This window comes from Moschus berezovskii, chromosome 3, assembly GCF_049115385.1.
Source record: "Moschus berezovskii isolate FMDL1 chromosome 3, NW_MosBer_1.0, whole genome shotgun sequence".
Taxonomy (NCBI): domain Eukaryota; kingdom Metazoa; phylum Chordata; class Mammalia; order Artiodactyla; family Moschidae; genus Moschus; species Moschus berezovskii.
Genome location: NC_142462.1, coordinates 113,724,761 through 113,776,384, shown reverse-complemented (window position 1 = coordinate 113,776,384; position 51,624 = coordinate 113,724,761). Strand labels below are relative to the sequence as shown.

General features: G+C 42.9%; 1 protein-coding gene across 2 annotated transcripts; it reads left to right on the top strand.

Annotated features, from left to right (window-relative positions):
* The first annotated feature begins 26,084 nt into the window (after positions 1-26,084).
* Positions 26,085-44,820, top strand: MKRN1 (makorin ring finger protein 1). 2 transcript variants are annotated; one of them, XM_055421368.2, is made up of 8 exons: positions 26,085-26,466; positions 32,254-32,382; positions 39,438-39,664; positions 40,123-40,349; positions 42,291-42,505; positions 43,230-43,340; positions 43,900-44,038; positions 44,395-44,820. In XM_055421368.2, the coding sequence occupies exons 1-8, from the start codon at positions 26,291-26,293 to the stop codon at positions 44,602-44,604; spliced, it is 1,434 nt and encodes a 477-aa protein (XP_055277343.2). In that variant the 5' UTR covers positions 26,085-26,290; the 3' UTR covers positions 44,605-44,820. The 2 variants fall into 2 exon arrangements, with proteins under 2 accessions (XP_055277343.2, XP_055277344.2); XM_055421369.2 differs by lacking the exon at positions 32,254-32,382.
* Positions 44,821-51,624: the final 6,804 nt, after the last annotated feature.

Sequence of the window (51,624 nt, the reverse complement as noted above, 5' to 3'; positions counted from 1 at the left end):
AGTGGTGGGAATGAGAAGGAGAGAGAGGTTGGGAATGGCTTGGTACAGCTTTTGTACATGGTACATGGTGAGAGGGAGCAAGGCAAGTTCTAGAAACTGACGAAAGGGAGTTTTGTAGAGACAGTGGAGCTGGAGGGGTGTGTCGGGGCCAGCATTAGTTTGCCAGGGCTGCCATAACAAAGTACCACAGACTAGGCAACGTAAACAATGTAAATTTACCATCTCACTGATGGTGTTATTCAGTTGCTAAGTCATGTTCAACTCTGCAGCCCCATGGGCTGCAGCGTCCCAGGCTTCCCCACCCTTCACTGTCTCCTGGAGTTTGCTCAAACTCATGTCCATCGAGTTGGTGATGCCATCCAACCATCTCATCCTCTGTCGTCCCCTTCTCCTGCCTTCTATCTTTCCCAGTGTTAGGGGGAGCAGACTGACAGAAACTGCCCACCCTGGCCAGGCACCAGAGTAACTATTTGCATGAGTTGTTTTACGACGGCAGGTCCTGTAAGGGACTCTGAACTAATAACCCACCACCAACCAGAAGAGTTCAGGAAAGATCAAAAGGAGACACCACATGTCCAGCCACCTCCCAGAATCCTCTCTGGCATCCATCCTGGCTGGACAAGGCATGCACCACCAGCAAGGACTCTGAGTCAGAATGTTTGGCTGAAGAGGACCGGAAACTAATCCCATCACCAGAAAACCCAAGACTCAACCACGTGGCAGAGCAGTTCTCCTGGGTTCCCTTACCTTAATGCTCTTTGCCCAGGAGCCCTAACCAATAAAACCTCTTGCTTTGGCAGCACATGTGTCTCCTCGGACAATCCATTTCCAAGTGTTAGACAAGAGCCCACTTTCAGGCCCCGGAAGGGGTCCCCTTTCTTGCAACACCAGCATCAGGGTCTTTTCCAATGAGTCAGCTCTTCGCATCAGGTGGCCAAAGTATTGGAGCTTCAGCTTCAGCATCAGTCCTTCCAATGAACACCCAGGACTGATCTCCTTTAGGATGGACTGGTTGGATCTCCTTGCTGTCCAATCTCACAGTTTGGGAGGCTGCCAGTCCCAGGTTTGCTTTCTTCTGAGGCCTCTCTTCTTGACTTGCAGATGGACCCTGTCTTCTCTTCGTCTTTCCTTTGTGCGTCTGGGTCCTAAGTGCCTCTTCTTCAAAGGACACCAGTCATATTAGATGAGCCGCTGCTCCACAAGAGAGGCCACCGCAATGAGAAGCCTGAGCGCCGCAACTGGAGAGTATCCCCGCACCCTCACCTCAACGAGAGAAAGCCCACATGCAGCAAGGAAGACCTAGAGCAGCCATAAAGAAAGGAAAACAAAGAGGCCAGGATTTAGGCATGGGGGCAGGGAGTAGGGAGTGGGGTGATGGGGGCTGTGGGAAGAGAGGAAGAGGAAGTCGTCTGTAGCCCTGGACCTTGCTGGTGGTCCTGTGGGGGAACCAGTGCCCAGGAGGCTGGCTGGGGCTGTGAGAGGGGCTGAAGACACCAAGCTGAGGTGGGGTCTATGAGCTAAAGGCTCCCCTGCAGGCTAAGGGGCAGGCCATCTCCTTCTCCGCTTCAAGGGTGAGTCCTGGGAGCTCAGATTGCAGGCCTGGGTGATGTTAGTCACTCAGTCGTGTCCGACTCTATGTGACCCCATGGACTGCAGCCCGCCAGGCTCCTCTGTCTTTGGAATTCTCCAGGCCAGAATACTGGAGTGGGCTGCCATTTCCTTCTCCAGCAGTCCTGGGAGGACACAGAAATGCAAGTATTCTCTGCTCAGCTCTCTAATCAAAGAGCACTGGTTTTATCTGTCAATCATATGTGCACTTTTCTTTTTTGAACAATAGGTGCAAGATGCCATGAGATATACATTAGAAAATGTAGGGATCCTCTCTGGATATAAAGGTGACTTTAAGCTGAAGACATCTGAAACTCAACAGATGCAGAAAAAAACCTTTCCTCAGCTTTCTTTATCTGACTAAAAGCAGCAATTTCTAGGCAATGAGGATACCATAAATCCACTTAATGACCCTTACGAAGACAGAAACATTGTGCGTCCCCATGTAGACAAGCATTACCACAAACCTTCTTATCTCTCACCAGTTCTAAAAACCCACTGGGCTTCCCTCAAGAAATCTATTGGGCTTTTCCCATAAAAGCCTTCTCTGGCCCTCCCTACTAAGTTAGGTATATAAACTTTTAACCATTTAAGGCACCAACTACTCTTATGCGTATGAAACAGACTCTTTGTTCCTGTTAACCAGTCTTTTATCAGTTTAATTAGCATGTCCTAGTTAATGAACCTAAGAGAGTAGAGAAAGTTTGTTTCCCCTTGGAATAACCACCAAATTCAGAATGCATTGGTCTAATCCTTCAGATGAAAGCTTCCTGATAAGTGTGAAGCCAAACGTATAAACAGACAGAAAGCTAGACAGATGCTCTGTACCTGTGATTAAGGGGTCTGTGTTGTCCCTACCCCCGACTCACAACATCCCTCTGTCTCCTCCCCCTTCAAGTAGCCACCCCAGGAGGACCCCTGCCTCAGCTCAGTTTCACTGGGTTGGATAACTTCCGCCTGGCTGGTAGACTCTCACCCAAAGGATGAGAGGAGGCTGTCAGGAGGAATCTGCTCCTGGGGACTCTGTTCCTCTCTGTCCCATTGCTTCCTACCCAGCTGCCCTGTCTCTGCCACATTCAGCCTGACTCAATGGGCTCCAGCCATCCTGGGATTGGCCGTTCCTAAACTATACCATGCATGCCGCCATCTGGGGGCTTCTACACTCGCCCTTTCTGTCTTGTACCCTCTTCCTTTAGATTTTAAATTGGCTTGTTCTTTTGAATTCTCTAGGTCTCTGTTCAAATATCAGTCTTAGGAAAGGCTTCCCTGATAAACTCATCTAAATGAATGAATAAGTGAATACATTCACCAATGCCCATTTAGGCTGTAACTGGAAGAGACTTTATTTCAAAAAGATCAGTCAGTCAGTTCAGTCGCTCAATCGGGTCTGACTCTTTGCTACCCCATGGACTGCATCACCCCAGGCTTCCCTGTCCATCACCAACTCCTGGAGCTTACTCTAACTCATGTCCATGGAGGCGGTGATGCCATCCAACCATCTCATCCTCTGTCGTCCCCTTTTCCTCCAGCCTTAAAACCTTCCCAATATCAGGGTCTTTTCCAATGGGCCAGTTCTTTGTATCAGGTGCCCAAAGTATCGGAGCTTCAGTTTCAGTATCAGTCCTTTCAATGAATATTCAGGACTGGTTTCCTTTAGGATGGACTGGTTAGATGTCCTTGCAGACCAAGGGACACGCAAGAGTCTTCTCCAATACCACAGTTCAAAAGAATCAGTTTTTTGGCACTCAGTTTTCTTTACAGTCCAATTTTCACATCCATACATGACTACTGGAAAAACAATAGCTTTGACTAGATGGACCTTTGTTGGCAAAGTAATGTCTCTGCTTTTTAATATGCTGTCTAGGTTGGTCATAGCTTTTCTTCCAAGGAGCAAGCATCTTTTCATTTCATGACTGCAGGCACCATCTGCAGTGATTTTGGAACCCAAAAATAAAGTCTCTCACTGTTTCCATTGTGTCTCCATCTATTTGCCAAGAAGTGATGGGACCAGATGCCATGATCTTAGTTTTCTGAATGATGAGTTTCAATTCAACTTTTTCACTCTCCTCTTTCACTTTCATCAAGAGACTCTTTGGATGACCCACCTCCCAGAATATTGGAAATAAAAGCAAAAATAAACAAATGGGACCTAATTAAAATCAAAAGCTTCTGCACAGCAAAGGAAACTATAAGCAAGGTGAAAAGACAGCCTTCAGAATGGGAGAAAATAATAGCAAATGAAGCAACTGATAAAGGATTAATCTCCAAAATATACAAGCAGCTCCTGCAGCTCAATTCCAGAAAAATAAATGACCCAATCAAAAAATGGGCCAAAGAACTAAACAGACATTTCTCCAAAGAAGACATAAAGATGGCTAACAAACACATGAAAAAATGCTCAACATCCCTCATAATCAGAGAAATGCAAATCAAAACCACAATGAGATACCATTTCACACCAGTCAGAATGGCTGCTATCCAAAAGTCTACATGCAATAAATGCTGGAGAGGGTGTGGAGAAAAGGGAACCCTCTTACACCATTGGTGGGAATGCAGACTAGTACAGCCACTATGGAGAAGAGTGTGGAGATTCCTCAAAAAACTGGAAATAGAGCTGCCATATGATCCAGCAATCGCACTCCTGGGCATTCACACTAAGGAAATCAGAATTGAAAGAGACACTTGTACTCCAATGTTCATCGCAGCACTGTTTATAATAGCGAGGATATGGAAGCAACCTAGATGTCCATCTGCAGACGAATGGATAAGAAAGCTTTGGTACATATTCACAATGGAGTATTCTGTTCCGTTCCGTTCCGTCGCTCAGTTGTGTCCGACTCTTTGCGACCCCGTGGACTGTAGCCTACCAGGCTTCTCTGTCCATGGGATTCTCCAGGCAAGAATACTGGAGTGGGTTACCATTTCCTTCTCCAGGGGATCTTCCCGACCCAGGGATAGAACCCGGGTCTCCCGCATTGGAGGCAGCCGCTTTAACCTATTACTCAGCCATTAAAAAGAATGCATTTGAATCAATTCTAATGAGGTGGATGAAACTAGAGCCTATTATACAGAGTGAAGTAAGCCAGAAAGAAAAACACCAATACAGTATACTAACGCATATATATGGAATTTAGAAAGATGCAAATGATAACCCTGTATACGAGACAGCAAAAGAGACACAGATGTATAGAACAGTCTTTGGGACTCTGTGGGAGAGGGTGAGGGTGGGATGATTTGGGAGAATGGCATTGAAACCTGTATGTTGTCATATGTGAAACGAATCACCAGTTCAGAGTCGATGCATGTTACAGGATGCTCGGGGCTGGTGTGCGGGGATGACCCAGAGGGAGGATAAGGGGAGGATGGAGGTGGGAGGGGGGTTCAGGAAGGGGAACTCATGTACACCCGGGGCGGATTCATGTCAACGTATGGCAAAACCAGCCAATATAATATTGTAAAATAATCAGCCTCCAATAAAAAATAAAATAAAATAGCATAACAGGTTATTTAAATATAAAACAATACCTGTGATTAAATGTATTTTGGGGAGAGACGCTCGGCTCCCGGCGGCGCAGACGCGAGAGACGCCCGGCTCCCGGCACAACCGACCACGTGCAGAATCGTGGCTGAGAGGAGCTGCCCCGCACCCAGGGTTAGGGCGGTGGCCGAGAGGAGCTGTACCACCTCCAGGAGGCGGTGGCTGCTTGGGCACCGGAGGGCCGAGAGGAGCTGATCCACATTCAAAGCAGGAGGGGCGGCCTTGAGGAGATACCCCTCGTCCAAGGTAAGGTACAGCGGCTGCACCTTGCTGGAGCAGCTGGGAAGAGGTACTCCACGATCAAGTGGAATATAAGAATCCAGTGTTCTGGGGAGGAAGGAACAAGATGGCGGAGGGATAAGACGGCGAGACCACTTTCTTCCCCACAAATTCATCAAAAGAACATTTGAATGCGGAGTAAAGTCCACAAGACAACTTCTGAATACTGGCAGAGGACATCAGGCTCCCAGAAAAGCAGCCATTGTCTTCTAAAGGAAAGAGAAGAAATCAAGCTCCACCCACCAGAACACTGTCACATGCCTCCCTAACCAGGGAACCCGGACAAGTCACCCGTCCAACCCCACACACAGCGAAGAAACTACATAATAAAGAGAACTCCACAAACTGCAAGAAGAGGGAAAGGCCACCCCAAGCAAAGCAATATAAGCAAGATGAAGAGGCAGAGAAATACCCAGCAAGTAAAGGAACAAGATAATTGCCCACCAACACAAACAAAAGAAGAAGATATAGGGAATCTACCTGATAAAGAATTTCAAATTTTGATGGTGAAAATGATTCAAAATCTTGAAAGCAAAATGGAGTTACAGATAAATAACCTGGAGAAAAGGATTGAGAAGATGGAAGAAAGATTTAATAAGGACTTAGAAGAAATAAAAAAGAGTCAATATACAATGAATAATGCAATAGATGAGATCAGAAACACTCTGGAGGGAACAAACAATAGAATAACAGAGGCAGAAGACAGGATTAGCGAACTAGAAGATAAAATTGTAGAAATAAATGAAACAGAGAGGAAAAAAGAAAAACGAATTAAAAGAAATGAGGACAATATTAGAGACCTCTGGGACAATGTTAAACGCTCCAACATTCGAATCATAGGAGTCCCAGAAGAAGAAGACAAAAAGAAAGACCATGAGAGAATACTTGAGGAGATAATAGTTGAAAACTTCCCTAAAATGGGGAAAGAAATAATCACCCAAGTCCAAGAAACCCAGAGAGTCCCCAACAGGATAAACCCAAGGCGAAATACTCCAAGACACATATTAATCAAATTAACAAAGATCAAACACAAAGAACAAATATTAAAAGCAGCAAGGGAAAAGCAGCAAATAACACATAAGGGGATTCCCATAAGGATAACAGCTGATCTTTCAACAGAAACTCTTCAGGCCAGAAGGGAGTGGCAAGACATACTTAAAGTGATGAAAGAAAATACCCTACAGCCCAGATTATTATTCCCAGCAAGGATCTCATTCAAATATGAAGGAGAAATCAAAAGCTTTACAGACAAGCAAAAGCTGAGGGAATTCAGCATCACCAAACCAGCTCTCCAACAAATGCTAAAGGATCTTCTGTAGACAGGAAACACAGAAAGAGTGTATAAACTTGAACCCAAAGTAATAAAGAAAATGGCTACGGGATCGTACTTATCAATAATTACCTTAAACGTAAATGGGTTGAAATTTTCAAAAAGGCTAGGAAACAATTCTCATAGCCATCAATAGTTCAGTGTTGAGTTCATGAATAGTTTTTAAAGTTTGGGACAAACTGTAGTATTTGCTATTTGAAGTACTATTTGTAATTGGCATATTACGATGTAACATTGGTCTTCATTTCCAACTTAAAACGCCTAAAAATGCCTAACAGGTTTTTAGTTTTGTGAATTTTAGTTGAAATGTATTTTACGATGTTACTAAACCTGCAGAAATATTGAAATATTTCAGAGAACTTATTCACTGTACATTTAATTTATTTTATTTATAAAAGTTATGAACTGTAGAAAGTTTTACTTGTTGGGTCAAATGCTTGTTGCTTCAAATGCTTGTTGCATTTGAAGTGCTAGTTACAAGAAAATCAAATACCTTCAATGTATAAATGCTATTAAGTTTTTAAAGGACTCTGGAGTATAAGTAAGTTTGTTTAAAGAAATTTAGTCTATTCAACCTGAATCAGCTCTGTCAAACATTAATTAAAAGCCTCATTTTAAAAAAAAAAATAAATAAATAATGGTGGTGGGAGGGAGGGTTGGGAAGCTGGCTGGAGGTGGAGGTGGTGAAGTTTATAAATCTAATTAAAAATGAAGTTGCATTTCCATTTTCCAAATCCACCCATCCACCAGCGTACTGTGTCACTAGACATTATGTACGATTTTACTTTGTGACAGAAACCATTACATTTAAAAATTCATTACAGCAAGGTGAGTTAGACACATGATGGATGCAGCTTTAATTCTGCCATATATTATTACAGTTAAAATGTAAATGATGAAAAATATTTTGTGCTTATCAGCATTTATGTGGAAATGTGTTTTACAGTGATATATGATGTTATATTTCTATTATTGTGATGAAAAAAAAAGCAATACAAAAAGACGAAGTGTTTATTAAAACATGAAAAAAAAAAAGAAATAAATGGTTTTGCAGCACTGAAGAGATTATAGAAAGTAAATAAGCTAGATCAGACCTGTTTTATGTAGTAATTTTATAGTTTATTTTAATTATTTCAGTTGTAAAATATTGTTATACTGTTAATTAGTTCTGATTGTTCATATTAAACTATTGTAATGCAAAAAAATAAATAAATAAATAAAATTTTAAAAAAAATAAATAAATGTATTTTGGTCCAGTAAAAAAATAAATTAAAAAAAAAAAAAAAGAGAGACTCTTTGGTTCTTTGCTTTCTGCCATAAGAGTGGTGTCATCTGCATATCTGAGGTTATTGATATTTCTCCCGGCCATCTTGATTCAAGCTTCTGGTTCATCCAGCCCAGCATTTCACATGATGTACTCTGCATATAAGTTAAATAGGCAGGATGACAATATACAGTCTTGATGTACTCTTTTCCCGATTTGGAACCAGTCTGTTGTTTCATGTCTAGTTCTAACTATTGCTTCTTGATCGGCACACAGATTTCTCAGGAGGCAGGTGAGGTGGTCTGGTATACCCCCTAAATTTCCACAGTTTGTTGTGATCCACACTGTCAAAGGCTTTGACATAGTCAATAAAGCAGAAGTAGATGTTTTTCTGGAACTCTCTTGCTTTTTCTATGATCCAGTGGATGTTGGCAATTTAATCTCTGGTTCCTCTGCCTATTCTAAATCCAGTTTGGGATTTAAGGGATTTGGTTTAGGTCATACATGAATGGTCTAGTGGTTTTCCCTACTTTCTTCAATTTAAGTCTGAATTTGGCAGTAAGGAATTCATGATCTGAGCCACAGTCAGCTCCTGGTTTTATTTTTGCTGACTGTATCGAGCTTCTCCATCTTGGGCTGAAAAGAATATAATCAATCTGATTTCGGTATTGACCATCTGGTGATATCCACATGTAGAGTCTTCTCTATACATGTGACAAGTCTACATGTGGACACATCGTTGTGGAGGGTTCTGACAAAACGTGCTCCACTGGAGAAGGGAATGGCAAACCACTTCAGCATTCTTGCCTTGAGAACCCCATGAACAGGATGAAAAGGCTAAAAGATAGGACACTCAAAGATGAACTCCACAGGTTGGTAGGTGCCCAGTATGTTACTGGAGATCAGTGGAGAAATAACTCCAGAAAAAATGAAGAGTTGGAGCCAAAGCAAAAACAACACCCAGTTGTGGATGTGACTGGTGATGGAAGCAAATTCCAAGGCTGCAAAGGAACCTGGAATATTGTGTAGAAATTGCACAGGAATGTTAGGTCCCCGAATCAAGGCAAATTGGAAATGGTCAAACAGGAGATGGCAAGAGTGAACATTGACATTTTAGGAATCAGTGAACTAAAATGGACTGGAATGGGTGAATTTAACTTAAAGAGATAAACAAACACCTTTCTGTTATTTTATTCCCTAGCCTTATTTTAGCCAAATAAGTCTAGGAAACATTTTTTAATGGAAGTATAGTTGATTTACAATACATTTATATGCACAGACACATATATATTCTTTGTTGACTAAAAATATAGTCACAACCTGTAAGCAGAGAGTTATTTTATTTTATGTTAAGCCCAGGAGATAGCATCTCAGTTGTTTTGAGAAAACTGCTCCAAGGAGGAAGGAGTGGAAGTCAGGCTATATACAAGTTTGCAACAAAGGGAGCTGGACTGTCTGAACAGCAAAGGTCAGGTATTAAGGAATTTAGCATTCTTTGTATGGGAAGATGCAAGCCTCAGGGTTCACTGAATTCATTCCTTTCATATGCACTTCAGCTACCTGAGGCCAATCCTGTTTTCCTGTTCACCTTGGTGCTTGCATTCCCCCAGCTCCTCAACAATCAACTCGGGGGTGGCAGCACCCAATGGATTGCAGTTTGGGGAGCCCTCATTCACATTTGGAGGCCAGAAATCGCTGATGGCTGTGACTTATTTTTTTATTATTTATTTTCATGTTTATTAATATGGCAGGAGATATTTTCATTTCACAGTTATTTAGGTCTCTGTTCAAATATCAGTCTTAGAAAAGACTTTCTGATGACCCTATCTAAATGAATGAATAAGTGAATACATTCACCAATGCACATATAGGTTGTACCTGGAAGAGACCTTTTCTCAAAAAGATAAGCAAACGAACAAGTTTCTGTTATTTTATTCCCTATCCTTATTTTAGCCAAATAAGGCTAGGAAAAAAAAAATTTTTTTAATGGAAGTATAGTTAATTTACAATATGGTGTGAGTTTCAGGTGTAGAGAAGAGTGATTTAAATACACACACACACACACATATTCTTTTTCAGATTCTTTCCCTTGTAGATTATTATGTAATATTGACTATAGTTCCCTGTGCTATACATACAGTAGGCCCTTGTGGATTATCTATTTTTATACATAGCAGTTTGTATATGTTAAACCCAGCCTCAGTTCAGTTCAATCGCTCAGTCCTGTCCAACTCTCTGTGACCCCATGGACTGCAGCATGCCAGGCTTCCCTGTCCATCACAAACTCTCAGAGCTTGCTCAAACTCAGGTCCATGGAGGTGGTGATGCCATCCAACCATCTCATCTTCTGTTGTCCCCTTCTTCTCCTCCCTTCAATCTTTCCCAGCATCAGGGTCTTTTCCAATGAGTCAGTTCTTCCCATCAGGTGCCCAAAGTATTGGAACTGCAGCTTTGGCATCAGTCCTTCCAATGAATATTCAGGGTTGATTTCCATTAGGATTGACTTGTTTGATCTCTGTGCTGTCCAAGGGATTCTCAAGAACCTTCTCCAACACCACACTTCAAAAGTATCAGTTCTTCGGCTCAAGGGAATACCAGCCTAGGGAATCCTTAAACTCATTCTTAGCACCCATCTCTTAGCCTGGACTCAGTAATTCTTTCAAAATAGATAACTCCTGTGGAGATTAGGCTGCCCTCTCCAGCCTCTTCTTTCTAGAAAGCTTGGGCAGAAGAGAGTAGGATTTATTTAAATAGCTAAAACACACTCTCACACAAATCCTAGAAAATAATGGTTAAAGCAGATAAGAGTTTTCTAACTTCTTGGTATTTTCAATGTTTACTGGGAGCCCTTTTTTCAAATTGATCTTTTTCCACTCCCACCCTTAGTCGAGTCCCAAGGCCTTTTTGGACTTTGGAGATTACTTGCTGATTTCCAGCTCATACTGCTAGCTACTGGTTGGGGCATAGGCTTGGATTACTGTAATATTGAATGGTTTGCCTTGGAAACGAACAGCCCCAACCAGTAACGCTGAAGAAGCCGAAGTTGAATGGTTCTATGAAGACCTCCAAGACCTTTTAGAACTGTAAGAATGGGTTAGCATAAGAACGGCCATCTTAGAGGCCGGAAAAACCATTTTTACTGAGTATGTGACTTGAGGGAAGAACTAGATAAAACCTGGGAGACAAGTTAATCTTAAATACCAAGAATGTGGGCGGCTTTGACACTGAAAATTAGGTAAACAGGTCTGATAAAATTATCTCCTTAAGACCCCAGGAGAGAGATAGGCACAGCTGTGGGTGTGTGTGTGGAAAATTCCTGTGAGTTAGGTAATTTAGAAATATCATGATTTTAAAATGCTATATAACCCCTTGGCTCTGAGTGCTCGGGGTCCTTGTTGAAACCCGCTGCGTCGGGCGGACACTTGGACCCCAGCTAGCTGGAAATAAACCTCGCTGTGTGTCTTGCATTATCGTGAGTGTCCTCTGTTCCTTTGAGGGAAGGGCGACTCCGGACTCTAACAAGAACTAACACCCAAAAAAGATGTCCTTTTCATTATAGGGGACTGGAATGCAAAAGTAGGAAGTCAAGAAACACCTGGAGTAACAGGCAAATTTGGCCTTGGAGTACAAAATGAAGCAGGGCAAAGGCTAATAGAGTTTTGTCAAGAGAACGCACTGGTCATAGCAAACACCCTCTTCCAACAACACAAGAGAAGACTCTACACATGGACATCACCAGATGGTCAACACCGAAATCAGATTGATTATATTCTTTGCAGCCAAAGATGGAGAAGCTGTATACAGTTAGCAAAAACAAGACCAGGAGCTGACTGTGGCTCAGATCATGAACTCCTTATTGCCAAAGTCAGACTTAAATTGAAGAAAGTAGGGAAAACCACTACACCATTCAGATATGACCTAAATCAAATCCCTTATGATTATACAGTGGAAGTGAGAAATAGTTTTAAGGGACTAGATCTGATAGATAGAGTGCCTGATGAACTCTGGACGGAGGTTCGTGACATTGTACAGGAGACAGGGACCAAGACCATCCCCATGGAAAAGAAATGCAAAAAAGCAAAATGGCTGTCTGAGGAGGCCTTACAAATAGCTGTGAAAAGAAGAGAAGCAAAAAGCAAAGGAGAAAAGGAAAGATATAAGCATCTGAATGCAGAGTTCCAAAGAATAGCAAGGAGAGATAAGAAAGCCTTCCTCAGTGATCAATGCAAAGAAATAGAGGAAAACAACAGAAAAGGAAAAAAAAGAGATCTCTTCAAGAAAATTAGAGATTCCAAGGGAACATTTCATGCAAAGATGGGCTCGATAAAGGACAGAAATGGTATGGACCTAACAGAAGCAGAACATATTAAGAAGAGGTGGCAAGAATACACAGAAGAACTATACAAAAAAGATCTTCATGACCAAGATAGTCACGATAACGTGATCACTGACCTAGAGCCAGACATCTTGGAATGTGAAGTCAAGTGGGCCTTAGAAAGCATCACTACGAACAAAGCTAGTGGTGGTGATGGAATTCCAGTTGAGCTATTTCAAATCTTGAAAGATGATGCTGTGAAAGTGCTGCACTCAATATGCCAGCAAATTTGGAAAACTCAGCAGTGGCCAAAGGACTGGAAAAGGTCAGTCTTCATTCCAATCCCAAAGAAAGGCAATGCCAAAGAATGCTCAAACTACCTCACAATTGCACTCATCTCACATGCTAGTAAAGTCATGCTCAAAATTCTCCAAGCCAGGCTTCAGCAATATGTGAACCGTGAACTCCCAGAAGTTCAAGCAGGTTTTAGAAAAGGCAGAGGCACCAGAGATCAAATTGCCAACATCCGCTGGATCATGGAGAAAGCAAGAGAGTTCCAGAAAAACATCTATTTCTGCTTCATTGACTATGCCAAAGCCTTTGACTGAGTGGATCACAATAAACTGTGGAAAATTCTGAAAGAGATGGGAATGCCAGACCACCTGACCTGCTTCTTGAGAAACCTGTATGCAGGTCAGGAAGCAACAGTCAGAACTGGACATGGAACAACAGGCTGGTTCCAAATAGGAAAAGGAGTACGTCAAGGCTGTATATTGTCACCTTGCTTATTTAACTTATATGCAGAGTACATCATGAGGAACGCTGGGCTGGAAGAAGCACAAGCTGGAATCAAGATTGCCGGGAGAAATATCAATAACCTCAGATATGCAGATGACACTACCCTTATGGCAGAAAGTGAAGAGGAACTCAAAAGCCTCTTGATGAAAGTGAAAGAGGAGAGTGATAAGGTTGGCTTGAAGCTCAACATTCAGAAAACAAAGATCATGGCATCTGGTCCCATCACTTCATGGGAAATAGATGGAAAAACAGTGGAAACAGTGTCAGACTTTATTTTTTTGGGCTCCAAAATGACTGCAGATGCTGATTGCAGTCATGAAATTAAAAGACGCTTACTCCTTGGAAGGAAAGTTATGACCAACCTTGATAATATACTAAAAAGCAGAGACATTACTTTGCCAACCAAGGTCCATCTAGTCAAGGCTATGGTTTTTCCCATGGTTATGTATGGATGTGAGAGCTGGACTGTGAAGAAAGCTGATCACTGAAGAATTGATGCTTTTGAACTGTGGTGTTGGAGAAGACTCTTGAGAGTCCCTTGTACCTCAAGGAGATCCAACCAGTCCATTCTAAGGGAGATCGATCCTGGGTGTTCATTGGAAGGACTGATGCTAAAGCTGAAACTGCAATACTTTGGCCACCTCATGCGACAAGTTGACTCACTGGAAAAGACTCTGATGCTGGGAAAGGTTGGGGGCGGGAGAAGAAGGGGACGATGGAGAATGAGATGGCTGGATGGCATCACCGACTCTGTGGACATGAGTTTGAGTGAACTCCGGGATTTGGTGATGGACAGGGAGGCCTGGCGTGCTGTGATTCATGGGGTCGCGGAGAGTCGGACACGACTGAGCGACTGAACTGAACTGAACTGCTAGCTAACAGAAGGCAAGAATGGAAATTGGAAACATTATCAGCATATTTTGCCCTTCCCTAAGAGAATGCCCTCAAGCTGCAAAAGCTACTTGGTCCACACAAAGGCTTGGGGAAGGAGGGGAGGGGCTGAGACACCTGAGGTAGCACAGCTACTGTCCTTTTGAGGGAGGGAGGGGAGCTTTGAGCTTACAGTAAGCCTGCAGGAATCTAAATTTACATTCATTCCTACTTCAGTCCATTGGTTTACCTATTCCTTTATTTACTTGACAAATATTTTGGGTCAGCTGGTGGTCCCTTGTGGCTCAGCTGGTAAAGAATCTGCCTGCGGTGCGGGAGACCTGGGTTCGATCCGTGAATTGGGAAGATCTTCTGGAGAAAGGAAAGGCTACCCACTCCAGTCTTCTGGCCTGGAGAATTCCATGGACAGTATAGTCCATGGGGTGGCAAAGAGTCAGACATGACTGATCGACTTTCACTTCACTTCACTTCACTAAAACCCGAGAACTCCAGAGATATCTTCAATAACATAGGGCACTGGAATTCAAATAAAGAGAACAGAAAGTTCACACAGATTCGTGAATTTAATATACCATAAAGATGACATCTCAAGTCAGTGAAGAAAAGGTAAACTATTCAATAAATGGTGTTGAGACAACTGGGGAACCATCTGGGAAAAATTAAAACTGTCACAAATAACACCTTGAAACTGGACAAATTACAAAAGGATCACAAATTTTTTTTTTTTTCACAAATTTAAATATAGTAAACTTGACCATAAAATTACTAGGGGAAAAAACAAAACAAAACACAGGTGACTACTTCAGTAATCTTGGAGAGAGGAAGACCTTTATAACTATGATGCAAAATCCAGAAACCAGAGTAAAACTACATTAAAAAAAATCCACATAGCAAAACTCAGAAGGAAAATCAATACCAACAACAAACTGAGAAACGGATTTGCAGTTCATGAGAAATAAAATGCTAATTTCCTTAATTTCACTTGCAAATGATCTAAGTGGAAAAATAGGTAAAGGATGTGAAGAGATAAAAAAGGAAATAAAATATCTCCAAAACCTATGAGGATTAGGAGGAATAGAAGTTAACTGTAAATCAACTGCACTTCAATATTTAAAAAGAAAGAAGAATTCTCTGGCGGTCCAGTGCTTAGGAAAATGGGGGGAGGGGAATGGGGTGGGAGAATGATAGCTTATGGTGAATGGTGTTGGATTCGTGATCTCCAAAGAAGAAGATTTAGCTTTGGGACTAGGGACCAGGCTTGATCACTCAAGAGCTCTTGTATAGCAGAGTTTTATTGAAGTGAAAAAGGGACAGAAAAAGCTTCTGACATAGACATCGGAAGAGGGACTGAGAGTGCCCCCCTTGCTAGTTTTAGCAAGATGTTTTATGTCTGTTAGAAAGCTATTAATCGGATAAGAGAGATACCTCAAGGCTGAGGGAGTTTCACTAGGCCCCTCTCCTACAATATGCATTTTTGAGATAGGATGACAGGAGGTGTGTCATCCCCCAGCCATAAAACAATTGATATGAATACCGGTTTGTTAAGCTATTATCAGCCCACGGTTTGAGAAAAGGAGAAAAGTTAGTCTTAGGTGGAACTGTTGCAGGAAAGGGAACCCCTTCCAGGGCCCGAAACTGGGCTCTTGTCTAACACTAGGAAAAGAATTGTCCGAGGAGACACGTGCTGACAAAGCAAGAGACTTTATTGGGAAGGGCACCCGGGTGGAGAGCAGTAGGGTAAGGGTAAGGGAAACCAGGAGAACAGCTCTGCCTCTGCGAGGCTCACAGGCTCGGGTTTTATGGTGATGGGATTAATTTCCGGGTGGTCTTTGGCCAATCACTCTAATTCAGAGTCTTTCCTGGTGGCACACGCATCACTCAGCCAAGATGGATGCTAGCGAGAGGGATTCTGGGAAGTGGACGGACACCCGGTGTCTCCTTTCCACCTTTCCCAAACTCTTCCGGTTGGTGGTGGCTTATTAGTTCTGTATTCCTTATCAGGATGTGCTGTCATAAAACAACTCATGCAAATGGTTACTATGGTGCCTGGCCAGAGTGGGCGGTTTCAATCAGTGTGCTTCCCCTAACAGAACTATTTTGAAGAAAGGCAAATTCCAAAACAAATACATAATTTCATTAATGTAGCTTAAGAAAAACTATTCTGTTAGGTAGGTAGAATAGGGAAAAGGAGTCCAAAATGGCCGTGGCCAAAAGACAAGGAAGGGAAAAGCCCGCGGAAATAGAACAAAGTACGGTTCTTGGACCGGAGTGAGGACCTCAGGTAAAACAAACAACACTCCTGGCTGGCCCAATTTACATAGGGCAGGCCCAGGGGGAAAAAAGCACATAAAAAGAGGAGCCACCGCTAGCTCGCTCTCTCTCTGTCCCCCACACACACTGGGCCGCTCTTCTCTTCGCGTCTTTGGATCGACGTGCCCTCATGCCTTGAAGATGGATTTTCCTGCTATCTTCTAAATAAAATAGAGCTGTAACACTGATTTGTCTAAGAGCTATAACACGGTCCATTCAAGACCTAAGAGCTAGAACACGGTCTGACACACTGAGGGGGCTTTAATGTCCGTCACTCCAAACCTTTATTGTGATGAGACAAAGAACCGAGGAGCATACACTCGCCTGACAATTCCATGAGAAAAATGCATTGGTTAGCTCAAGGTTTGAGAAAAGTTAAGTTCAGGTGGGATCAGGTGTTGTCAGAACAACACAGAATTTTAAGAGACACTTGGAGCCTATTTACTCCGTTTGGAGAGCCATGGCCTTCCCACCTCTCAGGAATGGGGTTGGGGGGTGTCTGTGGACTCCTGAGCTTGGAAGCCTTTTTTGTCCCATTCCCTGTAGGCAAGACTCCAGCCTTTCCTAAATTCCAAACAGTGGATTCAAACAGTTGCTAATCAAGGGAGAAGCAGTCATGAAACCACCTCAGTTCAGTTCAGTTGCTCAGTCATGTCCGACTCTTTGCTACCCAATGGACTGCAGCATGCCAGGCTTCCTTGTCCATCACCAACTACTGGAGCTTACTCAAACTCTTGTCCGTGGAGGTGGTGATGCCATACAACCATCTCATCCTCTGTCATCCCCTTCTCCTCCAGCCTTCAATCTTGCCCAGCATCAGGGTATTTTCCAATAAGTCAGTTCTTCCCATCAGGTGGCCAAAGTATTGGAGCTCCAGCTTCAGCATCAGTCCTTCCAGTGAATATTCAGGACTGATTTCCTGTGGATTGCCTGGTTGGATCTCCTTGCAGTCCAAGGGACTCTCAAGAGTCTTCACCAACACCACAGTTCAAAAGCATCAATTCTTCAGCACTCAGCTTTCTTTACAGTCCAACTCTCACATCCATACATGACTACTGGAAAAACCATAGCTTTGACTAGATGGACCTTTGTTGGCAAAGTAATATCTCTGCTTTTTAATATGCTATCTAGGTTGGTCATAGCTTTTCTTTCAAGGAGGAAGCATCTTTTAGTTTCACGGCTGCAGTCACCATCTGCAGTGATTTTGGAGCCCCCCAAAATAAAGTCTCTCACTGTTTCCACTGTTTCCCCATCTATTTGACAAGAAGTGAAGGGACTAGATGCCATGATCTTAATTTTCCGAATGTTGAGCTTTAAGCCAGCTTTTTCACTCTCCTCTTTCACTTTCATAAAGAGGCTCTTTAGTTCTTCGCTTCCTGCCATGAGGGTGGTGTCATCTGCATATCTACAGTTATTGATATTTCTCCCAGCAATCTTGATTCCAGCTTGTGCTTCATCCAGCCCAGCAATTCGCATGATGTACTCTGCATATAAGTTAAATAAGCAGGGTGACGAGATACAGCCTTGACATACTCCTTTCCCGATTTGGAACCAGTCTGTTGTTCCATGTAAAGTTCTAACTGTTGCTTCTTGACCTGCATATAGATTTCTCAGGAGGCAGGTCAGGTGCTCTGGTATTCCCATCTCTTAAAGAATTTTCCACAGTTTGTTGTCATCCAAAGGCTTTGGCATAGTCAATAAAGAAGAAGTAGATGTTTTTCTGGAACTCTCTTGCTTTTTTGATGATCCAACACATGCTGGCAATTTAATCTCTGGTTCCTCTGCCTTTTCTAAATCCAGCTTGAACATCTGGAAGTTCATGGTTCACATATTGTTGAAGCCTGGCTTGGAGAATTTTGAGCATGACTTTGCTAGAGTGTGAGATGAGTGCAATTGTGCAGTAGTTAAGGCACTCTGATATTGCCTTTCTTTGGGATTGAAATAAAAACTGACCTTCTCTAGTCCTGTGGCCACTGCTGAGTTTTCCAAATTTGCTGGCATATGGAGTACAGCACTTTCACAGCATCATCTTTTAGGATTTGAAATAACTCAACTGGAATTCCATCACCTTCACTAGCTTTGTTCATAGTGATACTTCTAAGGCCCAGTTGACTTTGCATTCTAGGATGTCTGGCTCTAGTCCAGTGATCACACCATCATGGTTATGAAGATCTTTTTTGTACAGTTCTTCTGTGTATTCTTGCCATCTCATCTTAATATCTTCTGCTTCTGTTAGGTCCCTACCATTTCTGTCCTTTATTGTGCCTGTCTTTGCATGAAATATTCCCTTTCTTGAAATGTTCTCTAATTTTCTTGAAGAGATTTCTAGTCTTTCCCATTCTATTGTTTTCCTCTAGTTCTTTACAGTGATCACTGAGAAAGGCTTTATCTCTCCTTGCTATTCTTTGGAACTCTGCATTCAAATGGGTATATCTTTCCTTTCCTCCTTTGTCTTTCACTTCTCTTCTTTTCTCAGCTATTTGTAAGGCCTCCTCAGGCAACCATTTTGCCTTTTTGCCTTTTCTTTTTCTTGGGGATGGTCTTGATCACTGCCTCCTATACAATGTCACGAACCTTCATCCATAGTTCATCAGGCACTCTATCACATCTAATCGTTGAATCTCTTTGTCACTTATACTGTGTAATCATAAAGGATTTGGTTTAGGTCATACCTGAATGGTCTAGTGGTTTTCTCTACTTTCTTCAATTTAAGTCTGTCTTTGGCAATAAGGAGTTTATGATCTGAGCCACAGTCAGCTCCAAGTCTTGTTTTTCCTGACTGTATAGAGCTTCTCCAACTTTGGCTGCAAAGAATATAATCAATCTGATTTTGGTATTGACTACCTGGTGATGTCCATGTGTAGAATCTTCTCTTGTGTTGTTGGAAGATGGTGTTTGCTATGACCAGTACATTCTCTTGGCAAAACTCTACTGGCCTTTGCCCTGCTTCATTTTGTACTCCAAGGCCAGATTTGCTGTTACTCTAGGTACCTCTTAACTTCCTACTTTTGCATTCCAGTCCTCTATAATGAAAAGGACATCTATTTTGGGTGTTAGTTCTAGAAGGTCTTGTAGGTCTTCAACTTCAGCTTCTTCAGCATTACTGTTTGAAACCACCTATGCAAGAGTATATCATGAGAAACGCTGGGATGGAAGAAGTACAAGCTGGAATCAAGATTGCCGGGAGAAATATCAATAACCTCAGATATGCAGATGACACCACCCTTATGGCAGAAAGTGAAGAGGAACTAAAAAGCCTCTTGATGAAAGTGAAAGAGGAGAGTGAAAAAGTTGGCTTAAAGCTCAACATTCAGAAAACTAAGATCATGGCATCTGGTCCCATCACTTCATGGGAAATAGATGGGGAAACAGTGTCAGACTTTATTTTTTGGGCTCCAAAATCACTGCAGATGATGATTGCAGCCAGGAAATTAAAAGACGCTTACTCCTTGGAAGGAAAGTTATGACCAACCTAGATAGTATATTAAAAAGCAGAGACATTACTTTGCCAACAAAGGTCTGTCTAGTCAAGGCTATGGTTTTTCCTGTGGTCATGTATGGATGTGAGATTTGGACTGTGAAGAAAGCTGATCGCCGAAGAATTGATGCTTTTGAACTGTGGTGTTGGTGAAGACTCTTGAGAGTCCCTTGGACTGCAAGGAGATCCAACCAGTCCATTTTAAAGGAGATCAATCCTGGGTGTTCATTGGAAGGACTGATGCTAAAACTGAACCTCCGATACTTTGGCCACCTCATGGGAAGAGTTGACTCATTGGAAAAGACCCTGATACTGGGAGGTATTGGGGGCAGGAGGAGAAGGGGGCAACAGAGAATGAGATGGCTGGATGGCATCACCAACTCAATGCACATGAGTTTGAGTAGACTCCGGGAGTTGGTAATGGACAGGGAGGCATGGCGTGCTGAGATTCATGGGGTCGCAGAGTCGGACATGACTGAGCGACTGAACTGAACTGACACAAGAGTAAGGGAACCAGAGAAGCTCATCACAATTAGAGGACCATGCCCACACCATAACCTTGTCAGCAACCTCACCATTGAAATTGTTGTCCAAGGCTCTGTGACCCCATGTAGTGCAGCACGCTGGGCTCCTCTGTCCTCTACTATCTCCTGAGGTTTGGTCAAATTCACATCCATGAAGTCTGTGATGCTATCTGCCCTTAAAGTATTGTTATAAAACTCCTTGTCAGGGACTTCCCTGGTGGTCTAGTGGTTAGGACTCTGCACTTTCAATGTAGGGGTGCAGGTTCTATCCCTAGTTGGGGAATTAGGATCTCAAGTGGCATAGCCAACAAATGAAAATAATATTAACAATACGATAAAAAAAGACTACTCATGAAATCATCTATCATTGGGACACACAGTTTTTTGAGGCAGGAACCTGCTGCATACCCTTTTGCTTGGCAAAGCAATACTATCCTTTTATACTTCACCTGGTAGCCCACAAGGCTACTCTGTCCATGGGATTCTCCAGGCAAGAATACTGGAGTAGGTTGCCATTTCCTTCTCCAGGGGCTTTTCCCAACCCAGGGATCGACCCTTGCTGGCAGATTTTTTTTTTACTGTCTAAGCCACAAGGGAAGCCCTTGTAGTACAAACTTCACCAAATCTCTAAAACTCTGTCTCCAAAATTTAATCCAGCACCAGTGCAGAGAGGCAGGGTTTTCAGCACCATTAGGACTTCGTATTTTCACTGCCAAAGGCAAGAGTTCAATTCCTGGTCAGGGACTAAAATCACGCAAGTTAGCTGACACAGAGGAAAAACACACACACACACAAAAAAAAAAACATTTGAAAAAAAGAAAGAAAAAGGAAAAAAATATAGAGAAATAACAATTAAAACTGTACTCAAACAAACAAACAAACTGAAATGTTATTTCCCCACCTGATTGCTAATATCCCAAAGTTTGATGGCTATTTTGGCTTGAGAGGGTGTTTGCAGGCAGGGTCCTTATACATTGTTGGTGGGTCCGCATGTTGGAAGATGCTTTCGTCACATCTGTGACTGCCACTGACCCCCATTCTCTTTAACTCAGCAACGCCAGTTCTAGGAATTTATCCTATAGACATAATCTCACATGTGCAAAATACCACATATAAAATATGAATTGAAGCACTAAAAGATTGGTAACAATTTATAGCCAAGGAGCAGAATGAGGGGTGAGGGGCTTAACTGGATGGAACATTCTAAGAGGAAAGTAGGGTTGGGATTCTGGTTAAAGTGACATAACAGGATTCTTAGTGAAGGCAGGCCAGGGCATGAGATATCATCTGAGTTAGTGAAAGAAAGTGAAAGTGAAGTCGCTCAGTCGTGTCCCACTCTTTGCGACCCCATGGAGCCTACCAGGCTCCTCATCCATGGGATTTTCCAGGCAAGAATACTGGAGTGGGTTGCCATTGCCTTCTCCAGAAGATTTTCCTGACCCAGGGATTGAACCTGGGTCACCCGCACTGTAGGCAGACGCTTTACCATCTGAGCCACCACCTGATCAGATACTGAGGGGATCAGATATAGAATATGGAGGATTCTGGCTGAACCAATTTAAAAGAATTCTTGCTAAAATTGTGGACATACAAAAATTGAGGCCTCATTTAAAAGTTTAGCGGGTCCTGAGCAGAATGTGGTCAGAGAGAATCTTTGTTATGCCCTTTTCTACTTTTAAAAATATTTGGTCACATGACTGTATTATTGTATTGTGTTTTTTTGTTGTTGTTGTTGTTGCCATGCTACACAAGGCATGGGTGATCTTAGTTTCCCCAATAGGGATTGAACCTATGTCCCTTGCAGTGGAAGCATGGAGTCTTAACCACTGGACTGCCAGGGAAGTCCCATACAAGAAAACTTTTTTATATAAACCAAAAAGTAAAAAAGAATTTAATACAAAATAATTCATAGACTGTGAGAGAGGATACTTAGAGTGAAAAAAGCAGGGAACCATTGACCTATGTTAAAATATAAAGTGTTTTTACAGGAACCAAATCATTATTCAAACTCCCTTTGCAAAGAAAATAATAGGAAGATTGATATTGGCGTTTATGGTGTAGAGTTTCCACATTAAGAGTCTCAACGTTTGTGCAACACAGTATCAAGTAGATCTGCTCACAGCAATAGAATCCTCTGTGGCTTGGCGGGATGCCAGCCCTATCTCATACTTTCTTTAATTTTGTAGCACTCAGAAGACACCAATAAGTGGAACTGCTTCTGCTTCCACCAGTCTTAGTTTTCCCTTTTAAATTAAAAAGGTTCTCTGGGGGAGAGCCTGACACTAAGCACCAGTAGGGGAAGGAACACTAGCCCCACAGCTAAAATTCCCAAGATTCAAGCTCTCCTCTGTCACTCACAGCCTGTGTGATCCTACACAGCATCTCTGCCTGTCTCTCTAACTTCATCTTCTCATATTTAAAGAGGCAACATCATCTGTGCTTGTCCAACTTCAAAACCTTATTGTGAAACAAAATAGACAAGGTGGGTGAAAGGCCTTTGAAAAGCCCCAAGTATCATTCTGATGTAGGGCTGCCAGATAAAATATAGGATTCCGAGTTGTAATGGAAATTCAGACAAACAACTAATGTTTTATGTATATATCCCATGCAATATTTGGGATTATATTTATACTGAAACTCAATTTGTTATTTATCTGAAGTTTAAATTTAACTGAGCATCCTGTATTTTTATTTGCTAAATCTGGCAACCCTTTTTGCTATCATATAACAACATCAATGAAAACAATAGAAAATACTTACCTAGCGGTTATTACATCCAGGACTGTTCCTTGAGCCATATATATATATGTATATAACATATGTATATATATATATATATATAAACTCACTAAATACTTTTAAGGAAGGTGTACTAGTAGACTTACTTCACCTGCCTTAATTAAGGCAGGAATTTGTCCAGTGTCACATGGCTACTATGTTCAAGCACTAAAACTTGCTCATGATTCCTATATAACCTGTTTGGGGAGCACTGGCTCAACAGAATCACTGATAAAATTTTTGTGTGTGAAGAAATGCATGGATTGCCCTTGTGCTAAAATGTTCTCCCAGAGAAAGAGATGACTGTTTATTTTGTTTCCCTATAAGACAAAACATAGTTATTCCTATTGGTATAGATGGTGAAACAAGGCATAGTAACTTTTCTAACATCAGAGAATTCTTTCACCCACAGCCCAAATATTTTATTGAGCAACTACTATATCTTGCACACAGTTCTAGAGACTTGTGATATAGCAGAACAAAACAGGCAAAGATCCCTGGCCTTACAGAGCTTATATTCTAGCTAGAAGAAACAGAAAAAAAAAAAAAAAAAGCAAGTTCTATTGTAATTAGAAGGTGAAAACTATGCAATAAAAAATAGAGCAAAGACTTCCCTGGCAGTCCAGTAGTTCTGTTCTGTTCTGTTCCGTCGCTCAGTCATGTCCGACTCTATGCGACCCCGTGGACTGTAGCCTACCAGGCTTCTCCATCCATGGGATTCTCCAGGCAAGAATACTGGAGTGGGTTACCGTTTCCTTCTCCAGGGGATCTTCCTGACCCAGGGATTGAACCCGGGTCTCACGCATTGGAGGCAGAAGCTTTAACCTCTGAGCCACCAGGTAGTTAAGACTCTGCAATTGCACTGTAGGGGCACAGGTTTGATTCCTGGTGGGGGAACTAAGATCACTCAGGCAGTGCAGTGTGCCCCCCGCCCCCCAAGAAAAATGTTCTTACTTAACAGGTAAACCCTAACAGATAAAAACTACCAGGAACACATCTGTAGTCCAACAAAGAGGTTAACTTGCCGCAGGGGAGGCCACCTGGGGGAGGAAGGTGGGCATCTTGGAAAAGGGAGTAGGGAGGGGCTTCTCACAGGATTGAAGCTCTTTTTGGATATCAGCACAAGCAGATGGAAGACCAGCTCTGGGTTGGGTGCTGTTGTGAGGTGCAGCAGTTTAGGAACTGGGTATCTTATAAATCTTTGGGTGCTCAGGTAACAGGGAAGAGCCAAGTCTGACACCATGTTGGATCTGATTATTTGACTTAAACGTTGTCATTGCTCTTGTTATAATCATACATTATGGCCTGCCTCAGGGAACCCTGCCCTCTACTCAAAATTAAACTAAAGTGGCTTTGTTCCACTCACTGGGAGACAGTCTGACCATGCCCACCTGTCAATGGCTGCAAGAAAAAAAGTGATTAACACAGCCCCTCCTGTTTTGCAAGATAAAGCTACTTTACTTCCTCACTCCTGTCTCTCCCTGTTCTATAAAAGAAACTGGCATCCAGGCACCCATAGGATGGTGTTTCAGGGACCTAGTCTGCTATCACCTCAGTCCACAGGTGATACTTTCCTATTCCTGGCCTCTACACCTCGTCTCTCAGTTTATTGGCCTGTCATCAGCAAGCAGATCGAGCTTGGACTCGGTAATGGAGGGAGAAATGAAGTGGAGCTGGGCAAGTCATCGGTAAAAATGCTTCATTTTCTCCAGAGGGATTGTCAGTCATTTTGCAGCCATGCTGTGACCTTGAGGGAAACATTGTTTTCTGTTGGTTTTGCCACTGTCCTTGTTTGTGTCTGTTGGGTACATTGTGGTCTGACTATCAGTGGGATGGATTTTCACTTTCTCAAGGTAAAGAGATTATGTAAAAAAGCAAATTTAAGGGTTTGTGAAAAACTGCTCAGGATTTAGTATGCGGCATCCGAGTGGACCGGGGGCATTAACGGAGAAGTAAGAGTAAATACTTTTTAATATTCCTAGTTTTAGAAATAACTCTTTGAAGCTGGGATATTTCAGATAGCTTTTATTATTCAATATCTATTAAAACTGTAGTGTGAAGCACACTGTTAAGGGTTTTACATGAACTTTAATAAGTTTCACAGCCATCTTCAGAGATGTTGTGCTTCAGAGAGGTGTGCTTAGTGGCTCAGTCGTGTCCAACTCTTTGCAACCCCATGGACTGTGGCCCACCAGACTCCTGTCCATTCGGATTCTCTCAGCAAGAATACTGGAGAGGTTTGCCATGCCCCCCTTCAGGGGATCTTCCTAACCCAGGGATCTTCCCGACCCAGGGACCAAAGCCAGGTCTCCTCCATTGCAGGTGGATTCTTTACCATCTGAGCCACCAGGGAAGATTCTTTGGGGGGTAGGTCCTGTTATTATTTTTAAATTATTTTTTGTTTTACAGACGGAGAAGGAGGAACACTAAGAGGTAAGTTAACTGACTCAAAACTACATTGTTAGAAATGAGAGATGGCCAGAGGTTAAGGAGACAAGCTGACTGCACAACCTTTGCTTAGCCACCTTGCTCTTCTCTTGGGTTGAGAGATCACACCGCTAACGGGAAGAACAAGAGAGAACATTTGTTAAAAATGTTTAGTCTGGCCAGGCACTAAAATTTCAGTGAAAGCCTACTCGGATAAGGAAACTGAGGCTAGAGAGAATGCGTATCCGGGCCAAGTTCGTACAGTTATGTTAACTGGTAGAGCCAGGAAAGTCTGGATTCAAACCCAGGACCCACTCACCGCCCCCCCCACCCCAATCCCAGTTCCGCCTCTCCACTGCACCAGCCTCTGCTGGGAAGGTCTCCTCGAGGTGAATGCCCTTGAAATGAGGACTTTGGTTCCCTAGGCGTGGAACCTGGGGGCAGTAGGTGGGGCGGGGGTGGGCGCTCACCTTGGGGAGCCCGCCCTCGCCCCGCCCCTCCCGGGCGGAGCCGGCTCGTCCACCAATCAGAGGGCGCTGGGGGCGGGCCGGGGGCGCTCGGGCCCCGGCCCAGCAGTTCGAGCGGCGAGAGCGCTCGTCGACGCGACGCCGGGGCCGAGGGGAGCGAGCGGGCGCCTCAGTGTCCTTCCCCTCCCCGCCCGTCGCCGGGCCGCCTTCTCCTCGCCGCGGCCGGACCGGAATTATGTGATCCCGGAAGTTCCGGCGCCATTGCTGTGTGGGATAAACAGTAATGGCGGAGGCTGAGGCTCCCGGAACAACAGCCACACCATCGGGAGCAGGAGCGGCGGCGGCCTCCCCCACCCCTATCCCCGCAGCCACCTCGCTGTCCCCGGGGCCAGGGGGCGGGGGAGGCGGCAGCGACGGCGGCGGCGGCGGCGGCGGCTGGACCAAGCAGGTCACCTGCAGGTGAGGCGCGGGGCGGCCGGCGCCGGCGCGGGGAGGGGACCGGGGCCGCGGAGGAAGGGGCGGGCGGAGGCGGGCGGCGAGCCGGCGTTGCGGTCCCCGCGCTCGCCGCGCTGCGTCAACCCCCGCCGGCCGCCGAGGCCCGGCGCGCGGCCCCGCTGCGGAGCCGCCGCAGCGCCCGCCGCCTCCTCCCCGCAGCGGGCCGAGCGGCGGGCTGACTCCTCCCTCCTTTCATTGTAGCCGATCCCCCAGCCCCAGCCCCCGGCCTGCGGGCTCGCCGGTTCCGAAAGCGGGCTTGGCGGTGTGGCCCGGAGCCCGCCTCCCCGCAGCCCCGCCGGGCCGGGGATCGCCGCCGCGGGCCCGCGGGGGAGAGGGGGGCCCGGCCGCCGTGTCATCCGTTTGTAACGTCTTCCCGGGTCTCTCGGGCCCCGCCCGGAGCGGGGAGCTTTTGTGATTTCTCCTCTTGTGTGTTACCGGGCTGGGCGGTTCTGAGCTTTGTCTCCGAACCGAGTGCCGGCCCGGGGGGGTCTTCTCCACCGCCTTAGGTGTTACGAGCTACCATTCCCGTTCCCCCCCCTCGGCTGGAAGGTGTCTTGTTTTCAAGTCCACGCGTCTTAAGGGAGTCCGGGAGCTCGTCGCTCCGCAGGGAGAAGGATTTTGTTTTGGGTTTGGGATGTCAGATGAACATATTTGAAAAACATAAGTGATTAGTAGAGGCCGGTTATACGGACGTGTGGCTGTGTGTCTAAGATAAGGGCATTTAATATGTCGTACTTGAGTTTTTTTCTTAAGTGATCAGTAGGCGACTAGAAGCTTTTGTTTTTCTGTCGGGTGAAAAAATCAGTTGAAACGCCGTTATTCACCTAGGTGGGGTAATTTCTATGTAGGTATCAATACTTGAAAATATTTTTAATATACAAAACTCACTGTCCTGGTATTAACAGGGGTGAAGCGTTCTCAGTGCTTAATATGATAAATTTAAGACATGAATGTTAAGCTTAACTATTTTCAATAAGGGGACAGAGAAAGCATAAAAGCTGTTTTAGGTAGCTTTTTTCAGTCATCTGTTGATGTGAGAATACTTGTGCAGTATCCCAAAGAATGAGAATTTAAAAATTCCTATTCATGGAACCAGATCTTTGAGTCTGTTAATTGTTTTCTCTGCAATGCTGCAATTGATGTATATGTGCTAGCTAAATCTTTTAAAATAAACTAGTGTAACCTTTATATTCCTGAATTTTCTAGCCTTTTACCCTGCAGTTCCAATCTGTCTGCCTGCACTGAGAATAATCGTCCTTTAATATGTGAATTCTTTAAGAACTCCATGCAGTTTCTTAATTTTATCAATACACACCGACTCTAATCTCAGTGATTGGCTTTGAATACCCATCACTAGCTTGACATTACTTTTACTTGTCTCATTATTATCCTGTTGTTTCTGTGTCTGAGCTAAACTCAATGTCTGCAGAGAATGCATTGTCACTTCTGCACTTTACTTTCCTCTCTGTTAGAAACTTTTCCCTGATCTACTTCCCCTTTTCTAGTTCCTTACCAGTGTCATTAGAATTCAAAACAGCTCACTAGACTAATCAGTTCCTCTTTGCCTACCTTTAGATCTTTGAATTTCTGAAATATTCTGGATCACTCTGGGACCAGCGCGAGTTTCTTGCACAGGAACCCTAATAGTTTAATATATTTAAGAAATTTACATCATCGAGTAAGCTATTTCTAACAAGTGTTATGTATCAGATACAGGGTTAGACACGCTATTGTTGTTTTTCATATAAAGCAACCTATTGCTTTTACTTGAAACTGTTATCCAGTAAAAAAGTACAGACTAAGTGATAAGTCTTGGGTTTTAATACTTGACATTACTTTCAGTTTAAGTACTAACATGATCTATTGAAAATCTTTCTGCTTTGTCTCGGGGAATACGAGATATATAGTCATTCATTTATTGTAAACTTTGAACTTTTTGAGAACAGGGGCCCTATTTTGTTTATCATTTTATCTGTAGGGCTTTATTCAGTGCCTGGCATGTATATCTTTCTGGGACTAACCTCATTCAGTTATTCTGTAAATAACTATTTGTGCTTACAATGGGAGAGACATAGAGCTAGATGTTGAAGGAAAGGCAGGAATGCACTGTATTATAAATATTTGTTTTGTGTTTGATAGCAAACTCTGCTTTGAAGAGAATTCAAGATAGTCCTGTGTTCTAGTGTGAGCCTCTTTCCCCTTGTATCTAGGAATTTGACTAGGGCTATCTTCTTTAAGGGTATAATCCTTAGAAGTTGTTAGGATGTTGGAAATTTGTTTTTAATTGCTCAGAATCCTCTGAATTTTCTTGTTGGTTAGTCTTTTTTAAATATTTCTTTTAAAAATTCTATCTCATTGTGTTACTTTCACAGCTTAAAAACCTAGATATAGTTTTCCCAAAGAACTGTGTTATGCTGCCCCCACCAGGCTGTTCTGATAACTTTTATTAGCAGAATTCTGTAAAATAGAAATGCTATTGCTTCTAGTTTTCCTGAGTTTGGGGGATTAAAACAATGAAATTGTAACTTGCAAGTTGTAATTTTGAATTTAGATACTGCTAAATATTATGTGTACAGTTCCTTTAGAAGATAAAAGGCAGAATAAACTCTGGTTCTTAAACACCAGGAATTTACAGTCTGGTTTGAGAAATAGGGAAGCCCAGGGTACATGTACTTGTCAAGAATTAAGTAACAAAGTAAGAAATATCACAGCAGATTTAGTGATTAACTGCCAACTTACTTAATATTCTGTAATTTCTAGTAAAAATCCCAGACGCCTAACTGTAAGTACTTTGAGGGTCTTGTTTGGTTCTCTTGTACCCTCACAAGCTGTTGGGGTTTCTTGTATGTATCTTGGTAAGAGTGCTTAGGTTTCCAAGAGGTACAGCAGTCAGGGATTCTAGTGGGTTGTATTTGTCTTTATTACCAGATGGTGTCTGGTTGGCACCATGGAATCTTCAAGGCGAAGAAAAGCTTAGAAATCCTGTGGCCCAGCCTTTCACAACAAAGGCAAGCTCAGCCTGGACAATGTCATCAAGATGAATTTGGGTGATGGCTTTTGGTGGTGGCAAAAGAAAAGTGCTTGTGTCTTGATTGGTTTTGTAATGGGAGAAATTCTTGGAAGAGTTGACATTTTTTCCTCTTTCTGTTGTAACTTACACTATCATGTCATAATCTCTTAGATGTAGAGATGGGTTGGCAAGGAGGGATATCACTGAAGACTGAGAGAAAAAAGGCATGAAAAACAAACCAGAAACCCAGACGGGATGTACCGAACGCCCCTGTAAAATAATGTTTAGTATTTGGCAGTAACTAGTTAGGGCTTGTATTCTAGTGTTTCCATTGATGTCAGAGTATCAGGTGATTTTGTGTCTGCTTGAGTTCCTTCGGTGCTGCTAGTTCTGGATCTCAGGAGCTTATGCCATTGCTGAATAGTTCTAGTTCTCTGTCCTTACACTGAGTCAGATTTATGATGTAACTTCCCACATATATTTACTTTGCCAGGAATAGTGCTGGAGGTTACTCCTTTGTCTTCTCCTGGCTAAATTACTCCAGTTGCTTAAAATGTTACAGCATGACATCAGGTCTTCTTTCCCTGTTGGTTGCCTTAGTCTTTCTTAACTGATTGGTTAAGTGTGTACCTTGGAAGCAAATGTAGTCAGGGTGTTTGCCTGCCGGGACAGAGGAGAGATGTGGAAATGAACATGAGTACCAGCAAAGACGTTATACAATTGCTACTTACTAAACATGTGCTCATTTTTATTTTATTTTTTAAGTTTTAAATCTCAGGGGAAACTAAGATTTGTGTAGGTGGTGCTCAGACAGCTTCAAAGCTTGCAGAAAGTTGCCCTATAGTTGTGCAAAAGGTCAGACCTTGTTAGATTGTTAAGCCTGAAAACAGTTGAAATTAGGTTAATTACAATCAGAATTTGACTTCCTGCAACTGCAGTCTTACATTTTGTTATGGACTGAAACCCTTGGGCTCTTTAGGATCTTGCTAATTATAGCTCTTCCTATCAAGATGTTACATTTTTTTCTTTCTGCCTTTACATAGAAGGTATATATTTGCCACTAATCTGAATAGAACCTTTCACATTTCAATTTGAAGCAGCCTTCTTCAAGGCTCCTTTAAGTAAATATGACTGAATCTCTTTTTTTATACATCATTCAATCCAGTGGACAGGTGGGGTACTTACTGCTATTCTACCTTCCATCTGTAGATAACTGTGATACTTAAACCTGGGAATTAGGCACTTTCCCTTATTCTGTACCAGCTGTGTTGTCTGACTCTTCTCCCACTCTTGTGATCCCATGGATTGTAGCCTATGAGGCTCCTCCGTCATTTGATTTTCCCAGCAAAAATATTGGAATTGGTTGCCATTTTCTACTCCAGGCAGGGTATCTTCCTGATCCAGGGTGTCTCCTTCATTGGCAGGTGGATTCTTTACCACTGAGCCACATGGGAAGCGCATATCAGCTGTACATAAATGCATATTTGGGGCAGTTATGACTTGGCAAAATTGTATCTTCATAATTATGTTCAAGGATGAGATGATGAGAGGGAGGATGGGGGGGTTCTACTTATCAGAGTTATCTACAAAAAATAAGACCCTTATCACTTCCTTGTTACTTCAGATTTCTGCTTGGCCCCAGCCCCATTTTCAGTTTAGTAGGTCTAAGGGAAGGTGTCCAAAATTGCATTTCTAGCTGATGCTCCAGTACTTTGGCCACCTGACACGAAGAGCTGAGTCATTGGAAAAAACCCTGATGCCAGGAAGGATGGAAGGCAAAAGAAGGGGATGGCAGAGGATGAGATGTTTAGATGGCATCACCGACTCAATGGATGTGAATTTTGAGCAAAGTGCGGGAGATAGTGGAAGACAGGGGAGCCTGGTGTGCTGCAGTCCACGGGGTCGCAAAGAGTTGGACACGACTCAGTGATAGAACAACAACAAAGCAAATTCCCAAGTCTTCTTAGAAACTGAGTCAAACTCAGTTTTTGGAAATTTCTAGTTAGCTGCACATGTTCCCCCGTAAGGCAGAGGAACAAGTCTGCTAAATGAAGGACAGAAAGTGATTTCCCTTTGCCCATACTTTTGCAACAAATGTTACTTGTATTTTCACACGTGGCTTTTAAAGAATTAAAATGGTTTCTCAAAGAATTGAAACATACAGTAGTCTGATCTGTTCCAGTTTACATTGTTTCTTCTTTTTTTTTTTTAACAGATAAAGCTGCAGATAAAAATTATGACTAAAGTTAGTGGAAAACAAGCTATCTATAGGACTGTAAATTGCGAGCAGTGGTCAGACAACCTGTAGAGACAAGATTAAGGATGACCTCAAAGTTTAAATTGGTGCCTCTGTCTACAGGCAGCCTTCCTGTGGTACCATTGTAGATAATTTTATGATCATATGGTCTAGTTCAACTATCTTTATGTTCATGTCTCATGTTTGTATATAAAGAATATAAAAGAATATATTACTAGTATAGAGTTAGTACTCGTGTGTTAATGGTAGAATATATTGGCCATGGGGACTTACCAGTGGATAGGACTCCATGTTTCCAATACAGGGGGCCCAGGTTCAATCCCTGGTTAGTGAACTAACATCTCTCATGCCAGATCTAAGCCCGCACACTGCACCAAAGACCCAGTGCAACCAAAATACATAATAATAATAAAACAAAAAAGAATGTATCAGTCATGAATTGAGTACTGGCTTGTAATCCAACTTGTGGTTCTTTGTCTCACAGGTATTTCATGCATGGGGTTTGTAAGGAAGGAGATAACTGTCGCTACTCACACGACCTCTCTGACAGTCCATATGGTGTAGTGTGCAAGTATTTTCAGCGAGGGTACTGTATTTATGGAGACCGCTGCAGGTAAGAGTTTGTTTCCAATTTAGTTTTGTTCGGGGTGGATGGAGAGGTTGGGAGAAAAAACTGAGAGTAAAACATGAAATTCCACCAGCTTTGTAAATAATCGATTTAAAGTAGTACTGCTGTGTGGCTTGTAGGATCTTAGTTCTCTGACCAGGGATTGAATGTGGGAGCCATGGCAGTGAAAGTGCTAAGTCCTAACCACAGGACTGTCAGGGAATTCCCTGAATAGTACTTTAAAAAGTGCTCCTTAGGAATGTTAGCACATTCTGATAGATAGATCTCTCATCTATCTGATAGATCTCTCACTTAGAAAGAATGTATTATTACATTTACAATATGTGTTTGTAATATAGTCCTAAGTTTAAGTAGTGCCTGAGGAGCATGTTGGGCAAACCTAGGGATAAGGTGTGGTGAAGGCGTGTTTGCTAATGGTATTTCCTCTTCAAGACCAAGAATAAGGTGTATGTTTGACCAGTTGGGACTGGTTTCAGTTCTCTATTAGATTGAATTATGGAGAGAAAATGGGATCGTAGGCATTTGGGACAGTGTATTATTAGGTTACTACTTAAGAGGGCTTGTCATTCCAACTAAACTTCTCTAAACCACCTGAGCTTGCAAGACTAAATTATAAGCTGACATTATGGAAAATGCTTTAGCAGTGTCTGGCTTCCTAGAATGGTGGAGAACCAAGAGAGGTCAGCTACTAAGTACTTTATCCTTTTTCATTGAATTGGCAACTGTAGTCTTATCAAATTGTAATTCAGCAGCAGTGGGTTTTGCTAGCCATTGGGAAGAGCTAGTTTACAAAATACCTAGGAGTATTAGTTTTCTATTGATGTTAAAGAAATTACCCTGAAATTTAGCAGCTTGGAAACAGTAAATATTCATTATCTCATGGTTGCTGGGGTCTGGAATCTGGGAGTGGCTTAGCTTGGTGAGTGGTCCTAGCTCAGGCTCTCAAGAAATTGCAGCCAAGATTTCAGCTGGGGTGCCAGCATCTGCCATCCTCTGCAAGTCTTGAATGGGGGCTGGAGGACCATTTTGAAGATGGCTCACTCATATATCTTAGTTTCTCTCCTGGTGGACATTTCCCTTGGGCTGCTTTAGTGTCCTCACATTAACTTGTGCCCAGAGTAAGTGATTCAAGAGAGACATCAGGGACGAAGCAACAATGATTTTTTATGACCTAGTCTCAGAAGTCGCAGGCTGTCACTTCCACTATATTCTGTTTATTACAAGCAAGTCACCAAGTCCAATACATGTACAAGGGGAAAGAAATTGGGCTCTACCTGTTGAAGGGAGGACCATCTCTAGAAAAGATATTTTGACAATGTCATATCCAGTTTTAGCAGAAAAGAATTGTGTCAGCTATTGGGGTTCAAATGCTTAGTGTTCAAAAGACTAAGAAAATATTGATGAGCAGGATATTGATGGTAGGTTACCTCACATCTTCTTTACTAGGACATCTAGTTAAGTGGAGAGAGAAAGGAAAAGATTCTTTCCATGTGGTCCATCATTTTGCCCTCTGCTAAATTTTTGCAGTTTTGCTGGAAAGGAAAAAAGTGATACAATGACACTCCCCCAAAAGAAAAAAACTAAAACTAAATAACCCAGATATGTCTTTTGTAATCACAATATTAAAGAGGGCAAAAGTGTTAAAAATCCGTCCTACCAGAAATGAGCGATTGCTCCTTTGTAGTAGGATGGTCCAGCCTAATTGTCGGGCAGTTGTGTTCCCTGACTAGGCAGTCAGTTGAGAGACATCAGCTATAGAGAGGAGTTGAACATGGGCGAGAGTGGAGATGGACTCGGAGGTGCTGAGCAGAGAGAGAGAATACAGGCTGTGATGAGTATGGCTGGTCTTATTTCAGAAGAGGTACCCCTCCGATTGGACCGAGAATATAGGCTGTGGATGAGTATGGCTGGTAACAGATGAACCTCTTAGTTCAGAAGAGGTACCCCTCCGATTGGACCGTACAGCTGAAATGTTTGGGAAATAAGGTTAAACTGAAGAAATCCGAGCTAAATCCTAGACGCCCTTGTGTTAAATCAGCTTATTTTTCAGGGACCTCTGCCGCCCCACCAACATTCCGTGTTCTCCTTGGGACAACAGTATAGAAGCCCATCTTCCTTATAACCCTGTGTTTCAAGTGGGCTTCCTCGTGGGAGACAATTTTAGTTTTCTTTTTAGTAAGGGTATATAGCTCCCTTTTAGAGAGAATGATCCTGATATGAGCGGGCTTTAGAGCTCTTAGGATAAAGTGAAAGGAATTAGAGAAACCTATATCCTAATAGTCTGCCTGAGAGGAAAGTTTGGTGACAATTGTTTGGGACTGGCTGATACAGGTGATTATTAAGAGCTTGATTATAGAGTAGCTAAGGAAGGAGTCTTATGGGCTCGTTCCAAGACTGTTTCCTTGTTAAAACTTGACCTGGGAGATTAAGCCTACTTTTCACTCTTACTATGTAGGGTTCTTTTTTTGAGAAACATAACATTTTAATAGATGAAATAAATACTCCAGTGCATGCAAAGTAAAAACTTGACATTGGAGGTGGGGGAAATATCTCTTACGTAGGGATCTTGTTATACAACCTGACCAATGTCCAGGGATTTCAAATAATTTAACTCCTCATAAAGACAGTAGTTTATAAATAAAAGATAATACCCTAGTTCCAGCAGTATAGAAGGGTTGCTGTATTCATTTTGCATGACGGGGCCCTGTTTTTTAATGAGGCCAGTTCTTTGTTGCTCAGGACTGTTGTCCAAGATCTAGCATCCTTGTTGTTCAGTCTCTTGGTCATGTTCGACTCTGTGACCCCATGAACTGCAGCACACCAGGCCTCCCTGTCCTTTGCCATCTTCTGGAGCTTGCTCAATTTCATGTCCATAGAGTTAGTGATGCTATCTAACCATCTCTTCCTCTGCCACCCCCTTCTCCTTTTGCCTTCCATCTTTCCCAGCATCAGGGTCTTTTCCAGTGAGTTGGCTGTTCACATCAGGTGGCCAAAGTATTGGATTTCAGCATCAGCCCTTCCAATGAATATACAGGGTTGATTTCCTTTAGCGTCCTTAGTAATTGCCAGAGAACTCCCAGTCATCGTTTCTAAACACCCACTTGGGAAAGGGACAGGATTGCCTTCTTTGACAACTATGGTTATGGTAGATCCTCTTTCATTTGGAGGGTTTTTTGTTTGTTTTGACTGCACAGCATGCGAGATCTTAGTTCCCCTACCAAGGACCGAACCCTTGCTCCCTGCAGTGGAAGCGTGGAATCTAACCATTGGACTGCCAGGGAACTCCCCTTTGGAGGAGTTTTCACTGTAGACCTACTGAATCCTATACATTAAAAGCTTAAAAGGCAGATATCAAACCTCCCAAGGGTGGGTGGTGGGTGTTGCAAGCCAACAAGATGAAGAAGTGTTCTTTTGTGTAGAAGAAAAATTAAACTTCCTTCACTGGAAACTTTATCAGAGTACTCTTTGCAAGATATGAAAGGAAAACACAATATTGATTTCAGTGTTGTCTCAGCATTAATCCCCCATTCAACTCTTTGGCTAAAAAGGATCAGCGATTCTGTGATAATTCATTAAAGAATTAATTTAATAACGTTAACAAAACCACTGTCATGACTGTGAATCCAGTAGATATGATTAGCTGGGGCTGGCAGACTTTCAGTATGGGGCCGGAGAATTAATATTTTTAGCTAGGCAGGCCATATGGGCTCTTGTAGCACAAAAACAACCCTAGATAATACATAAGCTAATAGTGTGGCTAGGTTCCAATGAAACTTTTATTTTGGGACACTGAAATTTAATTTCATGTCATGAGACAATCTTTTTTTCCAACATTTAAAAATGCCAAAACCATTCCTAGCTCCAATTGCGTTTGACCTGATGCCTGTAGTTGACCAGTTTCTATTCTAAGAAGAGCTCTCTGCTTCGCTGAACCATTAGCTTTTAGCAAATTCCTTTCAGAATAGGAGTCTTGCTTTTTCTTTCTTAATTTATTAGTTCTTTCTTGTGCTCTCTCTATCTCTTGTGCTCTTACTTAGACAAATTTTTACTTTAAAAGTATATTTTGTACGATCTATTCTGCACTGTTTACAAATGTCAACCTTCTTGCTAATATTCTATGCTATCAAAAATATTATACCTTGTTGATTCCTTGATAAATTTACCTTAGAACCAAAATGCACTCCTTTCAAAAAACTTTGTAGTGGGACTTGCTAGTAGTCCAGTGTTAGACTTCGCACTCCTAATGCAGGGGGCACCTGGGTTTATCCCTGGTTGGGGAACTAGCTCCCACATGCTGCAGCTAAGACCCAGCTCAGCCAAATAAATATTTAAAAAAATCCAACTTTGTTGTATTTGCAATTTGATAGATGATGATGAGCATTCTAATTGTTTTTTAAGTAGATATTTGAGTCATTTACCCTAAAATTCTTCAAACAAATATGGCAAAGGAGAAAGAACAGAAACTAAAACATGGGCACTGAAGTTAGTTCTTAGACACTTTCGCGTCTTGACATTTAGTTTTACTTAATCCTTTAAAACTTCCTCAAAGCCCTGAAGGCTGTCTTCATTGGTGAAGCTGGCATCTTAATTCCAAAACCTCGGTTCTTTTCTAAGTTAAAGACTGTGAAAGTAATTAAAATGTGAGGACTGGGGACTAGATTTCTAAGGTTCCCTAAAGCTCTAAAACCTCAGAGCAATGCTGTTCAGTAGAACTTTGTATGATAGCATGAATGCTTTCTATCTCCTGCCCAAAAAAGAAACTGCTAGCTACATGTGACCACTGAACACTTGAAAATATAGCTAGTCGAAGGACCAAGGAACTAAGTTTTGAATGTAAGTGTAAATAATTAGATATAGCTAATGGCTGCTCTGTTTTACAGGGCAGCTTTAGAGTCACATTAGAGCTGCTGCTAAGTCACTTCAGTCGTATCCGACTCTGTGTGACCCCATAGACGGAAGCCCACCGGGCTCCCCCATCCCTGGGATTCTCCAGGCAAGAACACTGGAGTGGGTTGCCATTTCCTTCTCCAATGTGTGAAAGTGAAAAGTGAAAGTGAAGTCGCTCAGTGTCGGACCCTTAGCGACCTCATGGACTGCAGCCTACCAGGCTCCTCCATCCATGGGATTTTCCAGGCAGGAGTACTGGAGTGGCTTGCCATTGCTTTCTCCGCACATTAGAGCTAGAACACTACTTAACACGTCATCTCTAATATATTTTTGATGATGAAGTGAGACTGTCCAAGTGAAAAAGCGTGTTCATGACCTTTTTCTTGCATAATTCCAGCCTTGAATAAATGCACTGGATTTTTGTGGCTGATACCAGGATACTCAAAGTAGGTTACCTAATGCTTATGAATTGAAATAGGAGGGTTTGAGATAATATAATGAAACTGCAATACTTTGGCTACCTCATGCGATGAGTTGACTCACTGGAAAAGACTCTGATGCTGGGAGAGGTTGGGGGCGGGAGGAGAAGGGGATGACAGAGAATGAGATGGCTGGATGGCATCACCGACTCTGTAGACATGAGTTTGAGTGAACTCTGGGAGTTGGTGATGGAGAGGGAGGCCTGGCGTACTGTGATTCATGGGGTCGCGGAGTCGCACACGACTGAGCGACTGAACTGAACTGAATGATAAAAACCGCTCAGCAAATGTTTGGCATGTTAAAGAGCAGTCTTGAGTTAGAATGTTTTATCTTTTAGATGTAAACACAGACACTTGAACACAGATGACCAGTGGTTAGTACTGCCAGTGAGTTAGTTAATTTCCAGAACCGCTAGATACATACTATACATTATAACAGTTTATGGATTGGATTAGCCAAAAAGTTGGTTCAGGTTTTTCTGTAAGATGCTATGGAAAAACCGAGATGAACTTGGCCAACCCAATACTACGTTCATCATTAATTTCTTGTGTCTGAGTGAATTTCACAGCCTAAAATATTCTAAGAATTGTGAGGATTTTCTCAGGCAGCAAGGTGATTCTTGAGGGAAATTAGTTTTTTTCTGTATTTGGAGATGAGGTTCAATAATAATTTTATAGATGACAAGGAATCAGGAAATGCACAAGGTAAGAGTTCAGAAAGGTAAGTGAGTGGATGGATGTAGGAGAAAAGGAAATACACATCGTATATTTTATAAATATTGTTTCTCCCTTTTAATATTGGGAGCATTTTAATGTAGGTATTGGTAAAATGGTCCACATTTTTACTTGTCGGATTTGAGTGTTGGCCTTGCTTTGCTTAGTCAGTCAGTTTTGGCTGCATAGTCTTTTTTTTAGCAGAGTTGTCATGGTAACGATAAATTGTCAACTGAAACTCCTAATGAGAGTGGAATTTGAGGGGTAATAGTACTCTTGCCTGGAGAATCCCATGGACGGAGGAGCCTGGTGGGCTGCAGTCCATGGGGTCGCGAAGAGTCGGACATGACTGAGCGACTTCACTTTCACTTTTCACTTTCATGCATTGGAGAAGGAAATGGCAACCCACTCCAGTACTCTTGCCTGGAGAATCCCAGGGATGGCAGAGCCTGGTGGGCTACCGTCTAGGAGGTCGCACAGAGTCGGACACGACTGAAGTGACTTAGCAGCAGATGGTCTGCAGCAGGGGTGGGTGAAATGTGGCTCGAAGGGTACATGTGACTGGATGCTGTTTCTGTGAAGTTTTATTGGAACACAGTCACGCACAGCTCTTTAGATAATGCCATGGCTTCTTTGGAACCACAGTTACAGACTTAAATAGTTGTGACATTGGCTGTTTGACCTGCAGAGCCCTGAATCTGTATGGCCTTGCTACTCAGACTGGTCCCTGGACCAGTGGCATTGGCATCACCGTGCGGGGACTTGTCAGAGACATGCAAAATTAGGGGCTATACTCCAGACTCAGAAATTAGGTAACTGCCTTTTAACAATTCCCCACATGATTCACAGGCACAGTAGTTTGAAAAGAACCCAAGGACAGGATTGGGAATGTACATTCCATCTAGAGGCTTCTGGTTAGACAGTGATGGTTGACTTTATAAATTTTTTTTTCTTTTTAAGATATGAACATAGCAAGCCACTGAAACAGGAAGAAGCAACTGCTACAGATCTAACTGCAAAGTCATCCCTTGCTGCTTCCTCGAGTCTCTCATCAGTTGGACCGACTGTTGATATGAATATGGGCGAAGCTGAGTCAAGAAATTCAAACTTTGCAACTGTAGGAGCTGGTTCAGAAGACTGGGTGAATGCCATCGAGTTTGTTCCGGGGCAGCCCTACTGTGGCCGGAGTGAGTATCTGAAGAGAAAAAATTAGAAGGCTGGAGAGTGTTTTATCAATTAGCTGAGTTTTAACAACTTTTCCTGCTTCCAATTTTCATATTTAGCCTAGTCTTTTAATATTCTTAAGTTAGGTCACTTAAAAGAAAAAAAAACAGATGGAGCAAAAGAAACTTGTTGATTTTCAATAGTAATGAATGTAGAATGTTTTGAAAAATGGATGTTTATCTCCTTTAATCAGTACAGTTGAAATACATTCAAAAACTTAAAAAAAAATTTTTTTTAACAAGGCTAATCTTGGAAATACTAGTAGCAAAAGACATTCATTTCTTTCAAGAGTGGGGGGATTAGTTTCAATAGACTATTTTGGAGTTCCTCTTAAGTTCTTTTTATCTTCTTTAGCGAGACTAGTTCTTGTATCTGCCTTTAACTGTTTTGGACCTTTACCACCCTCTTAAACGTTTTTCAGCTGCCCCTTCCTCCGCTGAAGCCCCTCTGCAGGGCTCAGTAACCAAGGAGGACGTGGAGAAGGAGCAAAGTGCAGCGGAGACCAAGAAGCAGCTCTGCCCCTATGCTGCAGTGGGGGAGTGCCGCTACGGGGAGAACTGCGCGTATCTGCACGGAGACGCGTGTGACATGTGCGGGCTGCAGGTCCTCCATCCCGCGGATGCCGCCCAGAGGTCACAGCATATAAAAGTAAGTTGAAGGAAGCACGCACGCTAACAGGTGTGAGAACTGTCTTTGTCCTTTCACAGCATTGTCAGCTCATGTCAAAGAGACGTCGGGTGAATCAAATGGTTCTCTTTAAACAGGAGTGTTTCCCTTTCTGGCCTTCTTGTCTGTTTTGTCAGGAATTAGGCTTTTAGAACCTCAGATTATGGGCTCCCCCCCCCCCTTTTTCTTTCCTTCTTTTTTTAAAACAATAAATTTCCTGAAATTCAAGTTCCATACAGCTTACTCTTCTAAAATGCATATTTCATTGGTTTTTAATGCAGTTGCATAGTTGTCTAATCATGATCACTATTCTCTAATTTAGGACATTTTCATTCTCCCCAGAAAAGAGACTTAATACTAACTCCTTTAGTCTCCATTCTACCCTTCCTCCAGCTCCTGGCGACAACTCATTTATTTTGTCTTCATGAATTTTTTTGTTTTGGGAATTTCCTGTGAATGGAATCATGTGGCCTTTGACTGGCTAAAACAGTAGCATAATGTTTTCAGGATTTGTTCATGTTTTAGTGTGTATCAGTACTTTAGTCCTTTTCATGGCTGCATAATAATCCTCTGGATGGCTGTGTGACATTTTGTTTTTCCATTTGGGTTGTTTCACCTTTTGCCTATTAAGAATAATCCCCTGAACACTCATGTATAAAGTTTTGTGGACATACATTTTGATTACCTTAAAATAAGGTTGCTACATCATATGGTAACCCTGTGCTTAATATTTTGAGCAACTTTTTCCCAGTTACTGTACCATTTTACATTCTCCTTAGTAGTGTATGACGGTTTCAGACTATCATTTTAAGCCCATTTGTATCTTTTTTTTTCTGTGAGTATACTGTATTGCAAACCTGATTAGAGGAAATTTTGCTTCTAATCACAATCATGTCTGTTTAATAAAAATTAAATTTGGTTGTGAGGGTGGGAGTGAAGCATGGTATAATAACTAGCATGTTTTTTATAGAATAAAATATGTGTAGTATAATGTTATGTTAATTGTACCTCATTTAAAATAAAAAGTAGGTGATGTCCACACAGAAATGTGTACATGAGTGTCCATATCATTATTCATAATGGCTTCAAAGTGGAAACAACCAAAGTATCCATCATCTGATAAATGGAAAAACTAACTGGTCTCTCCATATGATGGAATGTTACCCAGCAATAAAAAGAAATGAAAGTCATATATTCTACAACATAGATAACCTTGAAAATGTAGTCAAGTGAGCAAAACCAGTCACCAACGACCACATATTTCTTATGAAACGCCCTGAATAAGCATACCCACAGATTTGTCGTTGACTAGAACTGAGGGTGTTGAGGGAGTGTGACGTCTGTGGATTTGGAGTTTCTCTGGGGTAGAAAATGTCCGGATACAGACGGAGGTGATGTTTTTATAACTCTGTATGTGCTGGAAACCATTTCATTGTACACTTTGAGTAAGTGCATTATATGGTATGAAATTATATATCTCAATACTGTTTTATTTTGGGTGTGAAACTTACATGCCTGGCACATAATTGTCACCTAATAAATGTTAGTTTCCTTCACTCTTATTTTCTGACAGGTGGCAAATTAGAGTCTTAATCCTAATTACATTTTCCATCTAGAAACAAGTACATCAACAAACAGTATGAAAAACAGCCTGTAATGTGAGTAACTGCAAGGGTTGAGTTGCAGGATAGAGAAAACTAGGTAATTCTTTAGTTCTTGAAGTTGAGTCCTCAGAATTTGACTTGACAGTATCTTGAAGTCCCTCGATGTCCACACACCTGTACCGCCTGGTAAACAAAGCTGTTTCTGTTGTCATATTGGGAACAGTTCTCTTTTCAGTTGGCTGTTGACTCTCTGAACGGGAGTTCTTAGTGGTCTCGCATGATTCCACAACCTGACTGCACCTCTCTGTCCACTCTCTAGTCCTGCATCGAGGCCCACGAGAAGGACATGGAGCTCTCGTTCGCGGTGCAGCGGAGCAAGGACATGGTGTGTGGCATCTGCATGGAGGTGGTCTATGAGAAAGCCAACCCCAGCGAGCGCCGCTTCGGGATCCTCTCCAACTGCAACCACACCTACTGTCTCAAGTGTATTCGCAAGTGGAGGAGTGCTAAGCAATTTGAGAGCAAGATCATAAAGTGAGACTCCTCCCCAATCTTCGTTTGTGCTTTCTATTTTGGGGAAGAATTTAGTATCTTGTGCCAACTTTCAGCCAGATGGACCGCATTTAAATGCATGCATTTTATCTCGAAACTGGGGTATTCTTCTAATTGGGAGTTCTTCTTTGTATTTCAGCTAGCTTCTAGATTAGTTGGTATATCTACTTTTATTTGAACGAGGAAAACCCTGTGTATCAGTTAGTAGAATCTTCGTGCTTTTTTCTGAGGAGATTGTGTTTAATGGATTAGCCAGTTTAGGCTCAGAGAAGCGTATCTAGCTCTGTATGTATGTTTCCTGGCATTTTACATTTTCCACTTTCCTATTCCATCCATTAAGCTAGCCAATAATCCACCATCCTTTAAAAATTGTTCTCATAACTGAACAAAAACTACATAATCTAAACAGAGCAAAGTTACAAGAAATAAATTTATTTAAACGAAAGAAAAAGGAGTCTGTGTGAAATGTCTTCTTTTTGTTGTTGTTTTTTTTAACCTAAAGTTATTTTTTTAAATGAACTGGCTAGCCATTGAGTTGAACTTACAAAAAAAGGAAATGGTCAGTTGTGTGGAACCCTTGCAGGAAGTGCCCATTTGCCTTTCAGTTAAGTCTTTAAGTCTGGAGGTGACACACCAGGGTGTGTCCTTGAAGGAGAGTGGGCCTGTAAAGGGGAATTTGCATTGCAGCCTGTTCATTGTTTCCCAGGTCCTGCCCAGAATGCCGGATCACATCTAACTTTGTCATTCCAAGTGAGTACTGGGTGGAGGAGAAAGAAGAGAAGCAGAAACTCATTCAGAAATACAAGGAGGCAATGAGGTATGAGCACTGCAGCCTTTTCTCAAGCTAAGATCCCAGCGTGTCGCTTGGGCTCACTTTGAAAAGAAACAGTGCTGCATTATACACTCCTACCTCCTTCCTACCCTTTCTTTAACTTCCCAGTACGGTTTGTCACCCCTGATGACGTTTACCCGGTGTGTATCTTGCTGTAACACAGTCGCTGGGGTGCACGCCCAGTGGCTGTGTTATAATGAAGCCTGCACTGCTGGTCTGGCTAACGCCCCAGGAATGGGGTCTGCCTTATCCCGAGTCTGTGTCATAGTTGTCCTACTGTATTCTTGTGTGTGGACCTTCTCGAAGGCTCTCTCTCTGCTGGATCTGCGATTCTAGGGCTGTTAAACAGCTCGACTTGAACAGTTTCTGGTTCTAGTCAGTGTTTTCATGCGTGGCACACACATATTTAAGAACACACCTTGGGGAGGGCTGTTAACAGACGTACCGGTTCTATTCCCTCCCCATTTTAAAGAAACCCTGGATGATAGTCGAATACAGACCTGAAATCCACCGTGAATAAGGGTTGCGATATTTTCCTTTCCAGCAACAAGGCGTGCAGGTATTTTGATGAAGGCCGTGGGAGCTGCCCATTTGGAGGGAACTGTTTTTACAAGCATGCGTACCCTGACGGCCGTAGAGAGGAGCCACAGAGACAGAAAGTGGGAACACCAAGCAGACGCCGGGTAACTCTCACTGTTCTTTTAAAGGAGGGGAAGTGCCGCACGCTGAGCCCGAGGCCGCACAGATAGGGGCAGGGGAAGGTGAAGACCCAGGGCGAGGAGTGCGAGACTAGACGATTAAAGCAGACCAGCCTCAGCAGACCGGGAGGGCTGTGAGAGGAAAAGCTAGAACGCTTAAGGCTCTAGACTAAACGGTGTGCCGAGTAACCAGCGGGGAGGCGTTGGTAAAAGTCGAAACCCTAAATCAGAAGTCTTGGTTCGTCATGCCCTCTGGTGTGCTGGACGTTTTGCCTTAGAAACCACAGACTAGAAGATGCTGCCCGGCAGTGCCACCCCTATCACGGCCTTGTTTTTTACAGGCCCAACGAAGGAACCACTTCTGGGAGCTCATCGAGGAACGAGAGAACGGCAACCCTTTTGACGACGAAGAGGAGGTTGTCACCTTTGAGCTGGGCGAGATGTTGCTTATGCTTTTGGCTGCAGGTGGGGACGACGACCTGACAGACTCTGAAGACGAGTGGGACTTGTTTCACGATGAGCTGGAAGATTTTTATGACTTGGATCTATAGCAGCTCGGCGGGGCGCGCGAACTGGTCTGCCGAGCCTCAGGCGGCAGCGGGCCTCGGGGGTGGCGGCCATGCCCAGGCTGCTCTCCTAGGCAGGCCTCTCAACTCCAGGTGCTGTCGTAATCATTTTTACCCAGGGCCTGTCTTCTCAACCCCTCACCTTTCCCCAAGGAGTATGTTGTTTGTTTGAAAAAGTTACAAAAATAAATCTGAAAGTTAGTTTTTTTGTAACATGAATTTAACTGTCAGACAGTTAGTGTAGGTTTGTTGCATCACGTTTTTCCACCAGATCCACACAGTTCAAGGGGAGCATACCTGGATTTCCAGGATTCGTTTTGGAGGACCCTGGGTTCAGCAGTATCAGCACTGGCCCCTGCCTTGGGGGTCCAGGAAGTGGGGTGATGGGTGAAGGGTCTGAACTGTAGCCTCCTCCTGCTCTAGGCTTGGGAGGTAGGTGCTTGGTTTCTGGTGAAATCTGCGCATCTGTGTTTTTCTGTCTGGCCCCTGTCCCGTCACCCCCGCCCTGTGCGCTCGTCCTGTGGTTTTGGTCTCTGTTTCATTGCACACAAGTAATAATACTACTGGGCACCCAGAACCAGGTGTGAATGTATTTGAGATTTTTACCGTCTTTAGTGTGATAGGAAAATTGTGAAAGAACACATATAAAAAAATGGGAGTGGAAGAAAATAATGCAGAGTTGGAAGCTGACTCCCCAAGGCTGATGGACTTGGGATATGTGAGTGTGAGTGCGTGACAAGCTTCCCATCCCTGCGTAGACGCAGTGTTTTGTAGCCTTAGCGAAAAAACTTGGTTTAGTGGTTTCAGCCTCGTGTGGCAAATAGATCTTAAAGGACAAAGCAGTTTATTGGTAGCTGTTAATAGAGCAGTGCTAGCTCTGTCTGTATAAATAGAGAAATGGGCTTAGCCATGGAAGTGCAAACTACCTGGTTATCCCATGTATTAACACAACCTAGGGCTTGGGTCCATAGTTGTGTTTAATGTTGTATGATCTCCTAGACTTCTCAGTCCAGGCACTTTTTGACAAACTTTTGTCCTCATTTGAGGCGTTTTTTGTCAGGTTTTGTGTTCCTTTTTTGTGGGTATTTGCCTCATTCCATCCCCAAGCTTTGCAGCTAGACAGTGATATTCAAAACTACGTTCTAAGGTGTTTCCTGTAATGGAGGCATTGGTTGGCAGTATAGTAAGTCAGACTTTTCCACTGAAAGGGGAAACAGAGGGTGGTTATCCAGAAGATAAGCTGATGTTAAATTGTTAGAGGAATTCCTCGATCGGAAATTTTAGCTTTGCGTTTTGTTCGTCTTTCCTGAAAATAACTTGGAGGTGCCCCGGATGTGTCCATCTACTGCTCTGATGCCTCGGATATCTCTCGTTCTTTTCACTTAAAGAAAAAAAGATAAAAACAAAGCAGTAATTGTTGCAGAGGTCTCTGTATTTTGCAGCTGCCCTTTTGTAAGATGCACTTTTCCCAAATAAAACAATTTTTAAAACCCATGATTTGGCTTCCTGTTTTGTGTAATGGGCCGTTCTGAAATGTGCAGATGTCAAAGTGTGCTACTTGTTTCTTGCATCGCCTCTTGGATCAGTTCATCCACGAGTCAGATTTCTGTGGACATAGTTTCATTGAGAAAAGCTGACATCTCTCCTAAAATATCTAGCCTACTGAGAAATGTTTGAGAGGTAGAGGACAACCTTAGGATGGACTTGGGGTATGTGAGTGTGACAGTGTTGTATTTTAGAATTTGCGAGACTAACCCTTAGGCCTCCTTTATTGGCCAGAGGCACTGTCAGTTTCTGCTGCCATCCTCTGGTAGTTGAACTTGCTTCGGATCCACAAATAATAGTGTTTTTGTTCCCAATTCTATTATATACTTTTTTCTTTTTTTTTTGCCATATCTTGCCGCTCTTGGGATCCTAGTTCCTTAACCAAGGATTGAACCTGGACCTTCAGCAGTAAGTGTGTAGTCCTAACCACTGGACTGCCAGGGAATTCCCTATGATTTTTTTTTATTAATAAAAACCCTTCCACCACTCTCATGGAAGACCTTAAGTAACCTTTTACAGTGCTTATTTGTAAAATAGTTTAATATCTATAATTAAGAGTAAATAATTATATTGCCTATATTAATAATCCTTGCAATTGGAAGATGTTTCCCCATCTAGGAATTGTGTGATGGGAACTTAACTGTAGTCATCATTGTAGCTGGAGATCCACTGAGGAGTCTGTTTCTGTAAGCTCCCTTCTGGTGGATCTTCAGCTGAAGCTGCTCCCTTCCCAAAGTACTCAGAGTTCGTACTGATGAGGCCTTGCTGGGGATCACACATACTCCGAGAGGGATACTAGAGAGCCTCGGAGGTGAGGTGGAAGTGGTGGGGATCTGGGGGGGCAGAGAAAGACTTAACCTCTGGTTTTTGGTGTCCAAAAAGTAGGAAGAGGCTCATCAGTAGCTGCCTTGTTGGCGTGTTGGTCCGTGGTGGGGAGAATGGCTTGGGCATGACCCAGGTGGTGGTGCTGGAGTTCAGGTGGGTTGATGTCTGAAGCAGCTTTTCTTTGTGTCTTTGTGGAAAAGATGGTGGAAATTTATGTATAAGCCATCCCTTCATTCATGTTGCTGCCCTGTCCCTGGCTGCACCGAGAGAGAACTTTTTCTGTGTGCTTGTTAAAGGTTGGGTGAAATATGGCTGAAGGTGTGGGGGAGGGAGGAGGGATGCCATCCACAAAGGTATTTGTCGGCGGCCTTGGTTGTGCTCTTGGAATCAAGTCTGCTTTCTGGGTGCATGGTATGGTTGCAAAGAGCATCTAACTTTCATGGGCTGGGGAAATGCAAGCAGAAGGGACACGATGTCATCTCCAGTGAAACATTTAAGATCCAGCCCACGGTTTTCCTCATTCTCCGATTTTCTAAGGTGATGGATAATATTCCAAGGAAGTGGTGGTTCAGTCGGCCAGGGTCTCTGTATGAGGAGGAGAGGTGGAGTACACTTACAGCTCACTTCTAAGGGACAGGGGACCCAGCTGTGTACAGGGTGAAGAGCTGCTGAGATTTCGAGTGTTTGTGTTGTCACAGCATCATAGCCTGTCCCATGTTGATAGCCTCTGTCTATTTAAAGGAACTGCCATTTTATAAAGAAAACTAAATAAAAGATTGAGTATTTAAAATACTTTACAGGCACCTCTATTCAAGGAAATAAACAGTAAATTGTAACGTGATCAAGTACTGATGAACAAACATCATCATAAATTTGCTCTTTTAAAATTGATAACAGGTGTACAGATATTAGTAGGAAATAAACTGTTACAAACCTGTTTTTTTGCCTACTCTGATAAATATTACTAATGAAAACATGCTATCTTTTAGAATAATGAGATTTTGTGCTGACTTTTGTTGTTGAGTCGCTAACGTGTATCTGACCCTTTGCAACCCCGTGGACTGCAGCATACCAGGCCTCCCTATCTCTCCCTCATCAGCTATAGTGTTTTCTTTGGCCATGCCAGGCAGCATGAGCGGGATCTTAGTTCCCCAACCAGGGTTAAGGCCTGTCCCTGCTGCCTTGGGAGTTTGGAGTGCAGAGTGTAACCACTGTGACCACCAGGGAAGTCCTGTGCTTTGTCAGAAGCCCTCTAGTTAAATTGTTGCAGATTGGGTAGCTAGATGCTAAGTTTTTAAGTAATCCTCAAACACCTTTTCTGAGGGTTATATAGGCTCCTGTTCATTTCAGTTCAGTTGCTCCTGTAGGAAAGGAATTTAACCTCTAAGTGGGAAAAGAATCTAAAATTTAACAACCCAGTGCTTATTCTTTGTATCAGATGACAGGAAGAGATCCATTGCTAAGATCTTACATCACCAGAACTAACCAGGTCTTCATGACAGAACGTTGTGCTCAGTTGTGTCCAATTCTTTGCAACCCCATGGACTGTAGCCTGCCAGGCTCCTCTGTCCATGGGATTCTCCAGGCAAGAATACTGGAGTGGGTTGCCATTGCCTCCTCCAGGGGTTCTTCCCGACCCAGGGATGGAAGGGTTCTCCCTTAACAGTACGTAGAAGAGATACACCCTGTAGTATTTGAACAAATAAGTTTTTAGGTTCAAGTGATATGCTTTATTTTCTTTTTAATTGAAAACCTGTTCCCCTCAATAAATACTTAGAAACTGACTTACAGAAAGCTTGTACCCACTCTGTCTTTGCCAACAGTGATCATAATCTAAAATGAAAGATGATGAATTTCTAAGAAAGAGATGTGTTTAAAGGAAGACTGAGGATGTATTTGCCCTCTTATAAAGGGCTGGTTGTGTTTTCACTTCTATGCATGCAGGTGCACTTAACCCACTTTCTTCCCCTACCCTTGCCTTCTGTGTTAATGGATAACATTTTAATAAGATAAAGGTAACTTTATTTTACAGGTATTCGAGTCCTTGCCAGCACTGAGCTAGCACTGAGGTGCTGTGAGCACCCAACTGGCAGGAGCAGTGCCATCCAAATAATCCTTGTGATCTCTATTTCCAAACTTTGGGACACCCCTGACAGCCCAGTGGTTAAGCCCCTGCACTGCCAAAGCAAGTTTCGATGCCTGGTGAGGGGATTAAGATCCCGCATGGCATTCTGTGCAGCGAAGAAAATATAAATCATCTCCAGCCTTCTTTGCAGTTAAGCCGGTGCCATGTGACTCACTTGGACCACGTGCTGCAAGCCTCCTCCATCCCTCCTGCTGTGGAGATGGGGGAAGCCACGTGCTAAATTGACTGTTACAGGATGGTAGTTTGGAGGGATTCTGGGGTCCCCAAGTGACTGAAGAAGACAGCCCCTCCACCCCAAATCAGGTTTTGCGTGAATCAGAGATGCATTGAGATTTGCAAGCTTGTTCTTTGTTTTTTCCCGATGCTGTGCTTGTAGTGCTTTTCTTCATGGAACTCATTATTTGTGGGACTGTTTCTTATAGTTATGATAAGTACTATAAAGGTGTAAAGTGAGCTTTCAGTGGGAGGCCTGGCTCGTCTCTGGCCGGGGAAAGCTGATCTGAGCTGAGATCTGAAGGGGAGAAGGGCACCCTCCCTTCTGACCAAAGACATGTGCCAGGGCCATGAGGCCGGCAAAGACAGACATATGACACCCTCTGTGGCCCGCAGGATGTGCCCATCTTAGCTGAAACTGTCTTTCCTTTTAGGAAAGTATGTCAATACAAGTGTATTGGTAACATTTATAGGGATAATATTGGTTGCCCTGATATATCAAGATGATCTTCCTAAGTTAGTACTTTTAGTAAGATGTGACACATCCAGCTGGTCCTCTTCTTAGCCTAACTCGAGCTTAGCCCTTCCCCCTAAAGTTCACTGCACCCCCAGAATCCTGTCCTACAGGGACCTCAACTATCACTCTTCTAAAGCCACTTGCACGTTACTGGGTCACCTGGGCCATAATTTGAAGTCCTATCACCTGGCCATAACACTGTCTTCAAAAGGAGAACTTGGATGATGCTTTATGAAAAGCTTTCTTTATGATTTAAGTAATTTATTTTTTGATGGTGCTTGGGCTTATCTGCTGCATAGGGTTTCCCTGGTGGCTCAGATGGTAAAGAGTCTGCCTGCAATGTGGGAGACCTGAGTTCGATCCCTGAATCAGGAAGATCCCCTGGAGAAGGGAATGGCAACCTATTCCAGTATGCTAGCCTGGAAAATTACATGGACAGAGAGCCTTGCAGGCTACACTCCTTGGGGTCTCAAAGACTTGGACACGACTGAGCGACTTACTTCACTTTCTTTCTTGTTACTTCCTGTGTAGGCTTTTTCTTTTTTCTTTAGTTTCGGCAAAATAGGGGCTACTCTCTAGTTGCGGCCTTGGGCTTCTCATTGGGGTGGCTTGTAGAGCAGGCCCTAGGGCATGTAGGCTTCCGTAGTTTTGGTTCCTAGGTTCCAGAGTGCAGGCTCAATAGCTTTGGCACGCGGGCTTAGTTTCTGCACAGCACGTGGGATCTTCCCAGATCAGAGATTGAACCCGTATCTCCTGAATTAGCAGGCAGATTCTTTAACACTGAGCCACCAGGGATGCCCCTAAAATTTTTTTCTTAATGGATCCTCATAAGTCTGTAAAGCAGTTAAGGCCAGTATTTGTCTAATTTTGCAAATGAGAACACTGGTTTCAGGAAGGAATCCTTAATGGTTTTGGACTCCACCTCTGGGTCTTGACACAGATCCGCCACCATTTGCTTCCTGTCTGGATTCTTCGTCACCACCGTCTCTATAGTCGGCCTTTCTGACTTGAATATCTGTTTTCTCTTGACACTGTGGAGTCCTAAAGCCTTAAAGTTTAGGGGGAATGATTTTTTGTTGTTATTTCTAGCTGTGAAATAACACCAGGAGATTGAAATATAAGAAATTTAGTTTTCTTATAGAGAATATGCTTTGTTTAAATCCTGCGGACTTCAGAGATGGCCAAAACACAACTCTTACCCTCTAACTTACAGTCTAGTTCAAGTGTCTGAGTCTCAGTGTGTTGAAGTGGCTGGCTTGCTAATACTATATAAACCAAGGAGTGGCAGGCCTGGGAACCTCCCTTCCAGAGTGGTGCTGTTCACTGCAGGTGATGGATTCATGGCTTAGGAGAACAATTCATGGTCCACAAGTAACATTTAAGCAGATGAATGGTATATCAGTGCATCTCATGTGATAAGGTCATGTTTTACCAGCTAGAAATGTAAACTGTTTTCTAATAGCAATGATAGTCAAAGTTCTATAAACACTGGTGTTTTATCCTACAGTCTTAGGGACGCTGAAGGTCGTTCAAACAGAGACACAAGTCTACGCACTGCAATTTGAGACAGTGCGTTAGAAATATTGGTGCCAAGACAGTTAGGAAGAAAGAAAGGGAAGGATGGGCACCGAAATGAAGGGAGGGTGCTCATTTACATGGTGCCTATTCACCGGCTGGTTACCAAAGAGAAAGTGGAGAGCTGGGCTCCAGCTGGCTTGGCTGAAAACAAACACCCATGTCAAACACCATGTGTTGAGGG

Bases quoted from the DNA above. Each gene is read 5' to 3' on its own strand.
- MKRN1 (XM_055421368.2), top strand. From the start codon at position 26,291: ATGGCGGAGGCTGAGGCTCCCGGAACAACAGCCACACCATCGGGAGCA. The intron at 39,665-40,122 runs GTGAGTATCTGA...AACGTTTTTCAG, and splicing joins GCAGCCCTACTGTGGCCGGA to CTGCCCCTTCCTCCGCTGAA. The intron at 43,341-43,899 runs GTATGAGCACTG...TTTCCTTTCCAG, and splicing joins AAATACAAGGAGGCAATGAG to CAACAAGGCGTGCAGGTATT.